Source organism: Dipodomys merriami, unplaced genomic scaffold (genome assembly GCF_024711535.1).
Source record: "Dipodomys merriami isolate MVZ:Mamm:240054 unplaced genomic scaffold, mDipMer1.0.p SCAF_699, whole genome shotgun sequence".
Taxonomy (NCBI): Eukaryota; Metazoa; Chordata; class Mammalia; order Rodentia; family Heteromyidae; genus Dipodomys; species Dipodomys merriami.
Genome location: NW_027206289.1, coordinates 57,697 through 127,773, shown reverse-complemented (window position 1 = coordinate 127,773; position 70,077 = coordinate 57,697). Strand labels below are relative to the sequence as shown.

At 46.6% G+C, this 70,077-nt stretch overlaps 3 protein-coding genes and 1 long non-coding RNA gene across 4 annotated transcripts; 1 reads left to right on the top strand and 3 right to left on the bottom strand.

The window, feature by feature from the left end:
- Positions 1-12,161: 12,161 nt before the first annotated feature.
- On the top strand, positions 12,162-23,610 carry LOC138816419 (uncharacterized). Its single transcript, XR_011368665.1, has 4 exons — positions 12,162-12,340; positions 17,128-17,162; positions 22,420-22,550; positions 23,484-23,610. It is a non-coding gene; the product is annotated as an uncharacterized lncRNA (long non-coding RNA).
- Positions 23,611-38,304: 14,694 nt separating this feature from the next.
- Positions 38,305-40,755, bottom strand: Hoxc4 (homeobox C4). The gene is made up of 2 exons (XM_070006134.1): positions 40,010-40,755; positions 38,305-39,488 (listed from the first exon to the last, which is right to left on the bottom strand). Exons 1-2 carry the CDS (start codon positions 40,446-40,448, stop codon positions 39,133-39,135), a joined length of 795 nt encoding a protein of 264 aa, XP_069862235.1. The 5' UTR covers positions 40,449-40,755; the 3' UTR covers positions 38,305-39,132.
- A 16,554-nt stretch (positions 40,756-57,309) lies between these two features.
- Hoxc5 (homeobox C5) lies at positions 57,310-63,109 on the bottom strand. The gene is made up of 2 exons (XM_070006132.1): positions 60,555-63,109; positions 57,310-59,797 (listed from the first exon to the last, which is right to left on the bottom strand). Exons 1-2 carry the CDS (start codon positions 61,006-61,008, stop codon positions 59,583-59,585), a joined length of 669 nt encoding a protein of 222 aa, XP_069862233.1. The 5' UTR covers positions 61,009-63,109; the 3' UTR covers positions 57,310-59,582.
- A 310-nt stretch (positions 63,110-63,419) lies between these two features.
- On the bottom strand, positions 63,420-67,422 carry Hoxc6 (homeobox C6). The gene is made up of 2 exons (XM_070006136.1): positions 65,522-67,422; positions 63,420-64,642 (listed from the first exon to the last, which is right to left on the bottom strand). The coding sequence occupies exons 1-2, from the start codon at positions 65,919-65,921 to the stop codon at positions 64,335-64,337; spliced, it is 708 nt and encodes a 235-aa protein (XP_069862237.1). The 5' UTR covers positions 65,922-67,422; the 3' UTR covers positions 63,420-64,334.
- Positions 67,423-70,077: the final 2,655 nt, after the last annotated feature.

The following is a 70,077-nucleotide window of genomic DNA, read 5'->3' as shown; positions in this document are numbered from 1 at the left end:
CTTAACTCTAATTAGCCAGCAAAAAGCCAGAAATGGAGCTATGGTTCAAGTGGTAGAGCACCAGCCCAGGGCTCAGGCCCTAAAGTCTCTTCCTCCTTACTAGCATACGGGCACACATGCACGTGCACTCACACGTGCACACACACGTGGGGGGAGGGGAATTACCACTCTCTCCTAAGGAGAACTGGGTTTTGTTTTTATAGTGCTTAGAATAATCTAAGCTAAGTGTAGGAAGCTGCCTGTTCACACAGAGAATATGTTTATATATCTGTTCATGTACAATAATTTAGGCAAAAGCATGACCAGTACTGTTTAGATATCTTCCAAGATAAAGCTGTGGGCACAGGTAGGTATATTTCCGTGGATCTGCCTGTCTCCAGTCAAACTTTCCACCATCCTGAGTCTCCATCCAGTGTTGGGGTTCCCTGCTACTCAAATGTAGGCCTAAGAGGTATGAGGGGACATCCCCTTTGGGGAAGCATTCTTGGACAATTTCTCAGCCCCTCCGCTCACTTTTAGGTGGGTCTTTTATTTTTATTTTATTGTTTTTAAGGTAAACAGAAGTAAGTTTATTTGCAATTGAGAGGCGAGTTGTGAAAGGAAAGTGGTAAGATTCTCCATCCAGAGAGGCGCCCCAAAGAGGAGTCCCTGGTTTTTTGTTTTTTTGGGGGGTGTTTTGTTTTGTTTTTGCAAATTCTTTATTGTGATTAAATGATTACATAATTTCACAAATTTCACAGTATTGTGGGTAGTGATACTTAGTTAAAGTCACAAACACATTCTACCCTTCATGGGCAAATTGTTTATTGTGGTCTATAATGTTTATGAGTTCTATGAGCTTTGACAATACAGTTATTTCTTCCACATTGGGTGCTATGTACATTCCTTTCCTTTGCTTAGTGTCAGCTGTTCCCTCTTTCCTGCTAATTCCCTCCATCACTGCCATTGAGTTGCTTAGTTCGTTTTGATCAGTGTCCATCTGATGGGTCCCACTGTTGTATGTTTTCCCCTGTTTCCCTCTAGTTCTGTGTCCTCCTCCTAGTTTCCCTCCAGTGTATACATATATACCACATATGTGATCAGCAGCATGGGGTTGTTTAGTAATGATTCGACCAGATGAGTGTTGGTCCTTTGTTTCTCCAGTCTTGTTTATTTGTTGTATCACCTTACTTTTTAAAAAAAAATTTCGAAAATATAGAGGGGTTACAATTACATGGGCAAGGTAATGAGTACATTTCTTATCAAGCATTGTTGCCTCCTCTTTTGTTTCCCCTTCCCATCCCTTCCCATCTTCCCCCCCTCCCCTCTTCCTCCTCCTTCTGCCAAGGTTGTAAAGTTCATTTTTTGACATAACGACTTGTACATCTCATTGTTACAATGGGTCCACCTGTATCCCCATTTAAACGGTTTGCTTTTTTCCTTCCCCTCCACAAATTATACCAACATCAAATACAGTGAAATCAGGGGTTATACCGTGGGGGAGGGACATACAAAGCAACAAAGAAATCATCTTATATGTTAAAAAAACGATCACATGAAAGAAAAAACATTTGAATACTTATCTTGGAGTTCATTTCACCTAACATCAACTTATCTGACCTTTTCTGCTTGTCTCAGACATACACTAATTATTGCAAATAAGGGAAACCATGGGAGTTATGTTTCTTTGGGCCTGGCTTACTTCACTTAATATAAATTTTTCCAAGTCTTTCCATTTCCTAACAAATGGGGCAATGTCATTCTTTCTGATGGAGACATAGAATTCCATTGTGTATATATACCACATTCTCTTGATCTATTCATCTACTGAGGGGCATCTGGGTTGGTTCCATATCTTAGCTATGCTAAATAATGCTGCAATAAAAAGAAGTCACCTTACTTTTGAATTTAGCATCCACTTATCAGGGAGACCATGTGCCATTTGTCTCTTTGCACTTGGCTTACCTCACTCAACATGATTTCTTCTAGTTCCATCCATTTCCCTGTAAATGCCATTATATTTTCCTTTCTAATGGCTGCATAATATTCCATTGTATATAGGTACCACATGTTTTGGATCCATTCATCTGTAGTGGGGCATCTGGGTGGTTTCCATATCCTGGCTATTGTGAGCAGTGCTGCAGTGAACATGGAGGTGCATGTGTCCTTGTATCCTGGTTCCTATTGTTCAGGGTAGATGGCTGGGTCATAGGGGAGGTCAATATTTAGCTTTCTGAGAGCCCTCCAGACTGCTTTTCAAAGTGGTTGTATAAGTGTACATTCCTACCAGCAGTGTAATAAGGTTCCTCTTTCTCCACATCCCCTCCAGCATTTGTTGTGGGCTGAGGAGTCCCTGGTTTTAAGGCTACTTCAGTCTTCCCTGCCCCAGGGGATCCCCGTGAGTCTCTGGCCTGTGGGGGGGCTGGGAGTGAGGATCCAGACCAATTACAGTTCTGAGGGCGCACCAGACGCCTTCTCACTGCCTTTTAACCTTTCCCTCTCGTCAGAAGCCAAATTGAATTAATCTTGAGTTTTGATTTAATTCCCGAAATGGAGTCATAATCTGTTTAGCATCCTTTTCTCCCAAGTCATGGCTACTGAAGTGTGTGTGTGTGTGTGTGTGTGTGTGTGTGTGTGTGTGTGTGTGTGTGTGTGTGTTGGGGGTAATAAAAGAGCAGCTCTGTGGCTTTGGAGAACCCTCACTCACACTGACCCCAAATGTCAAACCAAAAGACACCATGACCCTCAGAACGATATGTTGATCAGGAGACCTTATCTCATATTTGTTAAGGCTCTTGCTTCTTGCTAGGACTAAGGTAGGCACTGAGTTTGCATTTCTCACCTACTTCTCATAACTACCATTCAAGGTGGCATTCAAGCTGGCATTCCCAACTTACAGATAAAGAAACCGGGGGTTAGAGAACTTAAGTAACTTATGCATATCCTGCAACTTTTGGTTAAATGGCAGAGTCCAGATATAAAACTATACCTTATGTGACCCTTAGCAAAACATTTAATTCTCCATGCCTCAGTTCCCTCATCTGCCAAACATTGATCATAAATAGGCAAATAAGATGCTCCCCTTCACTCTCTTGCACTGATTCAATGAGATAAGGTATTTATTCACAGTTAGCCTTTAATTGATTAGGTGCTCTAAACATAGAGGTGGTATTAGGTAAAGGAATGGGTTCTATAATTCAATGCATTGCAATAAATTATGACTTGTAATTGTTGACAATGATCATTATCATGCTAAATCCAAGTAGTCCTTTACAGTAGGAAAAAAAATGCTATTCATTGGGCATCCATCGCACATACTTGTAATCTTACTTAAGGTATTCAGGAAGCTGAGATATGAGGATTGCATTTCCAAATCAGTTTGCAATTAGCCAGCAGAAAAGTCTATAAGATTCATATATCCAATTAACCAGCAAAAAGCTGGAAGTGAAGGTGTGGCTCAAATGGTTAAACACCAGTCTTGAGCAAAAATGTGAAGTGAGCCAGGTATTGGTGGCTTTTACCTGTAATGAAAATTACACAGGAAGTTGAGATCTGTTGATCACAGTCAGAAGCCAGCCCAGGGGCAGGAAAGTGCATGAGACGCTTATCTCCAGTTAACCACCAAAAAGCCAGAAGTGGAGTGCAGTTCAATACTAGAGTCCTAGGTTTGAGCAAAGAAAACAAAAACAAAAACAACAGAAAAGGGGCTGGGAAGGTGGCTCAGTGGTAGAGCGCTTGACTTGCATGCTCAAGGCCCTGGGTTCGATTCCTCAGCACCACATAAGCAAAAAGAAAAAAGCCGGAAGTGGCGCTGTGGCTCAAGTGGTAGAGCACTAGCCTTGAGCTGAAGAGCTGAGGGACAGCGCCCAGGCCCAGAGTTCAGGCCCCACGACCGGACCCCCCCAAAAAAACAAAAAAAAAAACCCAGAAAAACAAAACTAAACTAAACTTAGGGACAGTGAGCAGGCCCTGAGTTCAAGCCCCAGGACCAGAAAAAAAATCACTCACTATGCCTGTTATTACCAGAGAAGAAACTGCGTTTTGGAAAAATTAAGTCAATGCTTGAAAACCACCCTGTTAATAAATGGCAGAGCACAGCTTGTTTTCAAACACTGGCCCTTGGATTCCAAAACCTGCAGTTCCCAGTGGCTCCCAATGACCAGGGGCTGGCCTCTCCTGCAAGGGTCAGGACTGAGGCTAACAAACCTGTCACACCCTCTACCACCTGTGACCTGATGTTCCCCAGGTGAGCAATGTTTTCTTAAAAGAATAGGAGGAAAGTAAATAAAGAACCAGCTAAGACAGTGTCTCCCTCTTCCAAAGCCAGCATACCAGTGTTGTGTCTCCCCCACCTACCCCCTAGTCTCTGTCCTGGGTTACCTCAGTGTGCAACTTTGTGACCATTAAATAGAAGAGAAGAAAGTTTGAACTAGGCATGAAATATTTATCAGTTAATTACAATATGCAGATTCTTATTCCCAGGGAGTGATTTATCTTTTTGAAAATATAGGAAAAGATCCTAGAAACTTGTATCCTAATTGCTTGGTCTATTATTAAGCAACCAGGTAGAAATTCCATTTACAACAGATCTACACATTTTCCCACTAGTGAGGGTAGCTGCCTCAGCCACTGGGGATGTAGAGACTGTATACTTTTCTGATAAGGAGGCCTATAAAAGGTCTAGTTGTCCATTCCCCTGTCTCCTTTTGGGGGTGTCCCAAGTGGACACCTTGAGACTATTAGGATTTCTAGGTTCTAATAGGTGGAGGAAATGGAAAGGATGAAGAGTTTGAAGTTCTAGGATCTCAAGAACTCATCCCAAAGGACACACCCCCACCCACTGAGACATTTTATGTTCCATGGTGGAAAGATGTTCTCAGTTCCTACGGCTACATCTCAGCCCCTTAGCTGCACATTAGCCCTGAGCCAACCAAATTAGAATCTTCAGGAGGTAGAGCCCAGGTATCAGGGTTTTTAAAAATTCCTTAGCCTGGAGTCCATGGCTCATGTCTGTAATCTTGTTACTCAGGAGACAGACACCAAAAGGATCTTCCTTCAAGGCCAGGCCAGAACAAAAGCTCTTAAGACACCCACCCTCCCTCCTCTCGCCTACCATCTCAACCAATTACATCTGTCGTTGTAGCTATAATAGGAACCCGGGTCCAGGACAGTTAGGCACCAAAGCAAGACCCTAAGAAATAACCAGATCATACCAGGTTTCAGTTGGTTCATACTTATAATCCTAGCTGTTCAGGAGGCTGAGCTCTGAGGATCATGATTCAAAGCCAGACCAGGTAGGAAAGTCTCTGAGACTCCTATTTCCAATTAACCATCCAAAAGCAGAAGTGGGACTATGGCTCAGGTGGTAGAGCACTAACCTAGAGAGAGAAAAAAAAAGGCTCATGGACAGTGACCAGAACAAAAAGGGCTGGAGACTCAAGCAGCAGAGCACCTGCCTAGCAAGCTCAAAGCACTGAATTCAAACTTGGTTATCCTGCCTAAACAAGCCTTCTCTACTGGTTCTGATACAGCTTAAGTGGAGACTCCCTGGGGCTGAGTCAAGAACAAGGAAACCTTCCTGGTAAATGAGCCCTGTTCATGTGTAAAGCGATGTCATTTTTATCCTACCTTCTCAGGTACTATAGGAGGCAATTCCTTAGCTTTTATTGGAATCCAAAGAGCATCTCTTTCCCTCTATAGAAGAAGCTTTTCATATTAATAACTCCCATTTATCAAGCCCCTGCTGAATGCTTGGATCTATGCAAATAAAATTTAATATGATCTACACACCAACTCCATAAGGCCAGTGGGTATGGCCATTTTATGGATGACTCAGAGAGGTTAAGTAATTTGCCCATGCTTGTACAATAGAAAAATGTCAAAATTTGGGATCTGAAGTCATGGTTTTCGTTGTTTGTTTTGGTGCCTAGTACTTGGGCTTGAACTCAGGGCCTGAGTGCTATCCCTGGTTTTTGACTGAAGGCTGGCACTCTACCATTTAAGCCATAGCTCCACTTCTGACTTTTTGGTGGTTAACTGGGAATAAGAGTCTATCAGATTTGTCTGTCTAGGCTGGCGTCAAACAGCAATTCCCTAGATCTTAGCTTTCTGAGTAGCTAGGATTACAGGCATGAGTTCCTGGCATCTGGCTGATTCCAGGCTTTTAAACCACTGCCTCCCAGTTTCTCTAGACTGGAAGGGCTTCAAAGCCACTCGGTGAAGGGCAGAGGAAATAGTAAGGGAAAGAGAAGTAGTGAGAAATGTAGGAAGGAGATGGGGGTTACAAGCGGATGGGGCATGGAGAAAGGAATGGTGGGGGAGTAGGAGAAACTGCAAAGGGTGGGTGGGATATGGGGATGATGAGGTACCTGAAAGGAGGGTGGGATGAGTGGGAGGGCAGAAGGGAATCTGGAAAACCATGGCTGTGGAAAAAGCTGGGGCTAGAGGCCCAAGAGTGGGGGCTGGCAGGCTGAAGACCCTGCACACTGAGTAGTGCCCACTGTGGACCGGGTGGCTGGAGACTGGGGGGGGGAGGTCTGTCAGAGGAGGGGTCTTTGTGAGCCTCCCAGTGAGGAATGCCCCGCCATGAATACTAAGGGCAAGAAGAAGAGAAAGGGCTAGAGGGGGCTGGGTGATGTTTAGCTGCTGGGGTGATTAATGGGGGTGAACGGAGGGTGAAACTCAAGCCCTTCGAGCAGAGATGGTAGGGAATGGTTACCCAAGAACAACAGTGCACTGTTTCATTGGGAAAGCCAATGTCCAGAGGAGGGGTGAGAGGGGAGGGCACAGTTCTCTCCCCTCCCCACCCCGCACCATCTCTTTATTTCCCATCAGGCAGTACATTAAATTATACTAGCCAGCTCCAAGGAATCTCTTGACGAGTTTTCTACCTGCCTCTTGGTTAAAGGAAGACCAAAGGATGCTGGGGTTAGCTTAAGGGAAGAGCAGGTGAATTTGGGGATGGAGGTGAGATGATTCATGGGCCACACCATTAGCGTGAGAGTCAAAGCAAGGCTATACTGGTGGGACACTGGCACTGGGGGATGTATAGGGGTTCAGATGCATGGGTTCCCAAATGTTTAAAGAGGTTTTTTTTTTGTTTGTTTGTCTTTTTGGTTGGTTGTTTGGTTGATTGGTTTGTGGCTGTGGCTGTATGTGTGCTGGGACTGGGGTTTGAACTCAGGGCTTTCCCTTTGTTTTTTTCCCTCAAAGCTGGTGCTCTACCACTTGAGCCACAGTTCTACTTCTGGCTCTCTCTGTGTGTGTGTGTGTGTGTAATTGGACATAGGAGTCACACAGACTTTCCTGCCAAGGGTAGCTTTGAACTGCAGTCCTCAGATCTCAGCCTCCTGAGTAGCTAGGATTCCAGGTGTAAGCCACCAGCAGCTAACAAGTGAAGTGTCTAAGGAAACATTTTGGGAGCACTTCTATGTATAGCTTTCCAAGATGCCTCTCCTACCCTTAACCTCCCCACCTACATTCATTTCCCCAGGGTAAGAGAAAAGGGGGAAAGAGGATGAAGAAAATTTGTTGGTGCTGGGGGAGGTTGACTGAAGGCAGGAATTCAGATGACATATCTCAGGGGAAGGGGCCATTTTCCCCCTCTGCAGGCATTTACAGGTGTGGAACATGAACAGATCCCACTTTCCTTCTCGAGGAATTCCAAGTCATGATCTGTGTTGAAGCACATACTGCCCTGGTGGTATAGGAAAAGGAACGCCAGAAAAAAAGCGGCAGGGCGGGGGGGGGGGGGGGAAATCACAGATTTCACAGATTCTCTATTTCTGATCCTAGATTGCTTGAGTGTTATCCCTGGGAACCCTACCACTTGGCCCTCATTCCTATCTCTCCTCTGAGCTTAGCCAAGGCACTTTCCCTGATGGAATCATGCTCTCTCTCTCAATCCCTACTCTGTGTTTTCCAGGAGTCAAGCCTATAAAAGCACTTTGAAATCTGAAGTGAGGGTAAGGTTGGTTGTATTCAGCACAAATACTCTGTGAGGTATAGTAGGATTTGACTAGGGATGAGGCTATCATTCAAAAATGGTCCAGTTCAAGGGCTGCCTCTAAGAAGGCCCAGGGTTCCATTTCCTTGTTATAGAGGGCAGGGACTGAGACTGCTTTTTATCTCCTCCAGGAGAAAAAGTAAAATAACAGGTCTGTTAGAGAACAATGGTCACAATCAACAGTCTTAATTATGAATTAATAATTCATAATTATTTCAGAATTGCAGATAGGCACAAATCCACTGAAATAATTTCCCAAGGAAGAACACTGTCAGAGGTGGTGGGAAAGTCATTTCAGAGCAACCATTACTTCCAGAGGCCATTAAGTTCATTCCTCTGCTTCCCAACCAGAACCTGGAAGAGATTCATGAGTTTCTTTGGCCATTCTTCCCAATAACTCTTTACCAGTAAGCTTCTAAATACAGCACCACACTGCTTCTTTGTCCCTCCTGAGGCCAAGGGGGGCAATCTTTTCAAATTGATCTTAGAACATGGAGCTTGGATTTATGAGGCATCTCTGTTCTCTTCTACTTGTTCTGCTAATCTTTTAAATTTGATTCATTTTTTCTTTCTTGGTGGTTTTAGGGTTTGAACTCAGGGCCTTGAACTTGATCTGCTTGCTTGCTCATGCCTGGTGCTCCACCATTTAAACCATGCTTCTAGTTCTGATTTTTGATTATTTTGGAGATGGAATCTATGCCTTTATATTTGATCTGGCAGGCCTCACTCAAAACACCATCCTCAGAATCTCAGACTCCTGAGTAGCTAGGATTACAGACATGTATTCAGATTGTTCTGCTATTTATATATGGAGCCTTTTTGGGTGTCCTAAGAGATGTGGACATCATCCTGGCTTTTCTTGTTCTCCTGTCTTCCTTTCTATGGGGATAAAGAAGCCCTCTTCATGTGGTGGAAAGCCTCTCCAACCACATGCAGGAAGAGAGACAGGACATGCCCTTTCTCTGTCTTATTTCCTTTTTGGATCTGAATTTGAAGGGCTGTCTCTAACTTTTTATGAAGACCTCTATAGGATGACAGTATGGTTCAAGGGCAAAGTACTTGCCTAGCACGCATGAAGCCCTGGGTTCTATCCTCAGCACTAACTTGGGATGGAGGTGAGGAATCAACATGATAAGAATGATAGAGATAATAAGAGGTAGGGCTTGAATGGGTGGAGGCATGCTCAACAAGAGGCTCAGGTCTCTCCTGCAACCCAATACTCATCATCTCAAAAATTCCCACACCAGGGGATTTAAAGGAACTTCAAAGAGCCCCTCATCCCCTCACAGGTTTAAGATCCTGAGGACCCATCCTCTTTCCCTCTTTCCCTCTCCCCCCTCTCTCATCTCCCCTCTATCCTCTATCTTTCTTTTTTGTCCTTTGTAGGGCTTGAACTCTGGGCCTGGGCACTGTCCCTCAGCTCTTCAGCTCAAGGCTAGTGCTCTACCACTTGAACCACAGTGACACTTTCGGTTTTCTGGTGGTTAGTTGAATATAAGAGTCTCATGGACTTTCCTGCCTGAGCTGGCTTCAAGCCATGATCCGCAGATCTCAGCCTCCTGAGTAGCTAGGATTACAGGCATGAGCCACTGGTGCCCCATTCCTCTCTCTTTCTTTCTCGTTCTCTCTGAGTCCAGAAAAGGAAGAAAAATTCTTTTTCTTCCAAATAGGAAAAACAGCCAGGTGCCTGGTGGCTCAACTCTGTAATCCCAGCTACTCAGAAGGCTGAGATCTGAGGACTGCAGTTCAAAGTCAGCCTTCCAAGAAAGTCTATGTGTCTCCTATCTCCAATTGAACATACACACATACATACACAGAAGTAGAGCTGTGGCCCAAGTGGAAGAGCACCAGCCTTGAGTAAAAAAGTAAAGAAGCTAAGAGATCATGGCCAGCCCCTGAGTTCAAACCCCAGTACTGACACAAAAGAAACAAATGAGAAATACAAAGAGCATGGCACTACCTTCACCAAAAATGCTGGAAGGAGGAGGGTCTGACTGGATCTTAGATCTACTAGAAAAGATTTCCAGGTCCAATCCTACAGCCTTCCTTCCCCCTCTTTTGCATCCAATACACATGTCAACTCCAATTTACAGGATGAAAGAGAACTGGAACGCTGGGACCTACAAACACTTTGGAACCAATCTGTGGGCACAAGGTACACTTGAAGCCTAGCTTTCTAGACAATGTGATGGATAACCAGGTAAACACACCCCTGTACCCATTCCACCTAGGGCCCTGGGACAACACATGATCCCTCCTGGCCCTCCCATCAGGCCCCCTTTCAGTCTCAAGATCATGGCTTAGGGACTGTAAGTTATCCAATGATTTGCTGGAGAAGCATGAGTTGTTGGTTTTTCAAAATGCTACTCCTTCGGCCTCCAAATAGGAGGGCTTTTTGAACCACTTCTTCCTAGCCCTCTCCTATTCCCTGCCCCCTCCCCAACTCACCAATCCGATGGAGGAGGGGGGGGGGAAAGAAAGAAAGAAAGAAAGAAAGAAAGAAAGAAAGAAAGAAAGAAAGAAAGAAAGAAAGAAAGAAAGAAATCCTAAATGTAAGGGGAGGAAGGTAAAGGCAAAAAGAAAACCTCAACCTACCATTCTGCTCCCACCTGCAACCCCTATCCCCTCCCCCAAATTTTCCTCTCTCCCGAGTCTCCGCTCTTCTCGCTTCTTTAAAAAAAAAAAAAAAAAAAACCCGAAGAAGAAGGAATTTTCAATAGTCCCACTTGTCAAGCGAAGACCATCTTTTAACCTTCAACAGCAGCGAAAGCCGTGTGAACTCTCGGTGAACCAAGATTGAAGTCATAAATCACGCGTACAAAGGCGGCTGCGGAGGCTGGCGCGGGCTGCTGCACCTTTAACGCTTTCTGGGGCTGACAGGCGGCGGCCCAGCTAAAGTTCACAGCGCCCGGGGAGGGCCCGCCCCCCGGCCCCGGCCCCCCCGGCTCCGGAGACCCGGTTCCCCGGCCCAATCCCCTCCCCCACCCCCCAGACCCGGCCCGGCCTGGCCAGGCCTGGGTACAGCCACCCGGGCCTCCAGCGCTTCGCTGGCCTGCCTGCCTGCCCCGGGAACCCTCTCCCCGGTTCCCGCAAAGGGAAAGGAGGAGGATTGTTTTCACTCCCGCCAGCCGCCTCCAACCCATCTATTTGCTGTATTTAATAGATCTGCAAGGACATCAGCGTTTAGCTTTGTTTGGTCTTTAGCATTTTCGAGAGGACCCCCAGAGATGCCCCTTTTCTCTCCCCGTTGTCCTCCTCCATCTCTTGTCTACACGGGCCCAATTAACCAGATCCTCAGGGGTCCCAAACAGGTCCCAGCCATTGGCATTTAGGAACACCTAGCTGAATCACGCCATGCAATTAGATTTTCTTTTCTTTTACCTTTCCTTACTTTTTTTTTTTTAAAAGAGGGTTGGAATTGGGGTGTGGATTTATTTATATCCACCCAGCTACCCAACTTTCACCCCCTTGGAGAGATTATCTCCAGGCTCTGAAGGGCTGGGACTCCCTTGCCTTGGCCTCTAGGCCTCCTCCTCCTCCTTCTCCGATCTTGGTTTTGTTTTGTTTTTCTTCCTTCCTTTCTTTTTATCCCCTCCTCCCACTGTCTTCGGTTTAATTAAAGTTCAGTGACTCCACTTGCCTCTCCTAGCATTTCTCTGGGTAAGTGGAAAGCAGCGGCCAAGGGGCAGCAGCCTTAAAGCCAGAAGGTCCTCACCTCACTGGCCTTCCTCTGCCAGCAACAGCCTCCAGGACACAACCTCGACCTCTTTGGCTTCGCCTTCCCACAGGTGTGCTGCTGCGTCTGGGGCTCAGAACCACCTGAGCTAGCTAGGTGCTCTTCTTTCCCAGACGCCCCCCCCTACACTTGATACACAAAGTTTGGAGGGTGGGTACATCCCAATCCAGGCAACTTGCACCCCTAAACCTATAGCAGGCTAATCTGATATGACAAAAGCCCATGATGGATTTGGTATATGTTAATTCACAATGCCCTTTCCTCCAGAATTTAACTATAAGTTAATACACACCGGAAACCACGCGCATACACGCTCGTTAATGGGCTTAGGTATTAGCGAGTCCTAACGATGCATACAAATGTGCTCTGTGCTCTGTAGGCCCCTCAAGATTTATGGGCCTTGAGCTCTCTGAAGCTGTAAACAAGGAGAGAGAGAGAGAGAGAGAGAGAGAGAGAGAGAGAGAGAGAGAGAGAGCAAGAGAGAGAGAGAGCAAGAGAGAGAGAGAAAGCAAGAGAGAGAGAAAGCAAGAGAGAGAAAGCAAAAGAGACTAGGGGAAAGAGGCCTGACTCGCCCCTCCAGATTGTGGGAGAGAAGAGATTTTTCTTGCCTTGCAATCTCGGTGCGTGGGTTTTGGCTTTGGCCTAGGGGTGGTGTTCTGCCTGAATGCTGGTGTGCGTGGGCAGTGTGCTGTTTATTTTGGGGTAGGAGGATGCCTGCCTTTGACTTGCAGTGCAGGGACCTGAAGGCAGCAGGCATTGGTGGGCATGTACGTGAGTGTTGGCACCATTAGGTGTGCATTAGTGTGCGTGTGTGTGCACCTCACCCACGTGGGACAGGCCTCCACGTTAGGCCAGGCTGCAATTCCCAGATCCCAGTGGGGGAAAAAAAATCTCTAACAACAATCATAACAACAACAAATAACAAAAATAATAAATAGTACTTAACAGTCCTTCCACTGTAAGATAACAATAAAATGCCAGAGGAGATATTTTCATGAGGGAGGAGGGGTGCAGGAAGAGGCACCAAAGGGAAGAGACTCCAAAGGGAAGACAAGAAATGCGGGAAGTTAGGTTTTCAAAATGCCCTTGGGGAGGAAGACTGAGAGAAAGAGCCCCTTCCCCAGACAGAATTTGCCAGTGACAGGGAGGAAGGAAAGCCACTCTCTTGCTCATTTTCTCTGGCTTTTGCTTTGTGCAAACAGAAAGGGAGCCCCACATTTGGGGATCTCTGGGAGCCCCTGTTTTAAAGAGGTGACCAAATGCACAGGGTCAGGCCGAGGGGCAGAGATGAATGGGGCATTGGCCACAGCTTCCATATGGCTGTCTGGGCTCAGAGGTGCCCCCAGGACGACCGCAGGCCAGAAGGAAAGCAAGAAAATATTTATGGCTGCTGGCAGTGGAGAAGTGAGAGTCGGAGGGCAGGACTCTACAGGCCTCAGGGAAAGTTCCCTTCCTACGGTCTTTTCAAAAAGAAGTGCCTGGAATTCTCCTTCCCAAGCTTGGAGCCGTGCGGATTTCCATAAAGAAAAGAGAGATCTCTATCCAGATTCCTGCAATGTCTACTTCATTCTCTCCAGGTAGGTTTTCAAATAATTTTATGAATTCATTTCTTCTGGGGAGGGGAGAGGCCGAGGTTTTGAGAGACGCAGGAAGTGCCCGCGGGAGGAAAGGAAGCCGGCTCAGTCTCGGCTCTAACGAAATCCCTCTTTTAAAAGAATTGTACCAAAAGAAAGAAAGAACAACTTAAAGGATAAATATAAAAGCACACATTCGCCAAATTTTTAAAAGAGAAGAAAAAGAAACGAGTATAACTGTAGTTGATAAGCAAAGGACATCTGAAAATTGAAGCTACAAACCTTTTCAGAAGTTTGGATTCTTTTTTTTTTCCAACAGCCGATGGCTTGTTTGGCCTGGAGAGAGAGAGAGAGAGAGAGAGAGAGAGAGAGAGAGAGAGAGAGAGAGAGAGAGAGAGAGAGAGAGAGAGAGAGAGAGAGAGAGAGAGAGAGACACGCTCGAGATCCACTGAGTCACACACAAAAATCCCTGAGAAAGCCCTTGGCATTTGAGCAACACGGGGTGGAGGAGGACACTGTTCTTAGCCGATCAGACAAAATAGCAATAAGATCAAATAAAACAGATTGAAAAGCCGAACGTGGAAGACAGAGGGTTCGAGGAGGTCCCGGTTTGAGTTCAGGCAGGACACCAGCAAGATAGCTGCTCTGGCTAGGAGCTGCCTGCAGAACCCCGTAGTCCCGGCCTCTCTAGCCTCATATCCTCAATGCCGCTTAGCTTAGACCCTTTTCACTTCAGGATCGGGTTCCAGTTTCCCTGGTTAGAGCCCTGGGGGGCCCAAGATAGGACCAAGTGACTCAAGCCAGCTTCTGTTTTGGGGGGCTTTCGTTTTTGTTTTTGTTTGTTGTTGTTTTGCTTTTCATTTTTCTCACTTAGGCCTTCCCCCTTGGCCACCAGAAGACTGACCCAAGAGACTTCTGAGCTGCTGTTGGGAACTGACACTGCTTTCCACCTACTTGGGCTTAGCTTCCCCCCAAAACCCAGTGACCAGACCATCTACTCCCATTTGGGGAAGATAACAGTACCCCTGCACCTTAACTGCCCTGTTCTATGTGGCCTGGCTTTCTTCAGGAATAACTTACAAAGAAGAAAGAACAGCTTGGAGCTGTGTTTACATCTAGTTCTACCGATCCATTCACATCTGGAGGCTTTATTTATAACTCCCTCTATAACTCTCTCTGTTTGTGGGCACTGGTGGCTCTATTGACAGACTGATGTCTACAAAATATTGCTCTATCTCTAACTGTACCTAAATGTGCTGCGGTTGTATTTGCAGATTTATGCCTGAGGAAGATATAATTATTTCCATTGTATTTGTGCATATACAGTAGTTATAGGAACAGATTTATATATGGTAAAAAATATACGACTCCCTTATAGCCATCCAGCTTTATGGACATTTGATATCCTGACAGATTTATATCTCTCAGCAGCTATATAGATAAATGTATATCGTTACAATTATGTATCAGGAGATATATACTTATTGATTGTGATATAGAGTTGTTAGAGTATTTGCTTCAAGCCGTATATGGCAATGGAAACATTTCTATATTATTCTCACTATATGCAGACATATCTATTTATAACCACATAGTTATAAAAATAGAGTTAAGTAATTATAGTCCTATATGCATGTGCTGCTATCTCTCTCTAGAGTTATAGACACTTTTGAATAGAACTCTATAGAGATATCTGTATGTATATAAGGTGTAATTATCTCATGATGTGTGTGCTTTGGGACTTGGGCCAGTCTATCTCTGAACAGACATATTTATGTGGAGGGCCTGGGAGAAACTTGTTCACTGAAATAACTGAAAGGCTCTACCTGGCCATCTAGGAAGCTAGCTAGCAAAGTTCTTCATTCAGAAAGGGATGGAATTACACACGGGTAAAAACAGAGCATAGGAGGCATTCAGGAAGGGCAGCAAATGGTAGGTGATTTCCGACACTGCTTAGACCAGGAGGAACAGAAGAAAAAGAAAACCACACAGGCACACGCTAGAAGGCAAAAACTGGTTTTGTGAGGGTCTGATTCAGACAGGTAAGACCTGGGAGCTTATAGAAGTGTGTGTGGGGGGGGGGGAGGGCAGTGAATAGCCCTATCTCCTATCTCCTCACCACCCTAAGTACCCTCCACTAAACCAGCCTAGTAGGAAGCAGCCTATGGCTCAGCTTTTAATGAACTCCCTGTTTAAGGACTGTCTTGCCCAGTATGGTTCTTACCTTATTTCTCTAGAGCCCTAAATTGTGAATCTCAAAGAGTGGGCTTTACAAGTAAAAGATGTGTGTGAGTGGGTGGGGGGTGAGGGGGTGCCAGGCTGAGAGGAAAATGTCCTTTTGCTGTCTGCTTCTTGATCATGAATGCAGCCCAGCCACAACCCTGTCAGAAAAGTAAGGCTGTGTAGCTAAATTCAGCTCGCTTCCACTGGGGACTCCTGGACCCCTAAAGTTTATGTGGTTGGGAAACTGGGAGCTGAGTGAGTAGAGGGGCAAACTTTCAAGAATGAAGCCTGTTTTTGAGAGGCCTTTGGGAAGTGGTCCTCACCGGCTACCTTCTAGGACTGATCTTTGTCACTTTTCACATTGGGGTCCCCCTTACAGAGGCATCCCTGTACTTCTAAAAGCAGCTCCTTTGGGGGATTTTTTTTAAATAAGTGACCTAAGCCCCTAGATCTCACTTCTACTTGCATTGACAGGGCTCCCCCTGTCAGCCCCCTTCCAGGGACCACTGTGCCAAGGCTCCACAATTCTTTCCCTGCCACGAGCCATCCCAGGGGAAAAAGACATACACACAAAGTCTCTTCTTTTCTTTTTTTCCACCAGAGTCACAAATATTTGTGTGCCAAATGTTTGTGTTTTCCCCGAACTCTGTCTAGGCAGCCAGTCCTGCTCTCCCTGATCCCTTGGATGCTGGGAAGGGAATAAGAGACCCCTGAGCTGGGGGTTAAGTGCCACGCGCCATTCTCCACACACCACGACCCACAGTGCTGGGAACTCGTCCAGGGCAGGGCCTCTGTCTGCTGCTTGGCAGAGTGGCTGCCCAAAATATACTTGCCGAGATACACAGAATACAGTCAGTCCAAAAGCTCATGCGTTCTCTCTCTCTCTCTCTCTCTCTCTCTCTCTCTCTCTCTCTCTCTCTCTCTGACTCTCTCTCTCTCTCTTGCTCTTGTTCTCGCTCTCTCTTTCTGACAGCACCATGGATGCCAGCTATCAGACACCTACCTGGTACCCCCATACTAGTGGCAGCCTAACTAGACCAAGGAATAATAGGAATAATATGGTGCCTGGCAGTAGTGGAGCTCTGGCAGGATTGGTGTTAGGTGGTATGGGAGATCAGCTCAAACTCTGGATAAGGGAAGAGAGTAAGGTAGTGGATGCTAGGAAATTGGGGGTAGTCATGGCTTTCTCCCCCCAGTGTTCCTGGGCCGTGCCACTATTCCCAGTCCCTTGGTTCTCTAGACTTCTCAGAATATGTGAAAATTAAACCCGAGAGAAACCTGGACTAGTAAGAAAACTGCCTGGCCTGAGGGGACCAATGGGGGAAACACTATTTTACCTAAGAAATACATAAATAAAACAAAAATAAATAAGCTTGAGATGGACAGACAGGCTTAGGCTGAAGGAAAGGCTTGTCTTTCATGTCTTGATTCTATTCCAGGAATTCCAAACAGATTAGATTTCATAGTTAAAATTTTGAATTAAAGGGTTAAAAAAGAAATGTTAAAAGTTTACAAATTTTTTGATCTAGGAATGTCCTCTAATCATGTTTTGTCATGGATTAAATTTTTTCTCTTCTCTTTCTTATATCTCTCCCTCTCTTTTTATTAAGGAGTTGTACAAAAGGATCACAATGCCATATGTCAGGTAATGAGTACAATGCTTCTTGTCACCCTTTCATTTGCTTTCCCCCTCCATAAACTGCATAGTTCATTTTTTTCCCATAGTATACATTGAATACCATGACTGTATTTATATACTTTAAAATATTGTTATCATTTTCTTCCTGTAAATTAGTTGCCTTTAAGAGTTTGGGCCCACAAATGCAAGTAGATGGGCAGTTGCATTTGGGGTTGCCAATCTAGTAAGGATTATTTATTATTATTATTATTATTATTATTATTATTATTATTATTATTATTATTATTATTGGCAGGGAGGGGTCAGCCTTCTTCTCCTCCCATCAGGATTTAGAGTGTAAATGCTAGCCTAGATGTGGTTCCTTTTTCTTTAAAGCTCCGTAGGAGCTGTTTAGGTGAGTTCAGAGAAGGGTCTAAGTTAAGCCTCCCAGCCTTGGTCAGTGAGTGCTTGCCTTAGCCAGCTTGCTGCCTCTCCCCATCCCTGTGACACCTACCAGGATCGTTACACTTTCCCTAAAGAAAAGCGTGTAGAGAGACCCTGGGACTTTCATTTACATATATTTGCCTCAGAAGGGCTCTGGGCAGGTGTCTGGGTTCTGGCTCAGATGGGGGTAAACTGTGGAACAATCATTGTAAACATCAGAACCTTGGGGTTGAGAAAATAACATCTGCAGGCAGCCTAAAGTCAGGAACTCATAGAACACTGGCCACTCATTGAGTCCAAACAGTCCTGGGTCCCTTTTCCTAAGCTGGAGTGGCTCTTAGTGGCTTCTGGGTCCCACATGCCTTTGAGAAGCTGACAAAACTAGTTTTACTCTTACCTGCCGGGAACTCACCTCAGATAATCGCTGGGATTATGTGAGGACTAAAAGTCTCAACCTCTAGGTTGAGAACTATCTCTAATTTGTGTAATTTTTCTTTCTTTCTGTGACTCCTCCCTTCCCTACTTGCCTGCCTCTTGGCTCCTGGTCCTCTGAGTCCCACAGCTGGCATCAAAAAGTTTTTTCTGAAGTACAACTTCCCCCCTCCCCGCGTACCCACCCCCCCCCCCCCCCCGCATCCATGGCAAAGTCTCTTCCTTTTCTTCCTTGGTAGAGCAGGCACCTGCCAGAAGCCTTGCATGCTTTTGCTGCGCTTCTGATCCTATACAAAGACAGAGGCTGGCGGTTCACTGAAGACTGGTCTACACTGCCCAATAACTCAGCTAATTCTGGAGGGTGAAGGAGTGCCTGGGGGCAAATTGACTGCAGTGGAGGACCCTGCTGCAGGGGAACCAATTCCCATCTCTAGTGGAAACTTGGATGCCAGGAGCAAGTTACAATTGCTATAATAATAGTCATAATAATAACAATAATAATTTATTTAGCATATCATTAGATGTGTATTTACTGTCTTCAGCTCTGCTTTTTTTTTTTAAACAAGTGTCTCCAAAGGAATTCTCACAACACTCAGGGGAAACAATAACAAGCTAATTACCACCCTTCAGCTTTCTTTCCTCCTCCATTCACAAAGTCACTCTCTGAGTTTACAGACCCCCTTCCTGTGTGTTACACCACCAGCTTAGCACATTCTCTCCCAGCCCCAGTTTTCCTCTCCCATCCCTATGAGAGGAATTTACCCCATACTGCAGAAAGAAAGGCTGGGGAGGGGAGTAAGCCCAAAAAGATCCACCTTTTCTTTTCTTTTCTTTTCTTTTTTTTTGCAATTGTATTAACATTTTTCCCCCTTGATAGTAGCAATGTTTACAATTGTGTGGGAACCATTTCCTTCTTTCTCAGGGTGTTGTCTTTAGGGCAGGCAGGGTTAGAAGAAGACTTGGGCTACCATGATACCAAAGTGATGAATCAAGAGTAGGAGGGTGATCAGTGTTGGGAAGGAAGGATCTACTCCCTTGGCTTCCAGCTTTTCAGGTCAGCCCCCAGAACTATGAGTCTCAGATCTCATTAATGTTTCATTGTCTTCTTTCTCCAGTGGGAAGGAAGGCAGGCAAAACCTTCCCTTTTGGCGATGGGAAGAGAAGGAAGGAAGGAAAGAAGGAAGAAAGGAAGGGAGGGAGGGAAGGAGGAAGGAAGAGAAGGAGGGAGGGAAGGAAGTCTAAGCTGGAAGGTACAAGAACTAAGTAGAGGGATGATTGTATATGTATGTGTGTGTGTTTGTGTTGGTGTGTGTGAGATAGAGGGAGGGAGGGAGGGAGAGAGAGAGAGCATGCTTGTGTGCCCTTGCTGGGGGCACAGGCACATATCCTTTTTTATTGTTGTTGTTGGACATAGGGCTTGAACTCTGGGCCTGGATGCTGTCCCTGAGCTCTTCAGCTCAAGGCAAGTGCTCTACCACTTGAGCCACAGTGCCACTTCCGGTTTTCTGGTGGTTAACTGGAGTTAAGAGTCTCAAGGGCTTTCCTGCCTGGGCTGGCTTTGAACTGTGATCCTCAGATCGCAGCCTCCTGAGTAGCCAGGATTACAGGCATGAGCCACCAGCACCTGGTTCACATTCTTTTTTTTTTTTTTTTTTCTGAGTAAAATTACCATGATAGCACCAGGCAAGTACTTAACTATGGAACTATGTCCCCAGCCCCCAGTTACACTTTTACAAATGTTCATTTCTTTGCATTTAAAAATACCAGTTGGTATTTTCTCAAAGATTATTAGCCAAACAAAAACTAGACACATGCTTTTGGTCAATGGATTCTGGGTAGATTTTTGGACCAACTAAGAACCCACAAAGTCCTAGAGAGCTGCAGAACCTATGCTGTGATCTCAGCCCAAATAAAGATGGTAACTGCTGGCACAATAGCATGGGTCATGGCAGAGCTACTTCCATCATGAAGGACTAATGTGTTAACCCACATGCCTATTCTCCCAGGCCACTTTTTTTGGCAGGGGTTTTTAGGAGTCATTGTCCAGGGCTGGGATGTGATTCCAGTGGGAAGCCCTGAGTTCAAACCCTAGGACCACCAACAAAAGAAGGTGAAGGAGGAAGAAGAGGAGGATAGAGGGGGAAGTCATTGCCCAGAAGGGATGGAAATAGCTATGATGGTGGAATTTTAGACTTAGATGACAGGTAACACGAGATAAATTTGAGTGAGGTAGTTTATGATTTTCCTTAAATCACAGAGGCAGTTACCCATCTCACCCCAAATCTAAAGTCCCTAGCCTGCTTGGAGGGGTACGGACCTCTTTCTGCTTCTTTTATTGCCAGAATTTGAAAGGTAAAATTAAGTTGGAAAGAGGCATGATTCATCTAGTGAAGAAGAAGATCATGCATGAATTAATCAAGGTCTGAACTTCTCATTTGTTCTAACCATGGTGGTCATTTATTCCATAACTTAGTTCCAATTTGTACATAGTGTCCTGCACTGCATCAACACTCATAACTATAACAGTTTCCATTTATGGATGATTGCTATATGCCAGATGCTTTATACAGAATTTGATGAGGAAGTGTAATTTCATAAAGGTTAAGTTACCTGCTCAAGGTCACATAACTAAGGTTTGAACTCTGTTTGTATATTTCCCTATCAGGTTTAACACCTCCAAAGTATACTTTATGGGTTAAATAAACTGCAGATAAGCACAGAAATGAACTGGATTTCCTCTACCCCACTCCACCTCCCATGAGATAGTTTTACACCTTCTGAGCATACAGAGGAGGGCCCCATGAAGTATTTTTCAACAGGCCTCTCCAATGGCTGACCCAGGTGCATGTGTACCTGAGGAATTTTATTCTCCCTGAATTCAATTTTCCTGGCCGCCCCTGTGATTTTTCAGTATGATCACTACTCTCACCACTTAGAGCCCAACCCCTCTCCCAAGACAAGGATTATACCCATAATTGCAGGCATCTGGTTTCTAGGGGGGACTCTATGAGTTCCCATTTTCATGGGCAGAGGCCTGCTTTCCCATAAGGATTGGCTTGTGAAACTGAGAAGCATCTAGAGATTGATCTTCTGAGCCCCACATCTCCCCAAGCATACTCCCCCCTCCCCCCAAGCATTACTTCTCTGGCTCGATCCTTGTTTGATAAAGTATCCCAGTGGTGCATTTGTATTTTAAAGGATGTGATCTGCAGAGGGCTATACTTAACACCATGTGCTCTAATGGTAGAACTTAAGGCATTTCAGTGGCAGGATAATTGGGGAGGGGGAACAGAGCTCTCCCAAGGGCTTTAAACTGCATCACTGCATAAGGCTGATCCTGCATCTCATTATCCATTAACATCAGATGAAAGCTCCAAAATTGCATCCCTTTATTCTGATATTTGAAACTAAGCAGAGAGTGGGCTGCTTTCTCTGTTTTCACCTGGCTGCTGGTATCCCATAGACACCCTCCCTGTCCTACCCCTGTCTTGTCCTAGCTTCCTGTCCTATCTTGTCTCTGCCTTGATCCTCTCAAGGGCAGGGTCCTTAAGGGAAACAGCCCCTCCCCATGGCATGCCACTAAGGGGCCCTGTGGAAAAGGTTGAGTTGTCAAATGAGGAGACACCACAGCAGATACCCTCACTCCTCCCCTCCCCCCCCCACCCCCGCCCACCAACTCTGGAATGAAGATGGAGAGTTTTCTGTGCCTGGTTTGGTTCACGGAGACACATAGTTCATCATTTGATTTGCTACAAAGAGTATTCCTGCTCTCTGCCCACCCCCTCCCCAGCATCCTCCAGTCTTTGCTTAGTGCTGGAAGGATCTTAGTGATAACCTACTTGAACCACTTTATGGTGAAGGAAGGGAAACTGAGGCTTAGCCAGAGAGCAGACACTAGGTGTTCTGATGGCAAGCTAGGACTCTCCTTGTTTCTACACTGAATCTTGCTGTGTTTCAATAGTTTTAAAATATCTCCCTACAAACCCCAGAATGCAAACTTGATTTTTATGGCAGAGAACATAGGCACCAGCCATCACAATAATGGATCTTGGCTGTGGCTGCTTTGAGGGCACATGACCCATATTAGGATAACAAGTTATCCTATAGGGGTCAAGCTGGGATTTCTGTGACATTAGAGTTTCCCTCACATATGTCTATACCAGTTACACATCAACTCCCCTCAATCCATTCCCTGATGCTGACCAGGATCTGGAGTTGGGGCTGAAGGTCTCAAGACAGAGGGCAGAGAGGTAAGTACAATGTTGCCTCTAACTGCCTTACTACCTCCCTTCTACCAGAGGGAGAATAGAAAAGGATTGTTTCAAAAGTTTTCCTTAAGATGCTATCAAGCTTTGATTAAGTTTAAAGGGAAAATCTCTTATTGAATAGGGCTTCTTTTCTTGTCCAGCTCTAAGGACTGGAGACAAGGGATGAGACTGAAGCTTAGCATGGAGAATGAAGAAAGCATTGCTTGGCCTTGAGGCTGCCTGTGTTCTCTGAATGCATCCGCTAAGTTCTCGTCCTTCTGTGGCTGCCAAGGTAACCACACTGGGTTTCTTCTAGTTCACAGAATCAGCTTACAACCAAGAGCTGGTGGCTCACATCTATAATCTTAGCTACTCAGAAGGCTGAGGTCTAAGGATCAAGATTTAGAGCCAGGCAGAGAAGAAAAGTCTGTGAGGCTCTCTAGCAAAAAACTAGAACAAAAAGCCAAGTGAGATCACAAGATCCTGAGTTCAAGCCCCAGTACTAGCATCAAAAAAAAAAAAAGAAAGAAAGAAAGAAAGGAAATAAAACACACTCAGGTTAGAACTTTTTTCCCCTTACTATCTAGTAGTGGTCTGTTTAATCCCAGGGTCTTTAACCAGTGTTCACTCTATTGGGTTTTGGGTTCAGGAAACATTTTTCAATCTCACGTTAGCTCTACACAACAACTTTCCCAGCCCTAGTGGAATTGTTTAATGAATAAAATCCATGGGATCACTTACTCTGATGTGAGCACAATGGTACTGACTGGAAGTCCAGAGCCATCATGTTTATTATGGGATGAATAGTGGCCCCCCTCAAGATTCACATGTTGAAGTTCCTTTAACTCAGGATGTAACCACATTTGGAGATAGGACCATTAAAGAGTGATTAACTTTGCTAGGTGCCAGTGACTCAGGCCTGTAAATACTAGCTACTCAAGAGACTGAGATCTGAAGATCACCATTTGATGCCAGCCAGGGCAGGAAAGTCCATGAGATTCTTATCTCCAACGAACTACCAAAAGGCTGGAAGTAGAGCTATGGCTCAAATCATAGAATGTGAGCCTTGAGTAAAAAAATCTCAGGGACAGCACTCAGGCCCTGAGTTTAAGCCCCAGGACCAGCACCAAAAAAAAAAAAAAAGTGATTAACCTAATATGAAAGGTTATGGGTAGCTCCTAATCCAATAGCTTAATGTCCTTATAAAAACAACATACATTCACAGACACTGAGGGAAGACCATGTGAAGGCAGAGGCAGACACAGCTGTCTATAAGCCAAAGAGAAGAGCCTTGAGAAGAACCAGTGCTGCTGAGCGCTCCGTCTCTGATCTGTCACTTTGAACTGCCAGAATTGTGAGAAAATAAAGTTTCTATTGTTTAGGTCACTTGCTTGTGGTCCTTTTTTGTAGTAGTCCTTAGAAAACTAGCAGTGTCTAAATGTATCTCACACATTTACTTGCTTTGTGACCTTAGAGAAGTCATTTAAAACTCATTCGACTCACTGGGCACTGGTTGCTTATGTCTGTAATCCTAGCTACTCAGGAGACTGAGATCTGAGGTTCAAAGATTAAAGTTAGCCCAGGCAGGAGAGTCTGTGAAACTCTTGCCTCCAATTAACCAGCAAAAAGCCTGAAATGAAGCTGTGGCTCAAATGGTAGAGTACCAGCCTTGAACAAAAAACTCAAGCAAGAGCTGGGCAATTGTGGCTCACTCCTGTAATCCTGGCTACTCAGGATCAGCCCAGGCTGGAAAATCCTTGAGAGTCTTATTCCAATTAGGAGGTGGAACTGTGGCTCAAAGTGATAGAGCACTAGCCTTGAGCAAAAAAGCCCCACAACTGACAAAAAAAAAAAAAAAAAGGAGGGCTGGGAAGGTGGCTCAGTGGTAGAGCGCTTGCCTTGCATGCTCAAGGCCCTAGGTTCGATTCCTCAGCACCACATAAGCAAAAAGAAAAAAGCCAGAAGTGGCTCTGTGGCTCAAGTGGTAGAGCGCTAGCCTTGAGCTGAAGAGCTGAGGGACAGTGCCCAGGCCCAGAGTTCAGGCCCCACAACCAGACCCAAAAAAAAAAGGAATAGTGTGAGGTCCTGAACTCAAGCCCTCCCACCCCAAATTTGTCAACCTCAATTTCTATATAGGCTCTATGGTCCCTAATACCTAACATTCTGTGAGTCCATATAAAATGAGAACAGATACATGAGCTTATGTAGCCACATCTATAGCCTTTATCACTGTGTAATCCCCCTAAATGAAAATCACTTGCACAGAACCCTTCCCTTACCTTAAATACCAGTGCAGATCCAGTGGCCTGCAATGCAACCACATTTGGGTGTTCCATCTCTAAGATGCTATGGCTGCTTATGTTGCAGCTCTCAAAAATTTGGTTGAGGGGCTGGGAAGGTGGCTCAGTGGTAGAGCGCTTGCCTTGCATGCTCAAGGCCCTGGGTTCGATTCCCCAGCACCACATAAGCAAAAAGAAAAAAAGCCGGAAGTGGCGCTGTGGCTCAAGTGGTAGAGTGCTAGCCTTGAGCTGAAGAGCTGAGGGACAGCACCTAGGCCCAGAGTTCAGGCCCCATGACCGGATCCCCCCCCAAAAAAATTGGTTGAAAAGCAAGCATTTAGTCCACTGGCTGATTTTGCTGAGACAGTGCCAAGTAGCCCTACTAGTTTATCTGCCTTTAATTAGTGGATTTTGGTTTTGAAACTGTCAGAGTCTGTCCATCCATTCTGAGTCACAATCACTCTGCCATGCACACCTAGTCAACCACTGGATCCAGCTGTTCCATTATCTTTATTCTTTTAATTGATTAGTAAGTTCACGCAGAAGAATCAGCCTCAAACAACTGACACAGCTTCACTCAGGCCCAGAGAAAGCACCCTCAGGTCATGTCTATAAAATGCCAAAACACCCACTTAGGTCAATCAATTGAGTGAAAAATCAGTTCAACCTACAGCTGTAGCCCAGAGCAGGCAAAACAGTGTTTCCTCATCTGCCCTTGGTAACTTGAAGTCTGTATATGCCTGGTGTCCTTTTTCCCCTCACTAAGCTGACTTGCCCGAACAAAGAAATGTGTGTTCATATGGACATGTGCACAAATGTGTAGCACACTTGTGTTACTTATTCCTGCCTTTAAAAGGGGGTGAGGAGTAGAGAGAGGTAAAGAGACAGAGAGAGAGGACTGAAGGATGAAAAATTTGTGTTGGCCTTGGTATGAATTACCTTAGGTGCACATCTGTGTGAATGTAACTCACATTGTAGTTTGGTGGATATTTGGCCCATTTGATAGTATGAAAGGAAAGGCACTGAGCAGATTTGGAGGTTGGCCGTATTCACTGGTCTTGAGTAAAAGCAAACCCAAGTGTATTTGCATGACTCTGGCTTTTATATTTGGTTTTAAGACTTTCATGTTTATATCCCTGCATAGTCCCACATACCTGGGTGTTTGTTTTTTACCTCTGTATTTTCCCATATGTCTGAATTTGTTGATAGGTACTTGTATATTAGCATCTGTCTCTAGGTGTTTGCATATGTTTATACATGAACTCTGTCTATCAAGGTGTTTACCTGGGCCTCTGTGCAATCTCCTTTTGGGTTTCTGTATGAGTATGCTATTGCACAATCTGCACATTTTTGGTGATCAGTAACACCAAAGGGAATTAAGACATCTCTCAAAGAAGAAATCTGATGCTAGAGAAAGGTTGGACATATTCCCTTGGCTCAGATTCCCTCTGTCTCAAGTCTTATTTTCTGATAGGATGAGATCTATAGTAACTTTCTAGGGCCCCTTCTGGCTGCCCCACCGCATCTGGACCTCCAGATTCCTCTCTCAGCCCATTTTTAATGGACCTAATGAATAAAATGGAGGAGTTAGAAGTTGTCTAGGATTCTAAGGTGGAAATAAATATCTTTTATTGACATTCATCAACCCTGAGAATGAGGTACAGGATGAGATACCGTCAGATGGTCTGCATTTCTTGTACCTTGTTTTACTCTTAAAAACACCAAATACCAAAAAAGGCACTAATAGCTCTAATCCTAGCTACTCAAGAAGCCAGACCTGAGGATCACTGTTTGACACCAGCCTAGGCAGGAGTCTGAGACTCTTATCTCCATTTAACCAGCAAAAATCTGGAAGTGAAGCTGGGGGTCAAGTGGTATAGCACCAGCATTGATGAAAAAAACTAAGGGACAATGCCCAGGCCCTGAGCTCAAGCCTCAGGACTGGAACACACACACACACACACACACACACACACACACACACACACACACACACACACACACACTATTAGGTGAGATAATCATATTGTGGTCATGTTGTTTAAAAAAGTATTTATCTTTTTGAGATATTAATTGACATGTTTACAGAAGAAATTATATGATGTTTTAGATTTGTTTCAAAATATATGAGGTAGTGTTGGGTACAGAAATAGAGGAAACTAGATTCACTGGGGATTTACCATTGTTGAAATGGGGTGATAAGCACTGATTATTCTATTTGATTGTATTAATTTTGTGTGTGTGTGTGTGCTAGTACTGGGGTTTGAACTTAGGGCCTTGAACTTTCACCTGGCTTTTTTCACTTAAGGCTACCTTTTGTTTTGTTTTGTTTTTTGTCCGTTGTGGGCCTTGAACTCAGGGCCTAGCTCTTCTGCTCAAGGCTAGTGCTCTACCTACCACTCTGAGCCACAGGACCACTCCCAGTTTTCTGGTGAGTAATTGGAGATAAGAGTCTCTTGGACTTCCCTGCCAGGGTTGGCTTTGAACTGTGATTCCCAGACCTTAGCCTCCTGAGTAGCTAGGCTTATAGTTATGAGCCATCAGCACTCAGTTTTCCCTACTACTTTGTTTGAACTTTCCTATAAAACACATTTACTCAAGAATTTCCTACCCCCTACTCCTTTTTATTCTCCCCATCCCAAGATGAAGCTGAGACTGTAATTCTTCCCCCCCCCCCACTCCCCTCCCATTATGCAGATGAAGAAGTGGAAGCTCTCAATGGGTAAGTGATTTGCTCAAGGCAGCTGGGAGCCGAAAGCTTGGCTAGAATTCAGGCAGACTGACTTCTGACTGAGTGTTCTTCTCACTGGATACTGCATAAACATGAGCTTCATACAGCCATAAAATATGGAATGTGTGAATAAATACCTACCAGATGAATGAAAGAACTGAGACTGCAGTTGTTCATACATTTGTATGGGGCGTACCTAGGCAGGTCTGTGGACACCTGAGGGCTCCACAGTTGAGTCACACACCTAGTTATTCCTTCCTTGGCTCTACACATGTAGACCATTTATGTTGAAAAGATATGTTAGACATGATGTACAGAACACTGAGGAGAATCAGTCTGCTATCTCCAGTTATGCTTATTATACCTGCTCAGGGGAAAGCTGAGATTTCTAAATTAGCTTGGGAAGAATGTAGCAGCAGGAGACCTAGAGGAAGAACTATCCCTTACACTGGACACATCAGGCTGGAAATATAAACATTTGGAAAATTTGGTGAGGAGGTATAAACACTGTCAGGCTGGAAGCTGGGCAGGCTCACACCTACAATCCTAGCTACTCAGGAGGCTGAGATCTAAGGATTGTGGTTTGAAGCTAGCCTGGGCAAGAAAGTCTATGAGACCCTTACCTCCAATTAACCAGGAAAGAGCTGGAAATGAAGCTGTGGCTCAAGTGGCAGATCCCTAGCCTAAAGAGAAAAAGCTCAGGGACAACACCCAGATCCTGAGTTCAAGCCCAAGGACTGGCACACAAAAAACAAAAAACAAAACAAAACAAAAAGAACATTGTCAAGCTAGGACCTTGTATCTCTCAGCAAAGCTGAAACTTTGGATGTAGGTGGAGAAGACATTTCTTTCTCTTTTATATAGATATGTTCAGAAAAATGCAAAGATCTGATACTCTTGTAAATGCACCCATTCACCTTCCATAGGCAGGTTATACAGTCTCTATAGAGAGGGTGCAAAGAGGGTAAACACAGGTCCATAGCTAGAGGACAAGAGTTCTAGTCTCCTGTCTACCACTTGCCATCTTCAGCAAGTCACATTATTCTTCTTTGGCTCTCTTTTTTCCTTTCTGAAAGAATGAGTGAATTGCATGCCTCAAACAATGCCAAACATGTAAACCCACTCATTTATACTGAAATGAATAAGGTGCCTATGGTATACATAGTTTACCTCCATAGTCTATCTAATCTAATCCAATCTAATCCATAAGATAAGAAAATTAACTGATGCTTCAAAGATGGTGCCGTGAAGGTTCACTGAAGAGTTCAAATGGAGCCCACAAGGAGTGGCTGATTAGATCAGTAGGACTTACAGAGGGAGAAGCTCAAGTCCTTCCACGCACAGTTACATATCTAAATAAAGGTGCATGCTTCAGAGAGTTCAACCAAAACAGCAAATTAAAAACAACCTGAAACAAGCTACAGAATAAAACAGAGAATAGAAATAAGGGACTGGGAAGGTGGCTCAGTGGTAGAGTGCTTGCCTTGCATGCATTAGGCCCTGAGTTCGATTCCTCAGCACCACATAAGCAGAAAAGGCCAGAAGTGGTGCTGTGGCTCAAGTGATAGAGCACTTGCCTTGAGCTGAAGAGCTGAGGGATAGTGCTCAGACCCAGAGTTCAGGCCCCATGACTGACCCCCCCCAAAAAAAAAAAAAAGAAAAAAAAGAGAGAATAGAAATAGGTAAGAGAATTCAACTTCTATGAAGCAAGACATTAAAGAGATTTGGGGCCCAAGTAAAGCAACATCTTTTGAACTAATTTGCTTCTGTTTGGGAAAGGTGGGGGGGAATCATTTTCCATAAAAAGTCAATTGTGTTGGCATGCAATTATTATTCTTAAAGGATTTTTAAAAGTTTTTATTTTTCTTTCTTTCTGGTCCTGGGCACAGTCCCTGAGCTTTTTTTGCTCAAGACTAGCATTCTACCACTTGGAGCCACAGTTTCTCTTCTGGTTTTCTGGTGTTAATTGACGATAAGAGGCTCATAGACTTTCTTACCCAGGCTAGCTTCAAACCACGATCCTCAGATCTCAGCCTCCCGAGTAGTTAGGATTACAGGCATGAGCCACCAGTGCCTGGCTTAAAGTTTTTATTTCTGATAAGATAAATATTGATGGGTATAACCCATCTAAAATTTTCTAAAAACATCTTGAAATTCTATATATGTGTATGAGTGTACCAAAAATTGAAACCAAGCATTTTCAAGACCACTAAGTCAGAGCCAATTGTTGGTGAGGACAAAAACTTGCTAAGGCAAGACCAAGCCAGAGAGCATCAAAGTACACGCCGCTTGGGGTCCTGCTCGCCTTAAGCTAGTGCAGCTCTATCACCTCACCTGTGCTTTCTGACAAACTGTCCCATGTCAAAAGCCAGTGTCCATGTCCATCATGAGCAACTACAGTGGTTCAAAGGACCCACTCTGAAGTCAGACAAATCTGACTGGAGTCTATGGCCAGTACAACATATTCTTAGCCTTCTGAGCCCCACTGAGCTCCTCTTTGTGTCAAATGGCAATGTAATAATAAATTTTTTTTTTGCATTTCTGTGCTGGTCCCAGGGTTTAAACTTGGCACCTGGGCACTCTCCTGAGATTTTGTTGTTGTTGTTGTTCAAGGCTAGTGCTCTACCACTTGAGCCACAGCTCTGCTTCTGGCTTTTTGCTGGTTAATTGGAGATAAGAGACTCATGGAGTTGGGTGTAGGTGGCTCATGCCTGTAATCCTAGCTACTCAGGAGGCTGAGATCTGAGGATTGTTGTTCAAGATCAGCCTGGGCAGAAAACTGGAAATGGCACTGTAGCTTAAGTGGTAGAGCACTCACCTTGATCAGAAGAGCTCAAGGACAGCGCCCAGGCCCAGAGTTCTAGACCCACAATGAGGGGGGGGGGCAGGGAAGAGTCTCATGATCGTTCCTGCCTGGGCTGACTTTGAACTGTGATCCTCAAATCTCAGCTAGGATTACAGGTGTGAGCCATCAGAGCCCAGCAATGTACTAACTTTTTGACAGTATTAATATGAGGCTTGAATGAGATAATGAATGGAGCCTAGTGCCTGGTTTGTAGCAAATACTTAAGTAAATACCTGTTATTACTAATAATAGTAGATGGCACTCACTGGAGGCTTAGCCTATTCCAAGCATTAATCTAAGTGCTTCTCAGGTGCCAATCTACTGAACCCTCCAGTACTTCTGTAAGGCAGTTACAGTTATCTGCTTCTTGCTACTGTTATTATTATTGTGATGGTGGTGTTTTGCTAAGTTACCATGATGTCAGTAGTGTAGGCTGGAAGGTTAAATGAGCTTTCCTGGTTTTGACTTTACTTTGACTCAGATGTAAAAGTAGTAGATGAAGAATCTGGTCTTCTAGACAGTCTTTTGATTACCTCCTTCCTTTTTAGCAACCCAAGGTTCAAAGAGCCAAGTCGGGGGTAAGTCTTCAGACCATATGAGCTTCAGCAAATGGACAGACTTTAGAACCCTGTATGGGGAAGCCTTTGTCACTAGTGATACCAGTGGTAAGTCAAACAAACCACTTCCTAGCTTCACGGTTGTATTACTATCTGCCATTCATTGCTTCTGTGTGCGTGCGTGCACAAACACACACACACACAACACATCACTTCAAGAAAGTCAGCTCCCCACCTATGAACAGAAAGACATGCATGTATTTACATCCTTGTATGTACGTGTCATGCATTTTGAGAGTGTGCTTCTAAGTAAACTTGTGTGCAAAGAAAAAAGACAGTGAAATTGTTGATTAGAAGGAAGGACTCCATTGCCTTTCCTCTTCCTTCCTAATTAGCAAAGACGTTATCTCAAAACATTTCTCTTGGTTATAGTTTTCCCAGAGAACATCCTGGCTAGTCCAGGTCTGCATGTGCACGCGCACTCGCGCGTGAGAATGCATGTGTGTGTGTGTATGTATATGTGTGTGTATGTGTGTGTGTAGGGTAGTAGGTAGTTCAGTTGCTTTCATCACCATGGAAACTGAGTGACAAAGCCACAGGGAGCATGAATCCAGGGCTCTTGGCCAACTGCTGCTCTTCCAGGATAGAGAAAGAGACAGGATCCCAGGCATGGGCTGGATCTCAGGAGGGAGCTAAAAGAAAGGGAGTGAGGAAGGTTACTGTCTTCTACCCATGTTCAATTGTGGGAATTAGGATAAGGACCTTGGGATTATTCCAGTCTGATGTACTGAGGATATAGAGTGGGTTTTTGCTAGAGAGAAATCTACCAAGCCGACTTCAAGAGCCTTTGAGCTGAATTGGCACAACTGGATTGATAAAGACGGGGGGGGGGATGTGGGGGGGATGGCTACTGTCTATCCTGACTATATTTATACTGCACTCTCCTTCAAATTTTGGAGATCATATATTCTCTGGGAATGAGTGACAGAAAGGAGGATGTGACAAAGGAAAAAGGTTCTCTTATATGCAAAATGTGGACACTGCCTCAATCTCCTCAGTTTAAGTTAAGGAATTCTCAGAGGAACTAGGGGACCTTTCTAATTGCTGAGGAAATTACTTTGCAACCAAGGGAAGAAGCAGAAGGTAGTATTACCAAAATAAAAAAGACATAGCTAGGTAGAGGCCATCTCTTTGCTGTGGTCAAAATGTGAATGTATATTCCAAATCTACAGTCTGAAAAACTCCTAGCAGAGAAGGAAGACAGTTATCTAAATAATATACCACCAAACCTCCATCCTTGGGTTTCTTGCTTTTACCTGCATTTAATGGGATAATTGTCCAAGTGAGAGAAAAACGTGGGCCTTGTTTGCCAAGACTCAAATTGTACAATTCTGGGATGGTCTCCATCCAGCTGAGAGAATGAAATAAATGAGTAGAAGCTAGGGAAAGGTTTGGCCTCAAAGCTATCTAGATCATGGTGTGCATAGACCAGAGGCCTTCCATTTGGGGCTTTTCTAACTGCTTGAGGTGGAAGGAAGAAGAAAAAGAAGGGAAAGAGGGTATGGGGGAGGGGCAGACAGGAACAGATGCTTCCAGATCTAAAGAAACAATTTGGGTGTGTGTAAAGGGGGGAGATGCAGGATCAAACAGAGGAAGAGGAGGGGGAGGGGGGAAAGAGAAAGAACAAAGGTATAGCAGAGATTGGAGCCTCTGCAGTGAAGGAGAGATAAAGGGGCATCCGATGGTGAGATGGCTGAGGCAACATCTGCCCCAGCTATAAAACGGGAGTTCTCTTTGCTGAGGACCCAAGGATCACTCTGAAGTGGTCAGATCAGCCCTGAGGTGAGCAGGCCTTGAAGGCCCAGACAGGAAGCTTTGAACCTCAGCTGCCACCTCCTACCTTTTGGCTTGTCTTCCTCTAGTTTTATAGTTAGGGGAGACCTGGGAGGGGGTGTGGGGTTGGTGATTGTCCCAGAGGATTAATGCAGGATAAAGAAAGGAAGAGGAGCAAAGATACAAAGGAATGTGGGACACAGAAAACAGCAGTCATCATAGGCAGCCACCCTGACACATCAGAAAAGACCAACAGACAGATCAGATCAAGAGGCTCCAATTCCTAACAGTCTGAGATCACTGAGTCTAATGTGGGGAGTGGGGGCGGGGCGCCCTTCCAGCTAGGAGGCCCACAGCCCCATCAAGCCTGAACCAGGTCAGATAGAGCAGTGATGGGGTAGGACACTTGGAAGTCAGCACAAGGTCACAGCAGTTATACCCCAGGACTATATCATAGGATTCTTTCATGCATCTCGTTTTTCCTCTCCCCAAACTATCTGTCCTTTAAAAAAAAAATCTCCAGCTAGAGAGACCTCAAGCCCCAATCTGTAACCTTATTTTCCAAAATCTGTTCCAGCTGAGGGGAGAGATTTTTACATGTACAAAGTTACAGACAGTTGCTGTGCAGGGGAACAGGATAAGCTTTAGCTCTGTGGTGGGGAAAGATCACCCCAATAAGAGTAAACCGATCAGAGGGACATCTATCCCGAGGTTCACCCCTCAAATCTCCTCTCCATCTAGCCCTGTCCAACCCAGCACATCGGATTTCAAAAGCATTTACTTTAAAAAAAAAAAAACAAAAAAACAAAAACCCTAACCCTAGCCTAGCACTGGGGACAAAGACCTGGGGATCTAAGAAGGCAATTCCTGGCCCACTGTCTCCCCCCCACCTCCCCCGTGAATGGAGTGGAATTCTTGGCCCAGAACTGTTAGTCAGATAAACTATGGTCCATCCAGATAGCCGAGGATACATCTCAAAGGAAAGCTTCTGAGGGCTAGATCATCCCCGTTCTCCATCCCTGCAAAGATTTTTGCAAGGGTCCCATTTCTTGCTCTTGTAACTCAGAAGAAACTATCATTTCTCAAGGAAAGGAAATCTCCTTATTTGGAGGTGGTCGCTTAGGGTTATGGGTCGAGGAGCAGTTGAAAACCCGCTTCATTTTCAACAAGAAAATGGAAGGTGGAATAGGGGAAAGACAGAGAAAGAGGTTGGGAACCAAGGGCCGTGCCGAGTTCACCGCGCCATGAACCGGCTCCTCGGGCCACGCACCCCGCGACCCTCTTACGCCCCACTCCCCTGCCGGTCCTGCACCCTATTGTCCACCATCGGAGCCAGGGATCGTGACCCAGCCCAAGGCGACACCGCGCCCCTGGGCACAGACAGCCAGAGAAGCAGCGGGAAGGCATACTTTCAAACCGAACCACGCACTTGCCAGGATTGGCCCAAATTCCCGATCCTCCAGATCCTGCCACTCCAAAATAAGGAACTGATACCCTCGACCCTAGATAAAATCAGTCTCTCTCCTTCTTTGGGGGGTGGGGTGGGGTGGCAGATTCTTTTCCCCGCGACTAGAGGCCGGCAATGTAGTATGGAAGTGTTTCATGAGGTGCCTGACACATACTGGGATTCAGAGTTTCTACTCCTCCTCGCTGAAATTCACATACACTTTTCTCTCCAAGTGTCTGGTGCTGGTAAGAGGAGTCAGAAATGAAGAGTGGGTAGAGATGACACTTCCTTTGGCCTGACCCTTACCCCTCCCAGGCAGACAGAGCAGAGCGGAGAGAACTCTATATATTACCAAATCTGGCACTTGTTGAAGGAATCTGGAAATTTAAAACAATCCCTTACCCTTTCTCCCTCACTCTGAGATCTTCTGCCCGCTCCCCTGTCTTCCCTTCCTTCCAGTTCATTCACTGGGTCTGGGGGAAGAAGAAGCGGGAAGCTAGAACTACACACTGCTTCCATGGATGAGGGGTTTGCTGGATGAGCCTATGTTGCAAACACAGAGCCAAAGAGAAGAAAAGCAAAAAAAAAAAAAAGAAAAAGAAAGAAAAAAAGAAAAAGTAAGTAGAGAAATGAAAGGAGATTCAGGTCTGAGAAAGGGCTCTTGGTCTTGGAGGGCAGATGAGCAAAACTCCATTGGCTCTAATTTCCCTCTGCTCTAAGGAAAGGGAGCTCCCTGACCTGTGAGTTTTAAGGTATGGGGGGGAAGCCCCATAAGTCTCTGGTTCAAACAGCACATCCTATCATTTTAAATTCTAATTCTCAAGAGGCTGCAGGAGAAAAATTAAAACAAGCTACGGGGTGATGGGGTGCAGGCTGGGAGATGTGGCCATTTCTATCAGAAAGATTGGTCAGAGGCAAAGACTATTATATTTTCCCCACCAAATTCCCCAAATGTTTATTTTGGGCTTTTGCCCATCTAGATAAATCAAACTAACAGATTAGGAAGTTCATAAAATCATATTCTTAGGTAATGACAGCCAGAAAGGTAATAAATATTCCTTCTGTTCTGGTGGCCACTGAAGTTAGGGAGATTCTCCATCTTTTTTGCTAAGCCTAAGAGGGTTTGCTGGGAAGAAAAGCTTTGGAATTACAACCAGCTCTTTAACGATGGGGTACCAGATAGAAAATGTGGACAGCCTGGAGAAGTGGCTTTGTGAGTACAATACCAAGCTCCCCTTAGATCAAGTTGGGGGTCAGGGGAAACAAAACTGGAGGAAAAGGATCTGCCTGTGATTGCTAGTCCTCCTTTAGGGCCCTGGAATCTTAGAAAAGCAGAGAATCCTTCCCTAGTAGAGGGTACCCTGATCACAAGCTCCAGCACAACCTCTTTGTGTGTATACACACACACACACACACACACACACACACACTATCACAGAGAGATCAAAAGAGAGATCTCTGGATTTCAATCTTGCAGGAAGGAAGAGTACAGAGAAAACTTTTGTAGGAAACTTCATATATAAACAACAGTGAGAAACTCTCAGAGACACAAATCTTTCCCTCTAGTCTCAGTCTCTCCTAAGTTCTCGCTTTCCTTTTTGAGCTAAGTTTCTTTACTCCCCAGACACACAAACTCCACACTGAAACTTCCGTTTGCCCAAGCAGATGCTCTCCATCCACAATTGGATTTCCCGCCTTCCTTCCCAAACACTGGGAGTTGAGACAAAAATCAAGTGGCAGACAGAGCTAAACTTTTGTGCCCTTCACCCCAGAACAGATCAAGTACTAACTACTTACATGTCAAGGGAATTTGGGGGCCCGTGGGGATCTCCAGGTGCTTGGAGGAAAGGACCTTAGAAGATGGGTGTCGCCATTTCGACCCTGGTCTTCTTTTTACTTGGCCATTGAAGATACAGTGCTGCGGGCATTCATGCGCCTTGCCTCTCCCATAACTCTGGGCAAGAAATCCCCAGTCGTACAAAAGCAGTGGCATAGGATCTGGAGACCAGGGACTGAGCAAGGACTGGCTTGGGAGGGTCGGAGATGGGGGTGGGGGAGAGGTCAGAGGCGCTGCTGAATATAAAGGCAATGGGAGAGAAAATGCTGTGTCCTCCCCGTGAACCTGGGCTGTGTCCTCCCCCTCCACCCCAGTCTTTCCCCACTGCTCAACACAACTTCAATAAAAGCCTGGCCCTCAGCTTCCCAGTGAGGCTGTAGAAGCATACAGAGGAGGAGTATTAGACAACAGAGCTTGTTTGAGCTTGGGGGCCCATTATAGGTTAGGAGTCCCCCCCCACACACACACCAACACACACACACTTCACCTCATGCCTGTCTGGAGAGCTAGATTCTTTTCTGGGTGGTCAGACCCAAAGCAAAGGAAAGCTTTGGGAAAACAGCAAGAAAGCAAGCTCATTGGCAGTCAGAGGTTAAAATCTTCAAAAATGCAAGTATAGAAGATGAAAATTTTGTTTCATTTGTCAAGAATTTTTGGACTTCTCATGTTCCCCCCCCTTCTGATCAAGGACAGAAAGAGACACATAGCAAATAATTATGTATGTGTGGCAAGAAAATAAACAAAAAACAACCTAGCAGCTGGTAAAGAAAGGGAAATAAAATAAATAAATATCCAAGCCCCTTTAAGCTAGTTTTCCAGTGTTGAAGAATCCCTTTCAGTAAGTCATGAAGAAACTTAAATAAAATGTAGCCATTCCCCCTCCAGTTTTCATCTCTTCAAAGCAGCAAACTGAGGAAAGAACTATGGATCTGAAGTTATTTCTACCTCATCTTCTTTCACAGGTTTAAAAAAAGATACCCTGGTCTACCACTCAGACCTTCTTTCTCTCTTTCTAAGCACAGTTACCCCCCCTCCTTTTCCTGCCCAAAGGCAATTGCCTCAAGATGATAGGGGCTACAGTCAGATCAGGCCCCTAATTCACTCAATTACATAAAATAACTCCAGATAATTGTTGGCCCTGCTTCCTCATACTATAGACAACATGTTTTGTTGTCTCCAGGGGACCATTGAGAGAGGAGAAAGTAGACCTAAAGGATTAAGCAATTTCTCCCCCCCCCCCCCCCATACACAGGCTCTGTGAGCGAATGTGCACACCCCCCTCCCACACACACACTCAGCTCCAAGTGCCAGCTAGCAAGTGGTTTAGGATGAAATGTAAAGCACACCAAACAGATTTTCACAGACTGATAGCCCTAACCTGCTGATGCCTTTCGCTTTAGAATTTGGGATAGAGGAGGGATATCCCTATGTACTCCTGATTGTTTCTTCCTGTTTCCTACTTCTCATTGTCCTTTACCTAAATTTGTATAAATTGCCTGGGGGGGGGGAACTAAACAACTATTCCCTCCCACCAAAAAAGAAGAAAGACAGAGAGACAGAGAGACAGAGACAGAGAGAGAAGTAAGTAGGTTAATCTAGGGCCTGCTCTAACAGGACCCAAATTATCTGGGGGGCTTTTGGCATGAATTAATTCTTCAGGTGAGTCCATGCTAGTACTTTTTCCTTAACCCCAAGAAAACTATTTATTTACTTTTATTTTATAGCCTGAGTAGTACATTGTTCAGTCTATAACCAAGCTCTGCTAGGACCTGCTAGGTTTTATAGGAATGGGGAGGTGGTGCTGGCCTCTCTCAGAGTCTCTTTCTTAACACCTGGCAGGTCCAAGATAAAAGTTACACAAAAACATGAAAGTCCTTCATTATCTCCTGGCATTAGCCTTTGAGGCCTACTCATGCAAGGGGGCCTCCCAGGCCTCTGGCCTCCACTTCACCCTTTTTTTTCCAAGTCTAAACAAACAGAGATGGCATCCTGACAGGTCACTTGGCTGCTTCAGAATCATCAACTCAAAAACCTTTCTTCTTTTAAGGAGAATGCAAATGGAGGAGTGGGACATCTCCTACAATCTTTTCATCCCAAGGAGCTCTAAGAGATGAAAACTTTTCTTCTTTCTATTCCCTCAATTTGCCTTCCAGTCTACAGATTAGACAGGCCTACTGGACAGAGAGAAAGGAGAAGGAAAGAGAAGTGAAAAGTCTGTGTCTAACTATGGAAAAGTGAGGACATCTCCCCCCCAAGCTTCACCCTCCAAATCTGGCTTCTCTGCAGACTCAGAGAGAGGAGACACAAGAATTTAGCCACAATTTTCCATATCCTTTACTCCAGACTCCTTCCTGATTGGTTCTTTTAAAGACACTGGAAAGCTGAAGTTAAGAGTTAAGGTTTATGTGTTTGCTTAGAGTAAACTTAGGCAACTTTATAGAAGGTAGGATGTTACCAGGCCAGTAGGAAAGGAAGAAAAAGAAACCATCAGACATTGACGTAAAACTAATTCACAGCCACTGGTTTATTATTGATCACGGGGCATTTCACATCGACACTAAAATTCTTTATTGCAAGTTTTACAATAATCAAGTAAATTCAGTCCAAAAACACAATAACCACGATGGGAATGTTGGGAGGGGGGACAGGGAGATTCTACCTATAGACTGCCTCTCTGAACTGAAAGTTCATTTTGATTTTCTTTTGGCTCCTTAAACTGAACAGCTCTGAGAGGCTCTCCAGATGCATTTAGCTTTGTCTTCTGTCCTCCCCCCTCCTTCCACCCCCCCCAACAATAATACAAAAGAACTTCATAGCTTTGTTCTCCTTAAAATGACTTCCCCCTCACTAACCTCCCCTGGTGCATTTTCAATGCAAAAGGCCTAAGGAAAGAGGGGGGGGGGAGGAGGAGGTGGAGGAGGAGGAGGAGGAGGAGAATTGGCTTAAAAATCTCCCTTTCCTTTTTTCTTTTCCTCATTTCTCCTGAAATTCCCCCAAACCAGACAGACCATCGTGCCTTGCAATATATAATTCTTGCAGCTTTTTTTCCCCTTAAAAATAAATAACCCTCCCCAAATGGCCTTAAAAATAAAAACAAAACAGCAGGTACCATGCTAAGACATCACATGCTTAAAAGGGTCTTTAACAGTGGAAGGGAGAGAAGGGTTGGGGGCTTGTTTGTTTATCTGTTTTGTCTGTTTGGAATTAACAAGGGAGGAGGCAGGAGGAAGAGAGAAAAAGAACCAAAAATATATATTTATATATTAAATTCTATAAATAAGAGTCAATTTGTGTGTGGGGGGAGGATGGGGGGCATGGGGTGGGGGCAGGGGTGTGAGTTATGTTTTATAACCTGGTAATATCCTCTGCCCGTTGCTGCTCCGGCGGCGTGGCGCTCTGGGAGTGGTCTTCAGAAGTGCCCGGGGTGGCTGCAGAGAGGGTGCTGGGCGCAGCGCCCGCCGGGGGCGCTGACCTGACTTTGGTGTTGGGGAGTCGGTGGTCCTTCTTCCATTTCATGCGACGGTTTTGGAACCAGATTTTGATCTGCCTCTCAGATAGGCACAGCGAGTGGGCGATCTCGATCCTTCTCCTTCGGGTCAGGTAGCGGTTGTAATGAAACTCTTTCTCTAATTCCAGGACTTGCTGCCGAGTGTAGGCTGTCCTCGAGCGCTTGGGCTCCCCTCCGTTATAATTGGGGTTCACTGGGGGGGAGGGAGGGGGGAATGGGGGGAAAGCAAATAGTGGGGTTCAGAGGCATCAGGTTCCCCGCCCCCCCACCCTCCACCCCATCCTCAGCTTTGAGGAACAGGAGGAGGGATTGGTGAGAATTAAGTCATCAACCTAAATGGGTTATAAAGAAGTTGAAGGAGCTGGAGACTTTGTAGTGTAATAAGAGGGGAATCCTCATTGTAACGACACTGAATTATTTATGCGCCCTTAGAAAGCGAGCATAGTTTTCACACATACATAACAGATCGTAGCACATGGCTCGGACTGCCCAGAGTAGCTAAGCCATAAAATTTATGGGGGATGTAATTACCCATTCTCGCTCGTAAATCCAGTTCAATTGTGCTAACCCAGAGTCGCTCCTGGAGAGAGAGAGAGGGGGAAAGGAGAGAAAGGAGGACAGGGGGCCGGAGGGGGCCAGAGAGGGTGGGGAGCGCCGGGGGAAAAAAAAAAAGAGGGGAGGGAGGGTAGGGAGCAAAAAAGCAAAGTTGCCTACCCGTGCTAACGTGAATTTTTTTCATCCATGGATAGACTATGGGTTGCTTGCTGGCGGCGCTGGAGGGATGGTCGGGGGCTGGCTGGCTGCAGGCTGGCGGGGCTGGGGACGGGGAGGCGGAGGCGCCTGAGAGGGGCGCCGGCTCGCAGAGCGGCTGCGATTTCTCGGGGTGATGGTGGCCCGCCTGGGCCGGCCCGTGGCCTCGCGAATTGCCCGGCCCCTGGAGACTGGTGCAGCTATATTGACGCTCGGGGTAGCTAGGGCGCGGAGGCGGTGGTGGGTACAGCTCCTGATGGTGATGCTGGAATCCCGATTCCCTGGTCCGGCCGTAATATTCCGGACTGTGTTCAGGGATGTAGCTATTTTGCGAATATTCTTCGCATGGAGGAAATTTCGGATCGATGTAGTTAGAGTCCATCAAATACGAGCTCATGATCATTAATTTCTGGAGTGGAAAATAATTTTTCTCGCTTTGTCGTTTTTCTGCTCCATAAAGCCCTCCTACTAGCTAGCGACCCTGTAAAGTTACTTTCACCATGTGACTCCGCCGGCCAATCACACGGAGCAACCCAGTCCCCGGATAAGGAACCGAATCGCTTTATTCAAAATGTATCCAATTTTTTGTGTGTGTGGTGCTGCTGCTGCTGTTGCTGTGGGTGGGGGTGGGGGGTGTGAGGTGCGAATAGCTGGTAGGGGGTGCTGGGGGTACCCACCAGTACACACCCCACCAGACTGACAACCTTTCTCTGCAAAAGGAGATGAGAAGCTCCCAGCTGCCCTCCAAAAGCCTGGGCACTGGGATGAGGAGGTGGGGAGGGGTGCTGGCGTGAGACAGTGATTCAGCCCCCATCCAGGGTCTCTCCTCGCCGGCCTCCAGCGGGCCCGGTGGGCCTTGGCTCCAATGATTTTCCAGCGCTTTCCATTCATGGCGAGCCTGTTTCAGCTTGTGTAGTAGGTCACCGGGCAGCGCCCCTCTTTCGCAGGAAGAGGAAGTTGGATGAGGACTGGAGTGGAGGTTGGATGGAGAGGGCCCCAGGCTGAGCCCAAGAGGCTGAAGAGCCTGGGGGTACCCCCACAACATCCAATGGTCCAGCCTCCCCCTTCCCTACACACTCACCCAACCCTCTGGCCTTGGGGCAGGCGAGGCAGGGTCCCAGCTGGACCAGGCAGGTAGAGGCAGCGGGATGCAAATGATTCTGACGTCATTTCTGGAGGTCTGGGGGGTTGTGGCCCCTCTGAAGAGAGACAGGAAGTGGTTGGCAAAAGCAGAGTACAGAGAAGCCTCGCCTCCCCTGGCTACCCACTGACCCTCCCTGCCCCTGCCCCTGCCCCTGCCCCAGAGCACTGCAGGACCTCTGCTGTTGCTGCCTCCGATTTCCACTCTCCACGCTGCCTGTCCTGCTGTGGCTGACAGCTACCTTCCAGACTGGCTCTAAGAAGCTCTGGTAAAGAAGGGCGCTTTCTGCCAGGTGTCAGTGCCCTGTGATGGTGCCCAGCCAAAGCCCTGAGAATTCTTCTTTTGTCCATCCCCATAAAGAGTAGATCTAGAGCAGAGTAAGGCCTGTGTGGGTAGAGCCTACTTGCTTCCGGCCAGGGATGTATCTATGTAACACGTGTGTTTACATGTAAACACATATTCCCCAGGGCCAACTCTAGGCTGTCTTCCAAAAAGGAGGGGTGAGGTCACGGAGATGGGGAGGCAAAGCGGACCTGGGGGGGGCAGGCCTCATACCCACCCTCTCCCTCTGCTACCCACTCACAGGAAATACCCAGGGTTTTTTTGGGGGGGGGGAAGCAGGGTCACAGGGGAGGGAGGGAGCAAAGAAGAGCTGCTTTCTCAGCTCCCCTCCCTCAGCTAGGGGTGGTCACGTCATGCTACTGATTCCAATTAACTGATCATCCATAAGTCAGAGTTGGGGGGGGACGGGATAGGGGGGTAGGGGGGTGCAGCAGAAGGGAAAGCCCAGGGAGGGAGCTAGGTCCCCTTGTTGTACTTGATAACAATTATAGTTTAAAATCATAGCTTGCCGAGGCTTGGCTATATTTTACTTGATAACAATAAAAGTGACACATAAAGTTAACTGTTTATGTTTTATTTATTAGACTAAATCTGCCAGCGGTGGTAGGAGCGCTTGCCTCGTCGCTACAGCTTTTATAGGGCTGTAAAACGTCATAAATCAGTCTCGGGGAATCGCCCGCACTCTTTGTGTCGGCGGCGGCGCAGGGCTGGCGGCCGCTGCCTGCCTGCTCCCTCCTTTCCACGAAAAGTCGTAATGTGATTTTTTTCCCTCTGATTTTATTATTATGATCGCCGCCGTGATTAGTCAATCTACCTTTAATTCGCCGCCCTCCGCTGCCTCCTCCCAGCCCAGCCTGGTTGACACTTGAATAAGTACCTTTTAAAACGGCATAACAACTATTTGAGGGTTTAATTAGAACATCTGCAATTAAGTGAATGAGGAGGGGAAAGGAAAAAAAATATATATATATATATAAAGCCCTGACAGAGGGAGGGTGAAAGCAGGAGTTTCCCAACCTCCTCTCACAACCTTGGGATGTGGAAGAGGGTCCCCCGCATTCAAATTAGGGCTCATCCTGAGGGCTATAGTGAGAAGGTGCCTGGGCCACAGGAGATGCCCCAAGATGCCCCTGGCTGCCTGCCCTATTTTGGGGCTTAACCCCCACCCAGCCCAGCCTATGGGGGGTGTCTTCTATAATCTCTCCCCCCCAGAGGATAGGATCCCCTATCATAGACAGAGTGAGGGAACAGTAGTTCCCTGGAGGCCCCCCCCAAATTTCTTACAGATGTCACACTCCTATAGTAGATGGGAGACCCTTGCTCTGGGGACCCTCTGAATGTGAGGAGTGAGAAGCTGTTTGGTTGGTAGAGGAACTTGAGGCTGTGAGCAAAGGGAAGGCAGCTGTTTGGTTGGAGATGCTGGGAAATGGTGTGAAGGTTTTTCATTTTCTTTGTAATTGGTTGGGGGGGGGACAGATATATTGCAAGTTGCTAGAATTGGACCCAGGGAAGTCAGTACTAAATCCTGAGCTTCACATATCTAAACGATAGCCCCAGATTACCCCATGGGGGAGATCCATAGCTCCAGACAGATCTGAAAAGGTAGAGAATATAGGTAAGAGAGGGAAAGGCTATTGTAGCCTCAATCCCAATCTCCTTTCTAGGCCAACACCTGAAGGAGGCAGCCCTACCTGGCCCCAGATGGGAATATGCTTTTCTTCACCTGGAAAGGTGAGCTGCCTGCTGGCTCCTTTCCTCCCAGCCCTGCTCCCTTCTACCTTCTTTCTATAGCCCTGTTCCCAGTCTCAACCCTCTTTTCTTCAACTCTCACCACCATGGCCTAATTAGGGTGCCCTTCCTAAGATATTACCCATCCTCCCAGGTTTCTAAGCTTCTGCAAGTGGGTCAGGAGACCCTTTTGGGACTAGTCTGAGTGAGCAGACACAGAGGGCTCAGATGCTTTCCACTAAAGGTCTAGTCTTTCTTTGGTTATTATGGTTCTCAATAGATATGCATACATGGTACTCATATTTACCAAACTACTAAATACCTCTGCTGCAGCCCTAAGTACATGGGGTTTCCACCAAAGGTTTATACAGCAAAAAAAAAAAAAAAAAAAATTTAACATAGAGATTCAGGAAGTGAAATCTAGAAGATTTTTCCAAGTGTGCTCACATTAATCTACATCAATAAAAAACAAATTCCCAAACCAACAACATAAAGCTATCTTTGGGCTCTTATAGCTTGCTGGCAAGGAAGCAACCTATTGCATGGATAAAATACTTCTCCACACATATACACACAAACATTTTTACCTGGACATTATTACATGCATGGGAACCAAATCCTATCAGGGGGCTCCAGTATTTAGCAATGGCTTAATGGTAATAGGCTGGGGGTACTTGCTTATGATGAACCTTAGTATCTGGTCCTATCTTTTGTGCTTCTCCAGCCAGCCTCCTTGACAGCCAAAAGTCCTCCACCTCCCCACTGCCTCCCCACTTCACTCTGTCCCAATTTTATTTTTACATTTTTTCTATCTTTTGCTAGCATCCAAATTCCCTCCACACGACATCCCACACCCCACTCCTTTCTAAATCTCGATCTGGTTTCTCTTTCGGAAACATGTTTCAGTACAAAGCGCTTCCCTTCTGACACCACTGAAGAAAAATATGTGTCCATTGTGTGTGAGGCCTTATTGTGTCCAGATTACCATACTGACCGTTGGATAACCCATATTCCCCCCACCCCTTCCCAGTAACAAGCTGCCGGCTGAGAGAGCTCAGCGGCTCCACAGATTCTGTGCTGCATTAAAAAAAAAAAATCTCACCTCTCATACTCTCTGGGTTTTCTGAGAGAGAAAAAATAAATGGAAGAACCAAATCAAGATTTGGAAAGAAAAAAAAAAAAGGAAAATGAGGGTCATTCCTTCCCTACTCTCCAAAGTGCAGTGTTCTTTTTGCATGTGTATGTGTTGTTGTTGCTTTAAGGATTAAAAATTACAACATGTCTCTTTCCTTGTTCCTCAAGTAAATTGACTTTGAGATGGTATGCAATCAGGCAATTCATTTCATTTTGATTTTTTTTTCTCCCTGGGGCAACTTAAAAACCCCCAAACTGAAACAAGACTCAAACCATTTTTTTTCCTTTGTGCATGTATCTGTGTGTACATGAGTATATGTGTGTTTTTGTCCCTTCCTAATGCCAGCAGGCAGGGCTAATGTATGCAAAAGAATATGCAAATGCTTAATTGATTTTTTTCCTTAAATCTCTTGTCAGTAAAAGTAATGAATTGGTCTAAAATGATTTTAATAACCCGGACATGTCACCAGAAAATACTCAACCTTTTTTTCCTCCTGAAATTGCTTATAGTCTCAAAAAAAAAAAAGCAATCATAGAATGTTAATTTGCCCCCCTTTAAAATATTAAAGATGAATTTTTCTTGTTTGTTGGGAGACCATAGTCAAGGTCCTCTCGTGTATTTCCCCCGCCTTGCCTTGGCTTCCTTGGAATTCAATTTTCCTCAAATCTCGTTTAAAGTGGCTTTTTAAAAAGTGGCCGCATTTTAATATTGGTTAGACAGAGTGACCTGCATTTCACCTCGGGTGTTTGACTTGTTCCAATAGGTCACTGCCATGGGGTTATTGATGGGGAAACTCCATTGAAATTTGTCTCTTCGCAAATGGCCTTTAGATCTTCCAGCGAGTTCAATAACTAGTTATAATGTGGAAGGGGAAAAATGAAGGCCCTGGGCTAACGAATTTGATGTTTCATTTTTATGCTGGAGAAATTGTTAGTTAGAGGTTGGATTCCCCCACCCTCTTGGCTCATCCCAGCTTCAGTGATTTCTCTCCTCTACCCCCCCCCAATACACACACCCCATTCCTATCCAATCCTACTGGATTATATACTCTTTAAAATTTGGATTGAGATATCCCTTTCTCTCACTGATGCATTACTTTTTATTAATATTATTGTTTTTGGAAAATCTGACCTGTAGATTCAGGAAGCTTGTTCTGCTGGAGGTTTAAAACCTAAAGTTCCATGTTGGAAGGAGGACTTTTATAGGAGCCTAAATGTGATCTGAAAAGACTTAGAAATTAGTCTGTTCTAGGTTTATAGAGAGTTCCCTGGCCTGGTGTCCCCAAAATTGAGGAAAGTTTCTAGACTCTCTGAGGAGTTAATGAAGGACTTCAAAGTGTTCTTGGCCTCTTAAGCTCCCAGAGATTCATGGGATCAAATACCCAGGACCAAGGAAGAAGAGACTTGGAAAGGCTGAAGATAGAAGGAAAATTCCATGGAGTAGGCAAGAGAATCTGGATCCACTCTGGTGTCACAGAGTGTGTGAGGACAGGGTTGGGTAATAGCTTGAGGAAGGCTGCTCTTTCCTAAAGAGGAGGTTCTCTTCTCCTCCAAAGCGCAAAGACCAAAGAGCAGAATATGTTAATAAACTAAAGAGGGTAAGGGAGAACAGAAGCAGGAGAGAGGAGAGATGGTGATAAAATGTTATAAGGTTTCCCTTTTTTCTGGTGCTCTCAAAGAATGAGAAAGGAAGGGAAAGAAGGTCTTTATTTTATTCTTCCTACACATGGCCAAGTTAGGGAGCCCTTGGCTCCTCCAGAGAAGCCTCTGCGAGGAGACGAAAAATCTCCTCGCCCTTTGCAGCTCATTACCATTACTAACCTCAGTAATAAACAAGAATGCCTTTCTGCCATCACCAAACAGTTTCCCCCGTGAGCCTTATTTTCTTCTTCCAGGAATGGTTCTTTTTCCCTACCTAAAGGTGTTTGTTTGCTCGGCCTAAAGTTCCTCCTTTATAAGGCCATTGACCTCCCATCCTCTTGCAAGCCTCTGCCTGTAGAACGGGAATCATTCTAAGATAGCACCTGAATCTTGGGTTAGGGATGAAGGCCTAAGGAAATATTGAAGTGTGTGAAACTGGGATGCTATACATACACTCGCTCTGTTCCCTCACACCCAGAGGCATTCAGTGCTGGAATTTTCCCACAAACTTGTCTCACAGATGCGAGGCACTATTGAGATTTGGGGAACAATCTTCAAATACAACTGCGGATGCCAACCCCATAAAAGCCGGATTAGGGGTCATGGGTGGCTTCAGGATCCTGCTTGGGAAAGGAATACACACTACCCTTGCCAGACAAGCAGAGATCAATAGCGATCTGTAATAAACTTCCCGCAGCCCCAACGCGCTCCAGCGGCGGCAGATCTGATCTCCACGCCAGCCACCGCTCTCGCCCGACTTTGACCAGCACCTTGGTCACCTCTTCCGAATCCCAGACCCCCAGGCGCGGCGGGCGCTGGTCCCTTCCCGGTTTTAATTACTTGATTGATTTTCGCTTGGGCCTCTTCGGGACGCCTCAACCTCGGACTATTTAAATCTTTCGGCTCCTCTTTTGTATGTGCGAGTCCTCCTGACGGGTTGTAATTCAGAGAGTGTCTGTGGGCGGTGGGCGCGCGTCGGTTCTGCTTGGGTCGGGGTCCCGCGGCTGCTTCTCCCTACATTCCAACGAAATGGCCTTGTCATCGTTATTATTCAGTGAGGCCAGGTCTGCAGCCGCCCCAAGGCGCCGGACTCTGGTAGTTCTGTGGTCTTGCCCATTTGCCTTTCTTAATTATTTTGTGCTCCATTATTCCTGATTGAAAACAACGGCCACAAACCATCAAGCCGTCCCTGTGTGCGTGATCATTTCATGCCTGGCCTTAAAGCTGGGATTTCTGCGTTTTTGTGTTGTTGGGTGTTTTTTTTTTTCTTTCTTTCTTTCAAATTTCACCCGAAAAAGGTGTGGACGAAGATCGGAGGAAGCAGGCTCGGAGGGAGCCCCAGCCCCTGGAGCAAACACCTGGGCCGCGCGCAGACGGACGCGAAGCGCCAAGAGAAGCGAATTCGGCCACAACTTTCTGCGAGTAAGCGCCGCCAGTGGGGTCAAAGGGCTAGCAATCCTGGATGCGGGAGCCCTTTAACACTCAGTAGGCAATTTTCACCCTACACTTCCCCTTTCGCAGATCCAGCCCACCTTGCCCTGCCAGCCCCAGCGGGCACCCGGCCCGCCGGGTCATCTCCGGGGATGGGTGCGGGCATCTACATCCAGGAATAGACCCTCTGCTGCATCGCAAGGATCTGAAGGTGAGGCGAAGCAAGGGAAATGTTCATCTATGAGATTTTAATTTATGAGATTTAATTGGGAGAGAAAGTGGAAGACAAGACTGAAGAACAGGGACTCTCTTGGTCCCACCGTGGCTGACCTTTTTCCCTTTTCTCATCCGGAAGGGGAAACTCTTTTCCTCCCTAAACTGCTGGGTTTCCGCTTAATCTCTCATTTATTTACAGCTAATAAACACTTCTCTGTTGATTCTCCCGCGTCCTGTTCATTCTTTGATCCTTCCTAACGAAGTAGCAATGAGTTATTGGTAGCAATATTTTATGATTATATATATGTCCCACCTCGTGGAGAGGAGGGGGTTAGAATGCTGTCTTCACTGCAGAAGTTCAGCAAAGCTTGAAGTGGTCACAATCCTCTCCCTGTCCACTGTCCTTATAACACCCCAATTACTTCCCCCCTACAAAAAATAAAAAAACCCTTCCCCCCACAGCAATGTTGCCGGGTAAATAAGAGTCCGCCTGGCTGGCTATTAGGATTCTGGAGACGCTGGCATCTGTAGCGATCATTAGTCAAAGCCGCCAAAGCCAAAGGAGCCGAGGACTTGGACAGAAAAAATCTTGGAAATGATATAGAGGAGCCGAGAAGGCATCAATCCCGCCGATAAGAGCGGGCTGTGGGGAGCGAAGGCGGCAGGCTTAATTGGGCTCTGGGCACCATGAGCAATTGGAAAGGGGGTACCAATGGCTTGTACAGTCACCCTGGCATCATTTGGGCACCCTCCAGAAAACGGACAGTTAAGGCTTAAATACTCTTTTCTTTAAAATTTAAAAACCTGTTGTGGGGGGGGGGGAGTTGCACCAGGAGATTCTTGCTTTTGCTTATGGAGAGCTCCCATTTGTTTTTAAATGACTGCCTTGAGAGGTACTTGCAAGTTGAGGAGTTTAGATTGGGGGTCTCAGGCCACAGAGACAGCCTAGAGAAAGGATGGGATCTCTAGAGTAGGTTTTCAAGGACCAGATGACACTGTTGAACTAGAGGTGGAAGCAAGAGACTAAAATGGCCTGTTTTAATAGGCAGAGTATCTAAAAGATACTCTACCCCACCCGCACCAGGATATTTCTTTATAGAGAACAGAGAAAGAGGAAAGAGAGGGAAACAGAGATGCAGTAAGTTTGAGTCTTTCTGGAGGGAGATCTACGCCCTTAAACTCAGATATGTGCACTGCGCAATTCTATTTCAACATAGACTCTATTTCAACTAGTTGTTTAAGTTTACAGAAAAACTGTAATGACTATCAAGTTCTCTACATGTGTGGCTTTAATAAGTAGCTACTTTATGGGTTATATCCTTTGAATAAATGTAGATAAAAATTTCAAAATAGAGACTGAGCAGCACATGCATCATTCCTTCCAACTGAGGAGGAAACCCTCCAAATATTCATGGGGATGTTTAGAGAGAGCTATACCAATATATTCTAGCATATGTATACAACCATTATAGAAAGATTGGCAATATATACACAGGAATCTGACAGGGGACTGTTCTGTTCACTGTGGATCTATAAATCTAAAGATCTATAAATCTGCATGGAAATGGGGAGCAGAAAAGGGTGAGAAACACACATCCTGATATAGACAGAGAAAATGCATAAGTACATTTTCATGTATGTGATTATAGCTCTCCATGTATTTGCACAGTGTCTGTCCAGAGGAATAGGTGCTTATGGGTTTGTCGTGCCCCAGCCAGGACTTCTTGGCAAAACTGATGAGGATAAACTAGAGAGTCTTTGCAAGTACTGAGAACGTCCAGAGATTCTGTCATATATGGTCCCATTTTCTGAATATATGGATATTTCATAGACAATGGATATAAGCTCCTCTGGCTGGGCCTCTGAAAGTGTCCTGATCAGATGTAGACTAAACTCACGTTAGCCTCCTAGCTCAGGGGGAGGGACCTGTGAGGGTTGGGGTGTCTTTGCATGGTAAGGCTCATAATCATTGCAAAATGGAGTCATTGGGTTAAATATATATTTGGCTTGGAGACAGCTTGATAGAGATGAAAATGAGCACACACACACACACACACACACACACACACACACACACACACACACACACCTCTACATCTACCTTAATTACATGAAACCCAGTCAGAGCCTATGGTTTCCTCCATTCTACACACCTCAGTCCCATCTAGCTAGCTCTATTATACATCCAAAGTCCTTCCTTACTAAGAAGAGGCTGGGGCTTTGGGAAAAGGAGCACAGAGAGACAGCAGTCCTAGATTATAGGAGAATCCTTAGTAATTGTGGTATCTACTGTCAGACTATGAAACTATTAGCTTCCAAAGTTAGTGCCCTTGTGATTAAGGGTTTGAAGGACCACAGTCTCTATGGGCAAATGGAAACGAAAGGCTGCAAGATTTTTGCAGTGGGAACTTGGGAGGGTGAGGGAATTCCTACTGGCCCTTTTCTTATTGGAGGCAAATGACTGGGGGGGCTCTAAAGGTATTGTTATTTTTTCTCCTTTGGTTTCCCAAAGAAGGCATTAGGGAGGAGGCCTCAGGTGGGTTTGGGGAAGTGCAACCCAATCTAGTTGGTCAATTTAAGGGAGAGTGATTTACAAAGCAAAACCTCAGATGCCACTTCCTGAGAAGTCACCAGATCAAAACAGCCTCCTCTAGGTGTTTATGACCCCAGCTCTATTCCTAACAGGAAAAGTACCCTCAATAAAACCTTGGCAGCCCACGCCTCCATCTTCCACTGGGGGTGGGAAGAATGCAATCTGAAGTGAGGGACCTGACCCTTGCTACACACACACACACACACACACACACACACACACACACACACACACACACACACACACACACACACACACACACACACACACACACACATTTCTAACCAGACAGTTTACTGGCTTTGAGCAAAGAAGCCTCTGAGGGTTTTGGAATTTGAGCCTGGAAAAGCAGGAAAGGATTTTATCACACAAGAACCTAGTTTTTAGTTCCTGTGGCCCTCCAATCTGAGCCTCTGAGATTCACCAATAGCCTGGCTGACATCATCCATAGAGACTGTTATGGGGTTCAGGGGTTCACTAGAGAGGACAGAAGAAAGAAAACTCAACAGTTAATTGTCCAGGGCTTGATGGTTGAGGTGAGATCAGGAGGACAAATGGTTTCTAGCCTGGTATGATTGGAGGTAAGGTTTGAGATATTGGTTGAAGGCTGAGTTGCTCTGTTCAATCAAGGCTTCTCACCTCTATCAAACCATAATTGGGGCACATGCATGTATTTCTGTGTGCTCAGGTGTTCTGGTGTTTTGGGTCAGGGGTGGGAAACTAAGGATCTTTGGAGAGCTGCTCTGTCTCTTTGTGACTTATGATGCAATAGCAAAAGATCCCAGGGAACTAAGATCACATATTCTGCCCAGCCCATTGGAGGCTACAGATCATGATACTGCTAGATAGGTAGCCTCCTCCCTGTACCAGATTCTCAGCATGCCCAGAGCTTCTAATGGGATCTCTTATCATAGCTTCTAATGGGTTGTCATCAGAGACTGAGCAGGCCCTGGATATCTTAGTCTAACTTCCCTGAATCCCATATTGCAAGCACTTGTGTACACACACACACACACACACACACACACACACACACACACACACACACACACACACACACACACACTCTTCCATTTCAGCACTTCACTGATCCTAAAAACTGGGAGAGGAGATGAATCTTTGAGTCTTATGGCTCAAGGACAAAGAAATTTCAATCACTGTACTTTCTTGGCCAGATACTTCCTGGCAACTCCTTGGACTCTTAGGGCCAAGACAGACTTTTTTAAAAAGCCACACAGACACCATTACAAGGACCCAATACAACAAGTCAGGAGAGTAGGAAGGGATGTGCCTATCTTGGGCCTCTAACAGCCAATTCTTCTTATATTGAATCTTGAACACCCAAAGTCCTAGGTTGCCATCCTCATTCCATATTTTATTTCCTTTCCCTTTCTAAGACCATTAGAGACTCTAAAGCTATCCCAGAAGAGGCTCCACATGGCAGACCTTGTTTTGTCAGCAAAAGTGATGCCGAATTAAAGCCAATAACAAGGATGTTGCAGCATCTTTCTCCACCTGTCTCAAAACTAGCCTAAAGAAGTTACAGAGAGGAACAAAGAAAGACAACTTACTTGGACATTAAGGAAAGTTGAAACACTCTGAGAAATCTCTCTCTTGAGCCTGGGTAGACAGAGCCAATCTCTTTTTTTTTTCTCCTCATCTACCCTGAGATCTGGTAAGCCCCATGTGGGAAGTCCACAGTGAAGGTAAGAGTTGGTCTTAGATAAGGCTATAACACCCTCCACATGTAGAAAAAACAGATGTGTGCTTTAACTGTAACTCATAAATGAAAATGGAACAGTGGGTGTGAAGTTGGTGAGAAGTGGGGACTCAATGATTTCTGAGAAGATCCGCCTTCTTTCTGGTTGTTCATCCTAATCCTTCTCTTTGACCTATGGCATTGTTCCCAAAGCAGCCTAACCCAGAAGACAAACAGCAGAGGAGTGTTGACAAGGCCCAAGCTATTCTTCCTACACCTACATTCTACCCTTAATATCTCCAAAGGAGTGCTTAGAGGCCCAAGGAACACAGCCTAGCAAAACTCTTGCCCCTTAAGCTCAAGGGACACACGGAAATCAAGAGGAAAGGGGGGAAGCAGAGGAATCCAACCAGAAAACTAGCCCTGAACCAAGATGGGGGTGGGGAAAAGAATGCTTGTTTCTGACCTACCTGTGGACTCACTCAAGGCCTAGCCCAAGTGTTCATAAAATGTAAGTATTTCTGTCATACATGCACACTGTCTGTGCCATCAAAGGTTCTCATTCAGAAGTTTCTCACTCATTGCTGGTTCTAACCTGCCCCAAGTAAACACAGCATCAAAATACAAACATTTAGTGATTGTCTTGGCAGCTAATGGCCTAAACAACACAGAATCATCCCCTAGTCTGCACTCTGTGTGTGTGTGTGTGTGTGTGTGTGTGTGTGTGTGTGTGTGTGTGTGTGTGTGTGTGCTGGGAATGGGTCCAGAGCCTCAAGCATGCTAAGCACAACCTGTTACTGAGCTACACCCTCCAAGCCTTTTACTTTATTACACTGAAAGAAAGGAAAAGAAAAGAGCTTAAACAAAGACATTAACTGCTTAATATGGAGCCCCCCCCCATCTAGGTCTACTCATTTCTAGAACCTATCTCCTAACTGGCTCAAAGGTATTTGACAATCTTCAGGCACCAAACACAACTTTTAAAGACCAGTCTCTATCTTTTGCTCCCTTCCCTAACCATGCCTGAGGCAGTCTGACAAAGCTAATGGTTTCTGCAGCATTTCCTGAAAGGTAAGTGAAAAGAGGTCTTTTCTAATTATTCCACCTGCCCGCAGATCCGAAGGTAAATTATAAGGTGTATTCTCAGTCAGAATTTGAATTAAGGGCTGGAGTTCAGTTTCTATCCACGTTTGCTAGGTAGCATGGAGATTATATAAAGCCCAAAGAATTAGATAGGATCACACTGATAAATGTGAGAATGTTCCAGATGTCCTCAACAAGTTCAGATGCCTATAGAACTGAGATTGATATTCACTTAGAATCGTTAGAAACTGAAGACACAAGCTAAAGACTCCGCAAGAGCTCATCCAGGGGCAGAGGAACAGACTAGAATATACTCAGTTCCCATTCTGTCTTTTCTGCTCTTCTCCTAGCTGAGACGGGGCAGACCCAGAAACGAGAAGGGGTGATTAGAGGGGAGGAGGGAAAGGAAAGAGCGAGACAGACTCAAGCATTCTTCTGATTGGTTGTTGGAAGCCATGTGACCCTGCCTAACCCATTTCTGATTGGTTGCTTGACCTCTTCTAAGGTTAAAGACCTAGGAACAAAATTAAAAGCTTTGTGGGTTGGCTCGGCCACCTTGGTACCTGGTTGGTTACCCATCCCCCTCATCTCAAATTATGGTGAGGAAAAAGAATAGAGGAAACACGGATTTCAACCCCCTTTTGTGTTTTTACCTTCCAGGTGAAACCTGGGAAAAAAAGCTGTATTTAAAAACAAAACAAAACGAAAATTCCTGACCTGATCAAAGCAAATAGTTTAGGGCAAAGGAGGATCTATTGTTACAAAAAGAATGGAATGGTATTTAAGTGAAACTTTTGAACCCAAAGACTGGAAAGGAGGGTGAAGAAGTATTGAAGCAATGTAAAAATCTGTAAAACATAGAAATACCCCTCATACAGAGAGAAAGGAAACGAATTGGGACTGAGATTGCGCTGGGGTCAAAGAGTGCAGTGCACTCTTGCCTGGGAATGGGGCTTTGGCTGGGGTTAATTTCTTCCTTAAAGACCATCGGACTGTGGTAGTGCCCTAGGGAGGCCAGAAGGAGGGGAAGAGTCAAATTATAGACCAAGGAAAGCTCCCATCTTGAGTCTGAAATTTTCCACAAACCCTTAAAAAAAATCACAAACTAGTAGAGAGAGTGGAGGAGAGTGAGTAAGAAAGAGGGGAAATCCTGAGAGTTAACTTCCTGAATGAGCTCTTGAAGAGAATCCTCTGGGAAAAGAATCCTCCAGAATCCATTTGCTGACAAATAAAGGGGTAGGGGTGGGGGTTTAGAGGCCCCCCTTTTTTTGCTGGAAGACCCAGGTACTGAAAGAAGGCACAGGAGGGTCCTCCATGTTGGGTGTCTAGAGCAAAGTCGGAGCTTGGCTTGAACTCCCTCTGTTTTGGGGCCTCTGTCTTCACAGAATCTGTGTTGGCTATTTACCCTTCCCTGAGTTTCCCTCCTCCCTAATCACTTGGACTACCTGGGTGGTGTTAATACTATTTCCTTTTTACTCCCCAATAGTACCTCTCCACAAAACCTGTGCCCAGATTTCTCCCCTACACACAGACACACAGACACACAGACACACACACACACACACACACACACACACACACACACTCAGAGCTTTTGGGAAGATTTTCCCCTCTGTTCACCTCCACTTTCTCCTGAGATCTGCAGGTCTTTAGCCCTGCGAAAGAAAGAAAGAAAGAAAGAAAGAAAGAAAGAAAGAAAGAAAGAAAGAAAGAAAGAAAGAAAGAAAGAAAGAAAGAAAGAAAGAAAGAAAGAAAGAAAGAAAGAAAGAAAGAAAGAAAGAAGAAAGAAAGGAAGGAAGGAAGGAAGGAAGGAAGGAGAAAAAAACCCTCTGTGTTCACAGGCACATAGAAAAACCTGAGTTCACACGTTGTCATTTCCCTGGCTTAGCTCCCAGCATTGCACTGGGAGGGGGTGCACACTCACAGGTGTGGAGGACACACGTGCCTTCCATGTCTACTGCCTCTTCTCCTTTCTAGAAACCTGAAGGGAGTCTCTCTTGAAGATTGGTCCTAGTGTACAGTGCCCAGATCAGGGCCCCTGCTAGCTCCATCTTCTGGGCTAGGAGCTTCCCAGCTCCACAGACATTGTCTCCTCCCCACCACCACATCCAACACACATCCCCTCCCCTGACACACACTCTCAGAGATATCTCCAGGCCTCATGGCCTTATTTTTACCTGAACAAAATCCCAGAAACTAGAATTAGGGGACATAGCCCCAGGCAGACTAAGATCCGACTTGGGAGGCTGGGACAGCTGCCCACCTCAGCCTGGTGGCGAGGCAGGGGAATATATTTTGGAGCCAGTCCAGGCAGCAGGCAGGGGGCTTAGAAGGAGCCTTCTGAAGGAAAGCTCAGAGCCTTCCTTCCCTGCCTTTCTTCCCAGCTTCCCATTTTGTCTGGACTCTGGGCAACTGGCCAAAGGCTGAACTGGCCCCTCCCTGGAATAGTGGACCCTAGAGGCCCTTTGTGCTTGTATTTAGAGTTTACACATTCTACAAACACCCAACACCCATGTTGGTGTCACTGGCTTTCTTCCCAAATGAGAGAGAGGCAGGGAGAGCTTATAAAACTGTAAAGAACCAAGGCCACCTTCTACCCCAATTAACTTGCAGGCCGAGGGAATGAGGGGTGGAGAAGGGAGACCTGGTTTGGAGAGACTAGCTCCCCATTTTTCCTACTTGCCAGCGGCTTCCTCTCTTTTCCCAACCCAGCCTGAGGAAGCCTGGCCAGGCCTTTTCTCCCGCACTCTTAATGACTGGAAATAGCCTTATTTCTGGTATGGAGAGGAGGGAGTTAGGTAAATAAGAGAAAGGGTCTGAGACACAGAGAGCGAGGAGAGAGAGAATTAACTTACAGATTTCGCCTGGGATTCATTTGCGAAGATGTAACCTCTTTCACCATCATCCCCAGCGCCGTAATCCCCTCTAACTGCCAGGCCCTCTGTCCTAGCATTAAACCTCACCAGCAGCTGCGTGGCTGGACAGTTAAGATTATATATGATGTAAATATATTGTGGGTTTGTCAGCTCTCCCTACACCATAAAACTTGGTTTAATGACATCACGTGGTCCCCCAAGAGCCACTCATGGGCTTGCCTTCGGGCCATTCACATAAATAACCTCCAAAAGTTTCAAACTCTTAAATTCACATGGAAGCTGTGCCTATTTCTCTAATGCTCAGTTACACTAAAAAGCCCTCATGCTGCTCCTTTGCCCCACCCCCACCCCCTTGCAGGGTCGGGAGGGGGGGAGAGGGTGGATCCTTATTTATTTATTTACTTACTTATTTCCATAAGGACCTGTCGCCTTCGAGGTCGTGTTGATATTTTTTTTCTTCCTATTTTTTTTTTCCTCCTCTCTCCTCTAATTGCTCAGAGTGGGCCGTGTCCCCTCTTCCCACTCCCCCGGGAAGGTAAGTCACGCTTCTTCCCCCTTCTTTCTTGCTGCCAGCATGGGTGGGTTCCAGGGTAAAGTAGAGAAACTGGCTCCAGGGGCGGCTCCTTTTGAGAGCCAGAAGCCCCTCCACTTAACTCCCCAGAGCAATGGCAAGCCCTGGTCCTTGGAGATCGCTTCAGGAAGCTGCCTAGACCTTCCATTACCCCCAGAAGCTTCTGTTCAGGGCAAAAGCAAGGGTCTGGGCCTTACCTTCCCCAACACAGGAGAGAAGGTCGGAGGCCTCTGGCTGGGTTACCGCTGCCAGCATGGGCAGCAACACTAAAGCTGAGGCTCGGGCCTGCAGACTGACAGACAGGAGGGAGGAGAGTAGGCAGGCCCCGCAGCAGAGCGGGGCAGGCATGTGGCTCCCCAAGCCTGGCCAAGCTGAGTCAGTCCTTCTTTCCTTCTACTCCTCCAGGGAAGGAGAGGCCCAGGCCCTGCTGAGAGGAAGCAGTCAGTGGATGCATGCACGCATGCACTGCACGCGTGTATAGCAGGGGCTGATGCACCTTGCTGGATGGGTCAGACCAACATTGAAGCCCCTGGGCTCTCCCTGCTGCTTGTTCCCTGGGGAGGAAGCACACAGACTCCACAGCTTGGGAGGTTGGAGTGGGTGAGTGCGGGTGACATAGTCTCCTCTTTACTTAACTGTTACCCATCAGAGACGCCATTGCTTCTTCATGCTTCACTGCTCCCCCAATAGTTTTACTCGGCATGGAGAAAAAAATTAAAATAACTCCCTGAAGAAAATTACACATTTTATTTCGGGGGGGGGGGGAGGAAGGGAGGGAGGGAGGGAGGGAGGGAGGGAGGGCGGGAGAGAGAAAAGAGAGAGAGGAAAAGAAGGAGCTGGAACTGGATTGTCCCTGTGGTACACATGTTGAGTAGAGATGTTGCACGCACCCTAACTTGTCCTGAGTGCAGTGTGAGAGTGGGGAAGGGAAGAAGTCATGGGAGCATCAGTAAATACTTGGTCAGACCTCCTATGTGCTAAATATGGGGTGAGGAAAGGCTCACCCATCTTCTAAAAAAATTAAAAAGCTGGATAGCTTAGGCAGTGGGATACAGCAAAACCATTCCTCACAATAAATCCAAGGAGCATCAGCATTAATAATCATAAATACTGTCCCTGCCCCTCTCCAGAGTCACTCTGTTCCTTTTCCCTCTTAGCTGCTAGGCCAGCTCCCAGTCTAGCTCCCAAACACTGACTCCACCAATGTGGGGGGCCTAGGCTTGACTCCAGGAAATCACTCCATTGTGAGAGGCGGGAGAGGAAATGCTGTAAAGTTTTATGGACCCTTCCCACATTTGTTTCTCCTGTAAAGTACTTCCTCTCCCGGCTCATCCCAGGAGACCGGATAGGAGCAGGAGCAGAGTGTAGGCCTAAGCCAGCCTCAGGCACCACCTGAATTAGCTGTCCTTCCCCCTCCCTGTAAGGCCACTCTCCTCCTCCATACAAAATCTCAGAGACTGAGATAAATGATAGCAAACAGACAGGACTCCAGCCCTGGACTAACCAGCTCGTAACTTAGTTAATTGTCCTGCATCACCTTACACTCTCGAACGCAGGTTAAACAGTCTGAAGATTTTCTACCAGGCAGGTGCACACTGCAACTGAACTGCATTTCCAGAATCCTTCTTTCCCAGCTTTCATAAGAAAGCTGAAGTACACCTTCGCCAACTCCCCCAGCACCTCTTGACCAAGCAGGGCATCCTTAGATTGAAAGGGTCACCCTCCTATGTCCAGTAAGGCCCCCCCCAGAGACCAATTAGCCCCAGACAGGACCTTCAGAAGCCTGAAGGGCCTGACTCTGAGCACAGCACGGCGGAGCCACTGGTCCCTACTTATTAGCTCTGGCATAGAGTAGGATCTACTGCTAGTGTAGAAGCTTTACATTCAGTCAGCAAATGCGAGAATCAAGTGCCCAGGCCCGAATGCCTTAGATAGCTATAGCATGGGAAAATCTGTGCAGGAGGCCCAGGTGCTCTTCTTTCCCTCTCAAAGGCCCTTTTTAGAGCTAAGAAATCAGGAAAAGAACTAATTTTCACTGCCTAAAGAAGTACCTCGATTTTTTAAAAAAAAGAAGTCTTAGAGGCCAGGCGTGGTCTTCTCCTACAACCTCATTTCCCACTTAGACACCTTTTACCACGATACGTGCCCTGAACAGACAGGAGCCACTGCATCTTTTAGTCCTGTTCTCTCTTTTATTTGATATGACAAAATATAGTTTCAGGAAAGACTAGGAGTCAATAAATAGTTGGGCAACAGCAATAGGTCAGGAGGGCAAGAAAGTCATGGCAGGAAATATGGGATAGCAAGGAGCCTTGAGAACTATTTGCTGGGGGTCCAATGGCAGGAAACCCCAATAGTTGAACTAGCTAGTAGGCTGGGGCTCAGAACCTGAGAGGGCATGCAGCAGGCATTGACTGGGGGGGTTCCCTGGGCTTTTTGGGGGGGGGGTGAGAAGGTTAAGACAGCATAGGGAAGCTCCTGGGCCTTAGGCCCACATCTACTCACCTCCCCCTTTCGTATGCAAATTCTTAATAGGTGAAGGACTTTAGTTACTGTAAGTACCCCCCAAATCAGGCCATAGACTCTGCCAGGTACAACCACTCTCTCACCAGGTTGCAGCTGCCCTGTCCGCCTAGCCAGAAACAAAGGAGAGGGTGAGGTCGGGGTGAAGGGCCTGTGACTGACCAGACCCACCTTTACTCTGGCCCCGGCAGAGCAGGGTTAGGTGCCAGAGTAGGCGGATGAGGCTGAGGTTCGTTTGGTACCAGCCTACAGTGCCCTGCAGACCTCTGGGCAAGTCCTGCAACACATGCCCTGGGCCCCCTCCTCCAGTGCCCAGTGGAGTGGATGGGAAATGGACAGTTCGGGCAGCCCCGTGGGAACCCTGGGTCAGTGGGGATACGGAATGCCAAGGGGGGAAAATTTGCTTTTTTGTCTTTGAGGCCCAGGAGCCAAGGCTCCAGCCTTCACCTCCAAAATACAGAAAGGAAAATCGAAAAGGAAAGGCGCAGGGAGCAAAAGCCGACTTGGGGGTTTAGGGGTTGGGGGTTCTCTCTGCGGGCGGGCCTTCCTTCCCGCGGCCTCAAAGAGCCTCTTTGCTTTTCATTTTGGAATCTTTCTTCCACTTCATCCTGCGGTTCTGGAACCAGATCTTGATCTGTCTCTCGTTGAGACACAGGTTGTTGGCGATCTCTATACGCCTGCGGCGAGTGAGGTAGCGGTTAAAGTGGAATTCTTTCTCGAGTTCCAGAGTCTGGTAGCGCGTGTAACTGGTTCGGGAACGCTTGCCGTCCGTCTCTGGAACAGAAATCCCCCCCCCCCAAACACACACAATGCCAGGAAGGGGGGTGAAGAGCGTGCAGCACCCCCAACATCCCACCCCGGGCTCCAGTGCCTCCCATCCGCCCCGCAGCCGGGAGGGAAAGGAAGCCAGAGTCACAGGACAGGCCCAGAGGGCCGCAGGCAAGCGGGGCCCACCCAGCCTAGCCCCGCGAGAGGCGCCTCCGCCTAGGCAGGAAACTTTCCACCGCAGCCTTCACTCAGCAAGCCGGAGGGGGGGGCTGAGTGGGGGTGGGGGGAAGAGGGAGACCCAGGCTCGGACCGAACAATAAGCACCCTCGAGATCCGAGCACCGGGGACCCCCCTCCCGCCCCTCCCTGAGTCGCAGGAATCCTCCGGAGCTCGGAGCACCGGCCGAGCCGGCTCCGCAGGGGAGGGAGGGAGGGTACCGCGGGGGGGAATCCCCGTTCGGAGCCCCTCTGTCCTCACCCTTCAGATCCCTCTATTTTTTTAACTCCCTCCCTCGCTCTCTCTCTATCTCCCCCCCAAAAAAATTGAATATTGCCTTTTATACACGTTTTGTTCCTATGATCCAATTATGTCGTCGTAAATTTGGGCGCACACAGCCTCTAAGCCTTTTAGTGGACAGTTTTACGAGCCATTGATGCCTGGATCGTAAAATTTATGGCCGCAGGTTTTTTTTTCTTTATTTGCCCCGCATGGCCTATAAAACCCAGGCGGACCCGAGCGCGCAAAATGAAGTCCTAAAGTTTACCGTGGCTCATGTGCAGTTTGGTCATCCACGGGTAAATCTGTGGCGGGGCCGGTGGCTGGCTCAGTCCGGCGGGCTGCCCTGTCTGCGCCTGTTCCTCTTTGATCTCCCCACTGCTCTTAGCTCGCTCCTCCAGCGCTGGGCGAGCCGCCTTCTGACTGTACATCCCGGGGTTCAGAGGAGCCGCTTCGTCTCTGCCCAGAGCGTGTCCCGGAGCGGCTGCGGCGCTGCAGGCGGGGCGGTCGGGGTGAGCCCGGGGGTTGGCAGCCATGTCTACCCCGTGGAGAGAGTTGGAAGGCGCAGGCGGTGGGAAAGTGATGCTTAAGTCCAATCCGCCGTAGCAGTACCTGGATGCCTGCACCTCTGAGGCCGATCCATAGTTCCCACAAGTTTGCATGTTATAGGCAGGGATATTGGGGCTCTGCTTATAGAATGAATTGGCTACGTAGGAGCTCATGGCGGGGAGGGCCCAAAAAAAATTTCTGCACCCTTTTTGATTAAGGGTGATTTGTGACTCTTTGAAGTTGAGGGGGTTTTTTTGTTCTCCAAAGTGCACAATTTATAGGTGGAGATATCTCTTTCTTTATCCTATGCGCTCTTCCCAAATAAGGGAGCCTTAAATAGAGTCACGTGACTTGAGCGGCCACTCATAAATTTGGCTTGATGACCTCCGGGAGGTTAGTGATGGAAGCCGGCGAAACGCATCTTGATATGTTGGCAAAGCCCAACCAAGGGGGAGAGGGAGTGAGAGAAAAAGAGAGGGAAGGGGGAGGGAAAAAAAAAATGGTTCTTGGAATTGGGGGGTAGCCGGGATAACGAGTCCACAGCGACACCTGGTGCTTACTTGAAGGAATTGCATTCTGATGCTGCGGTTCGCCTTCAGGCTGCTGGATTTTTCTGTCCTGTAGAGAAACTGATTGTTGCTGAAACAAACCCTTGAGTTGGCTTTTCTAATGCTATTTAAATTGGGGGGGGGGAAGAGGAGACAAGGCCCTATTTCGGATGCACTGAAGTACTTTTGGTAGTGGTCCTGTCCTCCCTGCCTTCAGAGCCTTTCAAACTTCAAAAGGCGACCAAGGATAGGGAATTAAGGTAGGGTGTCTCCTCCCCAGGCCTGAGAACCAAGGAGGCTTATCTCTGGTTCTCCAAACCAAAGGACAAGGTCTCTTGGCTGGGAAGTCTCAAGGACCCACGTGGGAGGAGGTGTCTATCCACGTGGGAGAGTGGACTTCAACTTCTGGAGAGGCGGACAGGATGACCAAGGAAATGGACTGAACTAGACTGGAAGGACAGAACTTGGGTGGACAGAACTAGACAGGGAAGTCATGACGTGAAGAATGCTGGGGACTTTCTAGGATGTGTTTGGAGATGAGGAGCCAAGTGGAGCTGCCAGCCCCTGACTTAAATGACAATGGGGCAAGTGTGTGTGTGTGGTGTGTGTGTGTGTGTGTGTGTGTGTGTGTGTGTGTGTGTGTGTGTGTGTGTGTGTGTGTGTGTGTGTAGAACTAGGCACAATGGGCTGGAGGATTCCTCTATAGCCCTGTGTGTGTGTGTGTGTGTGTGTGTGTGTGTGTGTGTGTGATCCTCACATGGAATAGATGCCAGATATTTGAGATTCAAGATAGATGCTACCTGAGGGCAAAATATTGTGAATAATGCAGAGGAAAAGCTCTGTTTATGTCCTTTGGGTGGAAGAGGCCTATGGATTAGGCTTTCTAGGAACCAAAAGCCAAAAAAGCCCACAGGAAAGCAATTTTGCAAGCATAGAGATGGGCCAGTGGGTAGGCTAGGATCTAGGACAATCCCTGCAGTTCTGGGCCAGGGTCTCTACAACTCTTAAGGCTTCTTTTCCTAGTTCCAAATTTTACACTTTCCTGCTTGCTTCTCCCCAGGAAATCACTGCCTCTGCCAGGAGAAGCCCCCCTCCTTGCTGATGGAAGTACTGGAGGGGGCAATGGTGGCGCTCTGAGAGTCTGGAAAACTCTGGTGGAATTTTTTTTTTTTTTTTTTTTTTTTGCCTCACTTAGGGAGATCCCTCATTACTTGTCCCTTAGGTCCACTCAGGTTTCTCTGGAGGAACTCGAGATAGAGAAAAAGCTAGAAGTGAGAACTGGTCAGAGTCCTGCTGAACCCTTCATCCAAAAGATTTGGGGGGGTGGGGAGGAAGGAATCAGACTGGCTGGGGTTGTAAGGAAAGAAGAAGGAATTTCGTCTTGGCCACGTTAGGAGTCCCAGCGCAGGCGAGAGATCAGTTTCCAGGCTTTCTTTTTCGAGATGTCCTTGAATCGCTCAATCCCTGCGGAAGGACGGCGGTCTTCTGCGTCCCTCCGCTCTCCGTCTCTGCCACGTTTCGCAACAGCCGGCCTGAAGCTGGCTGGGGACTCGCCGGTCTGGCTGAGCGTCCCCCTCCCCTCACCCCTGGGAGTGGGCAGGGGGGGTACTTCTGGTGCCTCGTTGGTGCTGCTTTCCTGGTCATTTGGGGCTCAGGGTTCAGAAGCTGAGGACTCCAGGCGATCACAGGCAGGAAGAAAAGGCCTGCGTGTGGCTTGGAGCACAACTCGACTAAACCGGGTTCCACCCCCCACCCCCCTACCCCCCGCCCCGTCCCCAACGAAAACCTAAGAGGCTTGTTTTTTGGCCCCGGGGTGTGCTTGACTTGCTGTTAGGCACCCCAAGAGAGACCGCCCAGCCCCCTAGAGCGACCCCAAGGCCCAGCTCGGTTCCAGGGAAAGGCGACCCCAAGGCCCAGCTCGGTTCCAGGGAAAGGCGAGCGCACAGTACTGAGGATCGCAGGCGGCGGGCAGACGCGAGAGCACTTGGAGCCTTGCTCCAGGCCGGCGGGGGAACGAAGGAACAGAAATGCAGATATAAACTTTTAAAAATAATATCAATTTTATTAAATATTCGAGAACGGATCCAGAGATCGGATTTATACAGGAGGGTAACACGAATGGACTTATTCATTTATTTTCTTCTACTGGCTAAACAAACGTCATTCACCTTTTTTTTCTCCTTTTTTTTGGTAGTTTTTCCCTCTTTTTTTTTTTCCTTTTTTTAAAATGAGATTGGAACACTGACGGTGCTAAACATAAATATAAATACAGAGACCACAAATACAGCTAAAAATATTCACACAGAAACGGTCACAGTTTGTAATATGCCATAATGACCCCCAGGAATCTTTTAAATACAATTTGCCTGGGCTGGGCATTTGCTGGGGTAAAGGGGGGGCCCCGGATAGAGGTTATAGCGGAGGCCCTGGGGGGTGACTGTGGGGCCAAGGCAGCCCCCTTCTTGGGCCTCCTGCCTTCCCTGGCAAACCAGGCCAGGCCCTGAGGCCCCAGAATGGAGGCCCAGGCCCAGAAGCCGGCTTCTCTGGGCACGGATGAAGTGGGGGGCAGGGGAAGGCATCCAGGGAGTATGGAGGGGGGGTACAAGTCCTCCATTTGAAGGGAAATCTGTGGAGTCTGAAGTGAGGTTCAGGGACTGGGCCCCCAAGGCCTGGGTTGGGGAAAGGGCCTGCGGACAAGCCAAGCCCGGGAAGAAAAAAAAAAAAGAAAGAAAACACGAGCTAGCAAGGGAGCTAGGAGAAGGCGCAAGAAGAGTTGTACAGGGAAGGGAAGGGAGGGGGTCCAGGGCTGATTTTTCAGGTCCATGTCTGACTCCTTACTTTTGTTTCAGGGAGTCGAAACATATCATTTGTGCCAGTGATAAATACAGAGTGTGTGGAGGGGGGAGAGTTGGGGTGATCAAGGGAGAAGGAGGGAAGGGGGTGGCACTTGGTCACTCTTTCTGCTTCTCCTCTTCTGTCTCTTCCCGCTTTTCCTCCTTCCCGCCCAGGCTGTCAGCCGCAGCCCCTCCGCCGCCCCCCGAGAGCGTGGACGTGAGATTAGATTCTTTTTTCCACTTCATCCGGCGGTTCTGGAACCAGATTTTGATCTGTCGTTCGGTCAGGCAGAGCGCGTTGGCGATCTCGATGCGCCGGCGCCGCGTTAGGTAGCGATTGAAGTGAAATTCCTTCTCCAGTTCCAGAGTCTGGTACCGCGAGTAGATCTGGCGGCCGCGCCTCCGGTCCGCTCCGTAACCGACCCCTAGAGATCCGGGCACAAAACACACTCAAAGCAATCAGCAAGGCGCCGTGCGCTCACCGTTTAGCCTAGCAGAAAAAGTCCTGACTCTGACTCTCTCTCTCTCTCTCTCTCTCTCTTTCTCTCTCTCTCTCTCTCTCTCTCTCTCTCTCTCTCTCTCTCTCTCTCTCTCTCTCTCTCTCTCTCTCTCTCTCTCTCAACTTGGCCAACAGCTCCTGAGCCCCCTCCGGGGGGCTCTAGCCTGCTCCCTTTTGCTCTGCCCCACCCCCACTGGGGGTACAGCCAGAACCCCACTTCATGCAGCGCTCCCATAGGGTGGGATATGTGTGTCCCAAAGAAAGATGGGGAGGTGGGGCGGGGCAAAAAAAAAAAAAAAACCCTCAGGCAGCGAGCTGACAATCTAAAAGGTGAATTTTTTTTGAAAAAAATCTCCAATACTGGGGATAAGGGCTCCCCATTTCTCTAAGGATGGGGCTTTCCCCCACTTTACCAGGCACCCTAGTTCTTTGGAAAGTTCTCCCCCACTTCTCTGCCTTCTCTCTCTCTCTCTCCCTCCCCTCCCTTCTCTTCAGCCTAACTCGACTTTGGGGGGCTCCTCTGCCCTGTGCCCCCTCCCCTCAGCCCCTGCCCTGTTCCTGCCCCCTCAGCTCGTCTTGGAGCCCTCCAATCCGTCAGGGGCCGAGGGGGCCAGGCCCCTGTGAGCCAGCGCGGGAGGCGAGCAGAGGGGGCAGAAGCGGGGGCCCTGTCTCGGCAACGGAGGAGACGAGAGCGTGATTGTTTTTATGGGGCCATAAAAAACTCTCTCCGCCCGTTCTTCTAGGGAAGCCGGTCATAAAGCCAGTTCAGTTTATTTAATTTATATCTTGGAGCTGTAAAACTCACCACTGTGCGAATTCATTCGCTGCATCCAGGGGTAAATCTGGATACTGGCTTTCTGGTCCTGGGGCGCAGTCCTGCCCTGCTCAGAACTAAAATCCTGAGCGATTGAGGTCTGTGTGTTATGTCCTAAGGTGTTTTGTCTGCAGTTTGAAAGCATGTCTTTCTCCTGGTAAAAGGAATTAGATCCATAGTCATACGGCCCCCGGCTGGAACTGAATACGACATTCTCCTGTGGCGAATAAAAGGGAGTCGAGTAGATCCGGTTCTGGGCAACGGCTGCTCCATAGGTCGAGAAATGCCTCACTGGATCATAGGCGGTGGAATTGAGGGCGACGTTGGGAAGGACTTCCTGGCCCCCGGCGAGGTGGCAGGATAAGGAAGGGTTAGTGAAGTAGGAATTCATCCCTTTGCCTTTACCTGGTCGGGCTATGATTTCTTTAATATTTATTTCTGTCTCCAGTTTGTAGTCGGAACTAGATGGTTATAGGGACGGCTCCAATCCAGGACAGACAAAATGACAAAGTCAGCTGACCCCCTTCCAGCCAATCGCAAGCCAGATGTCAAGAAGGGGGAAAAAAATCGCTTCTGCTTCTGTTGATTCCCTAGTTGAGACTAAGTGTGTATGCTTTGAAAGTAAGACTTGGATTTCTTTTTAAAATATATATACATATATATATAAGGGAACTGGCTTGGGGGGAGGGTGAAGGAGGGTACATATCCAAGAGCAGGGCTTTGGACTCCAGGGAAAGGACAGATGTACTTTAAAGAAATCGCTCAGCCCCAGCTAACTTTGCTGTGCTGTGGCCAGGGCCAGAGAATTTTCTGTATTTTCCATTTTATTCCATTTGTTAAAATATCTGCCCCTATTCTAAAATTACATCCTGACTTCTTCATGAAAGGAACCCTTTCCCAATTCAAGGGGGTGCTCACAATTCTACAGGACATCCTTGCTTGAAGAAGGAAGTGAGTCCCTGCCACTAGACTAGCATATTTCTCCCCCAATCACTAAAAAAAAAAAAGTCAAAAGGAAAAAGAAAATTAATAAAGCATGGTGCCCAGAGGGAGAAAAGCAGGGCTGAAGAACCTTGGGTGTAGAAGGGATGTGGAAGCAACTGGGTCTAAAGGTTGAGGGTGAGATTTCAGGGTACAGTGGCAAAGCTGAAGTGGGCAGGAGACACATGCATGTTGTCGTCTCTGCCTTCTAGCCTCTTTCTGCCTTCTCCTCATGCCCACCCCCCTTTGGGGGAAACATAACAACTTTTACCTAAAAGGGAAAATGTACAAAAATAAAATAGGTAAGGGAGAAAAAGAGGGAGAGAGAAAGAGAGAGAGAGAGAAGAAAGAACACTGAGGCTTTCTAGAGACATCAACTCCTGTTTATGTTGGTGAGAATTTATGATTTGGAGCTAGCCAGGGCCAGTGGGGTAATTCATGTAGGTTCCAGGCAGAAAGAGAAAACTGGTGGTATTCTGGTGGACAGTTAGCTCTAGCAGGCTCAAGCCCCTGTACAGGTCAGAAGCCCCCAGCCCCTCTGGATTCACTGCCCTGCCAGGGGAGGCGCCCCTGAACCTGAGTTCTCAGGCTTGAAGACTCAAGCAATGGGTTGTTGGGGAGCTCTTTGCCCAAGTGTCAGTCATCTTTGGACTCTGAGCAGCCCCTACCCTACACACACTCTCCCCTCCCCATCCTATGACTGGAAAAAAAGAGAGAGAAAGGGACTGTTAGGGAAAGGCAGCTATATGGAAGCTTTAGAGGGAGCTGCAGTGAACTGAAACAGAGGAAGGTGTGCAGATGGGGATTTTTCTCCTGATTCATCCAAACTTAATTTGATGTCGCAACATACACTAAAAATGCTTTGAGTTGACAAAGGGGTGCAGTGGGGGTGTGTGTGGAGAACAGTGAAAGCTCATATTCCCCCACACACAACACACACACTATTTGGGGGGGGGGAGACTGGCTATAACAAGAACCCGGATGTCGCCAGATTTTATGATCTTTTCCTTCTGTGTAACAAAGCGGAGTAATCAATGGGTAGCAATAAAGCCATAAACGGGACTACGCTGGGAAAAAACTCGTTTATTCATCTTCTGTAACGTTAAGGTTTCCCTGGAGTGTCGCTAGGGGGGAAAATAAAGTTTCCAACCCAAAAGCAGACAGTGTGTAGGAGCTGGTGCAGACAACGTGTTAGTTAACACATGAACCTCGTTAGGGGCTGAAGCGTCTTCCTGCCAGACAACTGTGTTGGCTTTTAAAAATCCAGCCCCCATCCTTCAGACAGGAGGGAAATTGGTTGGTATTTTAAAAGGAAGAGGGAAAGATCCCTATAATTATAAAGGTTCCTCCTTTAGGACTATTCATCCCAAAGAGATAAAGGTGAAAGAACAGAGCAATGTGCTTCCATCAAGAAAGAAATGTTAAGAATAATTTCATTCTAGGGACACATGACAGGTACAAATATAGACACCAATGTGAGTTCCTTTCTGCTCTCAATCCAGCTGTCCTCCGATTCATGGCATGTCTGGGCAGAGGTTTCCAACAGCTGGCTGGGGCTCCAGTCCCCTTGGAGGGCAAGAAGGTAGGGAGAGAGATAACAAGGGTGAGGAAGTAGCCTGGGGCTGAGGTAGGGAACAAGTCAGTGCACCCCTGGACACAAGTAGCCTCTTTCAAAGTTCCCAGCCTCCTTTTTGCCCCTGAGGGTAGCGATGTAACAAGCAGGGGAAGCCGGAAGAAAGAGGAACTTCTCCCCCTATTTCAGAGCAAGATTGCTGGAGGGATAAATCATGTCAGTGATATTTCCTTCGAGATATAAAATTGTTGCAATGTACAACAAATTGAATGATGGAAGATAGGATGTCTTAATGAGGCTTTGCTTTCAATAGGTGCTGATTTTCTATGTATTTTCAAATCTCTTTTATAAGTGGGTGTGGGGAGGGAGGGACCTTGAAAGAAAGAAGGAGCTTTTGGGAAAGCATGTGCTATAGCCCCCACCCCCAGCAAGGTGGCCTAAGTTTCTACTAACCCCTCCTCAACTAGATCTGAAGAGGAAAGGGGCCCTCAAAGTTGGGGGAGATTATCTTTTGGGGCCTAAAGTCAGTGGGCTTGGGGGGTGGGTGACCTGAGAAGCAGAATGTAAGTCTCAGGCCGGGGAAAGTTAAGTGTTTTATTACGTCCCTAAACAGAGGGCAGAGACTGAAAGGTCTCGCCGATTTATAATGAACAGAAACCAGCTGCTGAGGGGAAAAGGCAGAAATGCTGGCAGGGGGAGAGTAGGAGAGGCAGAAATACAAATAAATCCCCTCACTTAATGCTTAAAGACTTTTGGCAAAAATTAATTTCCAACACACTCTCCTCTGTCTCCTTCTGTTCCTAAGGAAAGAAGCTACCTTCTTTTACTTAGATCTTTAATTATGCAGCTGAAATTTACTATAAGGATTCGCTCCAAGGGGGGAGAAACAGGTCACGATGAGCCCGATCTTCCCTCCATTGGCTTTTATTTTCCTTTTCCTCATTTTGTGTTAATTTAATTTTTTTTGGCAAAAAAATGGCTGCATAGGGTGGAGGAGGGGGAGAGCTGGGACTTGGCTTTTTCTAAATATATTTATATTTTCCTGTTAAATTTGTCTGAAAACAATTATGGAAACTCATCAGCAGAAGCAAGAACAGATGTTTTATTAAAACTGCAGTTGAGCTCTGTAAATATGCACAAGTCTCAGGAAGGAGGGAGCGAACTCATTCTTTGTTTCTATAAAAACAAGCCTAGAGAAATCAGAGCACACACACACCCCCATCAGGCCCCGCAAGTCTCGGAGAGGCTCGGAGCCCTTCGGCCTTCTGAATTAGACATTTGCAGAGGGACTTGGTGTCAAGAGCAGATTTTTGCTTTGGGAGCTGTAATTAGTGGATTCAAAAAAAAAAAAAAAAGACAGAATTTAAGGGGAAAATGCAGCAAAGGAATAAAGGGGGAAAGTGACCACGCAGCTCCAGTCCCTCCACCCCAATCCAAAACACATGCTTTTCATAAGCACTAATTACTAGGAGAGGAATTTACTGCCTGTGTCTTGGAATTGAGTGGGGTGCAGTCACTAGCCTGGAGTCCCCAGGGCAAAGGGTTTCAGGGGAACTGGGCACTTGGGTACACGTTAAAAGTTTCTACTTCAGCCTTGCCCTGTTGCAGGGCAGGGCAAGGCTGGGGATCCCTGTGGCTCTGAACTAGGTAAAGGGTGAGTGGAAGCAGATACTGGTCCTGAAGAGGTTCATGGGCAGGCCTCACCTTGCCTGCTTTATGGGGAGAGGCATTTGAAGAGAACCTGATGAGAGCTGGAATTTTTACATGGGGGAGTATATTTTCCAAAGTCCTCCTTATTTTGTGTTCTGTAGGTCTCTCTCTGTCTCTCTAGATCCTTCAACTCACTCCCAACACAGACATATACACTCTAGTCCTGGCCGTGGGCTGCTCCATCAACTAAACCTCTCCCGCACTAAGCAGGTACCCTAACACTGGAGCCATAAGACTCTCTAGTCCCTCCACCTGGGTGCTTGGCTGCTTGAAAGCTACTACA

Excerpts from the sequence above, each read along its gene's own strand:
- Hoxc6 (XM_070006136.1), bottom strand. The coding sequence starts at position 65,921 with ATGAATTCCTACTTCACTAACCCTTCCTTATCCTGCCACCTCGCCGGG. Across the intron at positions 64,643-65,521 it reads GCGAATGAATTCGCACAGTG|GGGTCGGTTACGGAGCGGAC; the intron begins GTGAGTTTTACA and ends CCGGATCTCTAG.
- Hoxc5 (XM_070006132.1), bottom strand. The coding sequence starts at position 61,008 with ATGAGCTCCTACGTAGCCAATTCATTCTATAAGCAGAGCCCCAATATC. Across the intron at positions 59,798-60,554 it reads CAAACTGCACATGAGCCACG|AGACGGACGGCAAGCGTTCC; the intron begins GTAAACTTTAGG and ends TTTCTGTTCCAG.
- Hoxc4 (XM_070006134.1), bottom strand. The coding sequence starts at position 40,448 with ATGATCATGAGCTCGTATTTGATGGACTCTAACTACATCGATCCGAAA. Across the intron at positions 39,489-40,009 it reads AAAAATTCACGTTAGCACGG|TGAACCCCAATTATAACGGA; the intron begins GTAGGCAACTTT and ends CCTCCCCCCCAG.